General features: G+C 31.5%; 7 protein-coding genes across 12 annotated transcripts; 3 read left to right on the forward strand and 4 right to left on the reverse strand.

Annotated features, from left to right (window-relative positions):
• The first annotated feature begins 9,035 nt into the window (after positions 1-9,035).
• LOC110634554 (phosphopantothenate--cysteine ligase 2) lies at positions 9,036-13,106 on the forward strand. Of its 2 annotated transcripts, XM_021783604.2 has the most exons (10): positions 9,036-9,167; positions 9,256-9,397; positions 9,498-9,621; positions 9,717-9,761; positions 9,912-9,997; positions 10,464-10,516; positions 10,656-10,715; positions 11,077-11,178; positions 11,870-11,989; positions 12,604-13,106. In XM_021783604.2, the coding sequence occupies exons 2-10, from the start codon at positions 9,265-9,267 to the stop codon at positions 12,841-12,843; spliced, it is 963 nt and encodes a 320-aa protein (XP_021639296.1). In that variant the 5' UTR covers positions 9,036-9,167; positions 9,256-9,264; the 3' UTR covers positions 12,844-13,106. The 2 variants fall into 2 exon arrangements, with proteins under 2 accessions (XP_021639296.1, XP_021639298.1); XM_021783606.2 differs by lacking the exons at positions 9,036-9,167; positions 9,256-9,397; positions 10,464-10,516 and having other exon boundaries at positions 9,496-9,621.
• A 1,801-nt stretch (positions 13,107-14,907) lies between these two features.
• On the reverse strand, positions 14,908-18,283 carry LOC110634548 (ER-phagy receptor 1-like). Its single transcript, XM_058137964.1, has 5 exons — positions 17,856-18,283; positions 17,467-17,541; positions 16,517-16,656; positions 15,795-15,932; positions 14,908-15,363 (listed from the first exon to the last, which is right to left on the reverse strand). Exons 1-5 carry the CDS (start codon positions 18,100-18,102, stop codon positions 15,127-15,129), a joined length of 837 nt encoding a protein of 278 aa, XP_057993947.1. The 5' UTR covers positions 18,103-18,283; the 3' UTR covers positions 14,908-15,126.
• Positions 18,284-18,697: 414 nt separating this feature from the next.
• On the reverse strand, positions 18,698-25,695 carry LOC110651099 (transcription factor TGA7). 3 transcript variants are annotated; one of them, XM_021806294.2, is made up of 9 exons: positions 24,962-25,695; positions 23,253-23,414; positions 23,087-23,158; positions 22,291-22,350; positions 22,048-22,125; positions 21,869-21,932; positions 20,637-20,908; positions 19,732-19,959; positions 18,698-19,174 (listed from the first exon to the last, which is right to left on the reverse strand). In XM_021806294.2, exons 1-9 carry the CDS (start codon positions 24,971-24,973, stop codon positions 18,992-18,994), a joined length of 1,131 nt encoding a protein of 376 aa, XP_021661986.1. In that variant the 5' UTR covers positions 24,974-25,695; the 3' UTR covers positions 18,698-18,991. The 3 variants fall into 3 exon arrangements, with proteins under 3 accessions (XP_021661986.1, XP_021661987.1, XP_057993738.1); XM_021806295.2 differs by having other exon boundaries at positions 18,698-19,144; positions 24,962-25,687; XM_058137755.1 differs by having other exon boundaries at positions 18,698-19,144; positions 23,253-24,459; positions 24,962-25,686.
• Positions 25,696-28,194: 2,499 nt separating this feature from the next.
• On the forward strand, positions 28,195-31,146 carry LOC110651100 (ABSCISIC ACID-INSENSITIVE 5-like protein 5). Its single transcript, XM_021806296.2, has 3 exons — positions 28,195-29,174; positions 29,279-29,350; positions 30,955-31,146. Exons 1-3 carry the CDS (start codon positions 28,401-28,403, stop codon positions 31,033-31,035), a joined length of 927 nt encoding a protein of 308 aa, XP_021661988.2. The 5' UTR covers positions 28,195-28,400; the 3' UTR covers positions 31,036-31,146.
• A 345-nt stretch (positions 31,147-31,491) lies between these two features.
• LOC110651098 (uncharacterized protein At4g37920) lies at positions 31,492-35,381 on the reverse strand. Of its 2 annotated transcripts, none has more exons than XM_021806292.2 (7): positions 35,149-35,381; positions 34,602-34,990; positions 34,059-34,227; positions 33,162-33,406; positions 32,427-32,614; positions 31,967-32,133; positions 31,492-31,884 (listed from the first exon to the last, which is right to left on the reverse strand). In XM_021806292.2, the coding sequence occupies exons 1-6, from the start codon at positions 35,291-35,293 to the stop codon at positions 31,974-31,976; spliced, it is 1,296 nt and encodes a 431-aa protein (XP_021661984.2). In that variant the 5' UTR covers positions 35,294-35,381; the 3' UTR covers positions 31,492-31,884; positions 31,967-31,973. The 2 variants fall into 2 exon arrangements, with proteins under 2 accessions (XP_021661984.2, XP_021661983.2); XM_021806291.2 differs by having other exon boundaries at positions 31,492-31,867; positions 35,149-35,379.
• A 58-nt stretch (positions 35,382-35,439) lies between these two features.
• Positions 35,440-37,550, forward strand: LOC110651096 (pentatricopeptide repeat-containing protein At4g18520, chloroplastic). Of its 2 annotated transcripts, none has more exons than XM_021806289.2 (2): positions 35,440-37,166; positions 37,288-37,550. In XM_021806289.2, exons 1-2 carry the CDS (start codon positions 35,585-35,587, stop codon positions 37,311-37,313), a joined length of 1,608 nt encoding a protein of 535 aa, XP_021661981.1. In that variant the 5' UTR covers positions 35,440-35,584; the 3' UTR covers positions 37,314-37,550. The 2 variants fall into 2 exon arrangements, with proteins under 2 accessions (XP_021661981.1, XP_021661980.1); XM_021806288.2 differs by having other exon boundaries at positions 35,440-35,689; positions 35,798-37,550.
• An 88-nt stretch (positions 37,551-37,638) lies between these two features.
• Positions 37,639-42,048, reverse strand: LOC110651097 (probable glycerol-3-phosphate acyltransferase 2). The gene is made up of 2 exons (XM_021806290.2): positions 41,313-42,048; positions 37,639-38,634 (listed from the first exon to the last, which is right to left on the reverse strand). The coding sequence occupies exons 1-2, from the start codon at positions 41,940-41,942 to the stop codon at positions 37,774-37,776; spliced, it is 1,491 nt and encodes a 496-aa protein (XP_021661982.2). The 5' UTR covers positions 41,943-42,048; the 3' UTR covers positions 37,639-37,773.
• Between the last annotated feature and the right edge of the window lie 29,296 nt (positions 42,049-71,344).

The raw sequence follows: 71,344 nt of genomic DNA on the forward strand, positions 1-71,344 counted from the left end.
CTATATTCACAATCCATATATCAGCTCAATCATATCACACAGCCCTCTCCCGCCCATCAAATCAATCATCCATCACAATACGCAAACTTTCAATTTAGTCCTTATTATTGTTCATTTTGCAAAACCGCCCAAACAAACTCTAAAAATTATAAAACTTTGCCGTCCTTAGCAATATTACTAAGCTATTGCAAAAGAATCGTAATTTTCTAAGCTACCACGAATATTTTATGGATTTTTAATCCTATTCAAGCACTAGAAAATTACGAAAAAGCAAGGTTCGGTTTACCTTTGCCGATTCCGACTTGAACGCGCCGGGATGCCCGACAATGGTGGGGTAGCCAAAACCTAGATCCAATTCGAGACTTTTCCGGTAGCTGGAAATTCACGATCCGACAACGAATTTCGCGAATTGAGGATACCTACACGAAGCCCAATAATAATATATAAAAAAATCAGGGGTGTTACATTCTTCCCCCCTTACAGAAAATTCGTCCTCGAATTTTACACAAGGCAGAATAAAGCACAAGCTAAACTTGAAAAGAAAGAAAATATCCTCTTATATTCAACTACACCCGATTGTCATATTATAACGTTTCACCTAAGTTTCTTGGTCTTTATCTCCAAATTTCATCATCTCCTAGCACAATTATGCTCTACCTATAAGTTATCATCTGCATAAACCCTTTACCGTACAATTTTCCTTCTTGACATAATATTTTATAATTTATTAACTTTACTTATACTCGACCTATGATTCATATCTATCATCGTTTTTATTGTGCCCTTAACTTTTGTTGATTCCTGAAAGATTTCTCTCACTAATAAATTCTTCCAACACTAATTCCACCCTTATCTAGGGTCATTAATTTGATCCCTTAGACTGACTTTTATTCAACTTACTGCTTACTAACTTCTCTTTCTCTACCTATTTAGGTAGTCCGCAATACCATCGCACACCTTCTAACATTTACTCATTATTATTGTATTCCATACCTCCATCACTTTTCTCACTAATGTGATCCCATTTTGGGTTTTCCATCCTTGTCATTCTCCTTGCCAAGAATAACACTTAGCATATCCTATATCTTAACTTTGTTTCTTTTATTATGCGCTCTTTAGGTTGTCCTTTCATTTATTTCCTTTGTCTTACCCAAAATAGAACTTGACTATTCTATCCCTGGTTCCATTCTTCTTCCTAACATAATAGTTGTACTTGCTAACTATATCTTTTAGAGTCTCTATCGCGTTATCATATGTGCTACTCAGATTTGGTCCTTTGACCACTCTAGCTAGTACTTCCACTAGCATTTAGATTATATTGCATCCGCAATCAATTGCCCAAACTTTCATTCGCACTTTCTTTATCCATTGGCCTTCTGATTTATCTTCGCTAATTTATTACTCTTAACACTATTATAATTAGATTATACTATTGTTTTGAATAATTTGAAATTAGAAAGGAACTCAAGAAATTACATCATACTTTTATTGTATGATCTCTATTCTTATCCTTTAACTTACATAATACCCTTAATACCTCGAGAACCGATTGTAATTTTATTTATTATTATTTTTATTATTATTATTATTATTTTCCATGTTTACTCAATTCCAAAACTTAAGATTTGGGCACCCAAACCCGTCATCCAATTCAAAGGATTTACATCCATCGTGATCGATTATATATGATTCCTATAATGGAACTTGTATCCTCTCCAGGATACAGAGCCAACTACTCTCTACCACACTCTACATCCCATCCGGGACACTATTCCATAAGTCATCATTATCATAATAACCTTCGATCCATTACGAAAGATAGGACTATATCCTAACTTGCAACAAAGGTACTACATCTACCACCTTGCGAACCATGTCAAGTTAATGACTCTTTTATCATATCATAGCTCTATAAATCATCAATTCATAGTTTCGACCTTCTCTAGGTAGTAGAGTTGTACTTTATTCCATACTGATACATACAAGGTCTACTATTCTCTCTCTATAAGTGTCACCTTTACTTTGCAACTAGTCCAAACCTGCAGTCCGATGGCAACTCTTGATGAAACTCTAGCTCATGCTGGGGTAACTGAGTCACTGACTCTAGTTATCACCCAACTGTGAACTTTCAATATTCTAACTCTAAACTCTTAGCCAGGAGTTCCCAACTCCTCTGCAAATATAGAACTGCATACAAAGCGAAGCCATCTCAAACACCCTCATTATGGAGCACCACGGGGATGCACGCAGCTCTACACAATAATCTCATGTCTGCACAGAGCAGACATCGAGAATATTGTATAGTTACTACGATACGTCCTGACAGACTAGGTCTCCTAATTTCTTATCTCTCCTGAATCTTCTATTATCACAAACTTATTCTGACTGGGTCATCTACTGATGACTGCCAGTAGTGGTATCCTCATCCTTATCTAGGGCAACTGTACTTTTAAGACTCACTTTTATGTACTCGTGTCTTACAGGAAATGGGCACACCATTTCAACCCATACTGACAAAAATATAACATTTCTTGGAGTACGTATCCTCATGATAGATCTCACATGTCTACTAACTCTATTTCACATTTCTGTGTACTCCACGAAAATCAAGACACTAACTGAGGTAATCTTATATTTCCCGAGGTATAACGTAGAATCTAGAAACAAAGAATTACAGGAAAAGACGAAACAGAATCCTATACTCCGCATGTGACTCCTAGTAGACTCTTCCCAACACTTAGATAATTTTTCCCTATGAATCTGGAGCCTAAGCTCTGATACCACATTTGTCACAGGGGCAGTGGTTAGACACTCCTTATCCTCATCATTATAACTGACTCTATCGAGCTCTCTTCCTGTCCTTTGCATCTTATCCACTTCCCTTTTCCTATTTTTGGTATTGTTGGTATCATTTCAACCTGCTGTACTTATTCCTTAATTTTAGTCCTATCTCATCCTTACACCTTTTCCTTCAAAGATGTCTATCCCATCATCAACTTTAACTTTCTTTTTATTTCTTAGTCTTATCTTGAATACTAGTTTCATTACTTCAAGAATTCTAACCCTATGATTTACTCCTACCAGCACATTCTTCACCTTATGTAACACTTATAATTACCCATAAAAAAATTTTTTTTTTCTTGTATCCCCTTTTTTCCAACTTAACTATCAGAACATTATCATTCCCTATCAGCCTTAGTAGGAAATTGCTTATCCTGGATGAATATGAGCCCCATAAACTATAAGTTCCATCTGAACTAACACGGCTGTAGGAAATATGTGTCATGCCTTAATTCCAAACAAGATACTTCACGTGTTCATTCTCCTTAATATAATCATATATACTGCCCATAGCTTTCTAAACTTCAACCTCAAATTACCCATCAGCAACAATTTCATCTATTGAATCTCAACCATAAATAGTACTTCCTCCAGCTCATAGTTTAAAACAGTTGCAAGCCTTAGTAGCTAACTCAATTTAACTCCTGTCATTACTCTGTTCGTCCTTTCATACTTAATACTAGGTATGCACTTACTGTCATTCTCATATCAGGAAATTATGTATGAATTTGTGCCTACTAAACTCTCAATAACTAGGTCTCCTTGACTCAGTTTTTATTCCTTCGCTGGGACCCTCGATTTGGTTTATTAAGCGAAAGTCCGGCTTGAGTTCTTCGCTGGCACCAGGTTGGATTTAAGAGAGCTGTATAGGGGATCAGCTCCCAATATATTATGATTGATGCTACAGGGTGCGTGAGTGCTCCAAATTACCTTTTTGATGCTATGATGTGAATATGATGTTGATGTTGCATTTCACTCTACAGGGTGCATTAGTTACAGATAGTTATAGAGATTATGGTTAAAATTGATATTTTACTCTCTGAGTCGAACGCTCACTCCTGTTCAAAAATTTTTACAGGCCGCAGGAGGATATTTTATTCTAGGTTAACCTGCTTTTATACTTCGCAGGTTGTTTATCGATATTTGTGTAATTTTATGTACTCCTAGAATTTCCGCATGTGTTAGCAGTAATTATTTGAATTTGGTCTGTAATATTATTATCATGTTGGACCTGTAAACTTAATATTCTATGTCTGTTTGATGGATTGGATGAGGGAGCTGAGCTCCCATTTATTATTATGTTGATGAGTATGTGGAGGGTGAGCTGAGCTCCCCAATTGACTATATATTGTGTTTACAGGTCGGGTGAGTCGAAAACTCCCCGTTGGTAAGTCCATTTTATGGCCGGACTCTGTCCGTTTGTTTTCTTGATATTGGGCCCAAATGGGTCTTAGAGTTGGGTTAATGAACAGTTAGGCTTACTACGGGCCTCGGGGGCTTTAAGCTGGCCCAGGTCCTAGTGCCGGTCCGGCCCATAGGTTGGGTCGTGACATTAATGGCCCTTGATGTTGCCCAACTCCAAATAAAATTGAATTAGAGGTTATATATGGTTGAGCTCCTAACCCACTTTTCACTTTCAACCTCTTAGATTATTACTCTTAATATCCATCTCCAACAACATATGAGTATTTTACCAATTTTTAATAGTTTAAATTTCAAATTCAACCATATTATCAAATTGTTACTTTTTTATATATATGTATATTTTTTAAAAAAGAAAAAATAATAGGAATAATCTAATCACGGTGATTTCTCAGAGTCTCTTTTTATTTTGTTAAAGAGAGAAGTATTTTTTTTTCTCAAATATAAAGGTCTTTTTCTTTTTTTTTTTTCAATCAAGTCAATCATCACTTGCCCCTTATAGGCGAGGGAAGGCTATCCTCGCTCGGCCCAGAGGTGGATCCTCCCTCTCCACCTTTGGGTGTGGTTTGTAGATTTGTTGCAAGTTGTATGGTGAGGGATCTGTCATCAACCTAGGCTTAATGTTTCTTCGCTGTCCAAAGCTTGAATAGCTTCAAGTGGGCTTAGCTTTTCTTAGAGTTAGCCTTGTGCGGGAGAGTGCCTTGAAATGCCGTGAAGATGGGTAACTTGGGGGTTGTATAGTCGGCATGTTTTTGTGACCATCTGATCACCAAAAGCGAAGTCACCGTTTAAGCTCTATCCATCGACTCTTCTCGCAAATCGCAAAGCTTGGACCTGTTGTTTACTGTGTTTGAGACACGATTATATTTTTGGAAGAATAGCTATGGAGTTTTTACTTGTTTTTTACTCTTGATCGAAAGGTTGCCTTCTTTTGGTGGAAGAAGCCAAGCAACGCAGCTGCTTCTCACCCATTTTCCATGCATTATGTAATGGTTCGACAGTTCTCTGCTCCTATTCTTGGCAGTTGGCAAGGTCGTCACAAGCTAACTCTTGCCTAATGGAACTAACAATTGTGAATTTATATACGTACGTGTGAGAAACCTCCAAGATGCTTAATATTTGGGCCTAAGCAAGCGTGCCAGATAGGAAAAAGGTTGGCCTAGGGGCCCTGGCCAAGGGGGGCCTAGGGGCCCTGGCCACCGCACGGGGCTAGAACTCTCGTCCCGGGACAAAGTGGCATCAGAGTAGGCCCCAGATGATCCAAATCATGCCAAGAGCCCCAACGGGACTAGGGTAGGTAGGGTGCTGATAGCGACAAAGTATTGCTGGAATTGGGTGGGAGAGAGTGTCAGACCTCAATGGGACAGAGGTAGACAAGGGTTTCTTAATCCCACATCGGATAAGAAAGGAGTCGATCCAAGGGATAAGTATGGTCTATCATGCAGCTTATTAGTATCTGACGAGTAATATGACGAATCTTGGCAAGGCATTTTGGAGGATGCTTACATGCGAAAGTGGGCGAATGCATTGGCAAACTGATGGCCAACATGCTGCTTAAGTGTTTGCATTGGGCGAGTGTGACGAATGGTGTGTGGGCTCCTATGTGAGAGGGAGTGTGACAAGTTGTGCGGCGAAGTGACGTGAATGCACGCAAACGCAGATTAGGTGGGGGAGAATGTAACGGTTTGGCAGTTCCCTACTCCTATTCTTGGCAATTGGCAAGGTCGTCACAAGCTAACTCTTGCCCAATGGAGCTAACAATTGTGAATTTGTACAGGTATATGCGAGAAACCTCGAAGATGCTTAATATTTGAGCCTAAACAAGCTTGCCAGATAGGGGGAAGGCTGGCCTAGGGGCCATAGCCAAGGGGGACCTAGGCACCGCACAGGGCTAGAACTCCCGTCCTGTGACAATTAGCCTAGGGATTATGCTAGAATAGGCTATTGGGGTCCTTTTTTTGTGGTCTTTTTTTTGTCTATAGCTTTATGGTATGAACTTATTTACTTAGACCTTTTATAAAAGGTTGGTCTTGTATTCAACACCCGTGAATTAATATATTGCCTTTGGAAAAAAAAAAAGAAAAATCTAAATGGCTGGTCCATGTTAGATTTGGAATCAAACCAAAATTAATTAATAATTAACATGCTCAAATTGTATTAGAGAAAGCCCTGATCTCTGTCCTTTTAAAATTTTAATTGGATTAAATAGAAACTGGTGGCTCATTTTGGCGATTTGGTTAGGAGAAAAGTTTTTAAAATTAGTTAAACTATTGGATTGTCTTAACTCATATTAATTATCAAATTGAAATCAAAATGAAAATTGCTTTTAAACTGAAATTATGAGGAATTGGAATCATGAGTGTCAATCCCTTGATTTGATTTCTCAGCTGGATCATAAATCAGACCAACTAATTTTGATCCAAAATCAACTCATGACTAGGTCCAAATGAGAGCAAATGGCAAAATTCAAATCCATTTAGCATAAGTTTTAAGTTTTCATAATTATAATGAAATGAAAAGAATGAACTCATTTCATTTGCATATATATAGAGCATCAAGCACATGTTTCATTTTAATTTTTAATAAAAAAATTATGTATTAATATTATATAAAAATTATAAATCAGATTAAAAAAAATTAAAAGTATTTAATTTGACTTATAAGTTAAAAAAATATTTAAAATAAATAAGAAATTATAAGTAAGTATCTCTTACCGGTTATTTATTAATTTATTTTAAAACTACTCTTAAACTAAATAAAAGACTATATGATCCTAATAATTTAAAAAAATATCAAGCACTGTTCAACTATAACACTCAATCCTACATCTTTTTTATCATTTTAATAAATTAAATTCTTTTTATAAATATTTTAATCAGACACTTAAATTATTTAAAAGTTAATTTTACATAATTTTACCAAATAATTAACTATTTATTTTTAAATTAACTTATAAATTAAAAATAAATTTTAAGTTAAAAATAAAAAAAATAATTAAACCAAACATGCTCTTAATACATATCAGTTAATATATATAAGTTGAGTTCACAATATTAGTAGTGTTCATTTTATTACCCCTACTTGGAAAGAGAATTAGTAATGTAACATTTTTTAAAGTAAGATTTTTCATAATTTTCAAATTTTCATAATTTTTTATTATATAGAAGGAAGGGAAAGCTTTGTAAAGTATTTTGAGATTTTAATGAAAAAATTCTTAATCCACCAATTTAGTAGTAGGTTGAAAAATAAAGATTTTTGAACCTTTTTAAAATCTTTACTTAAATTTTTTTTTTAAAAAAACTTTACTTTAAAAAAAATCTTTTAATCTCTTAAATACAAATAAAAAAAAATTTTAAATCTTGAAAAACTTTGCATTATTTTTAAAAAAACCTCCTCCAAACAAAGATTTGGGCAGAAAATTGTTATTGTCGTGTTATAAAATGGAAATGGAAATGGAATCGCCAAATTTGGTGGCGGGATGAAAGTATTTTTCATTAGCTTGAAATTATCATTTATTAATGCTGCTAATTTGGGTTTTTGTCAATTCACATATCATTTTCAGTATAATTTTATTAATTATAGTGTATCCAATCCCTTATCAATGTAAAAAATAGAACTATAATTTAAATTAAGAGGTCTTGGATTTTAATTCATTTTTTGTGAGTATTATTTCAGTTATTTTTTTATGATTAATTACTTTGTTTTATTTAAATACAATGATATGTTAAATTTGCTTATTATGCATATATTGTAATACAAATGCTTAATCTATAAAGTCAATTCTGGATATAGAAAAAAAAAATCCATTTTTTATCATATATTTTAATTTTTTTTAAATTATACTAAAATTGATAAATAAATATTAAATTATAAGCGTTTTATAAGTTTGAGAATTAAAATCATAACTTTTTTTTTTCTTAAAAGTAGATACGCATACGTGGTTCATGAATATAACACACCTTTTGGTACAATCATGATAATTTTATCAAAACATGTTAACTTGCACACTCTACGATATGATCGATGTGAAAGCTCGAAGGGTCAGCCCCACCAGGATATTTATACGAGTTGGGTCACACCAACACACACTGACTCACCCCTCTTGACTTTAAAATTTTTTTTTCAAAGATAGATACATACACGTGATTTAAAGGCAGGACACTCTCCTTAATAAAATTATGTTGAGTGGCATGTGATGGTCTTAGAGATGTGCATGTGACTTGGATTTCATGATCTATTTTAAAGGTATAAATTGAGATATTTCTCGTAATTAATTTAAAATACTTTTTATATAATAAATTTTATTTAAGATTTGGGTTTGAAGTAGTCTTCTTTCTCCCCAACTGTGAAATTTAAATCGATGCAGAGCATCAGCAAGTTCGAGTCTCATGAGATAAACTTTTTTTCTAAAAGGAGTGGATAACTATAATCGAAGAGGACTTTTGTTCACTAAAATGTAGAAAATTGGGCGATACATAATACATTATTGGCCTTCCCAAACTTTAATGGACGGATTGAATTGGAATTAATTAAAGGATATGAATTGATTGGTTGTGGGTTGAGATTTGACTTTTGGTGGATCGGCTGCTGTTGGGTATTGGCTTTTGCTTCTTCACCCAACAAATTGGCGAGAATTAACGCCGTTACATCACTATCACCTTAGCTTCTTTCGCTACGCCTACGCCTTCCCCGCGCAACGCATCGCACCGGACCGCACCGCACAGCACAGCTCAGACTAATTTCATTTTGACAGAGACCCGAATCTTAATGCACTGTTTAAATAATAATAATAATAATAATAATAATAATTTAATCAAAATAAAAAGCTTCTAATCTTCCCATTCCTATAAATTCAACTGCAGCAGGCCCTCGTAATCCCACCTCGGTTCCTACTTTTGTTTTGGGTAATAATTCTCTCTGAATTTTCAGTTTCGCTGCCCTTTTGTTCTTCTTAATTCGGAGTTTGATTTGATTGGATGTGTAAATGTTTAGGGATTTCTAATGGAATCAACAAATGGATTAGTGACTGATGCAGAAATCAAATCGTTTTTTGATTCTGCTCCTCCTCTACGAGACAGAGTTGGTATCGCAAACAAATTGAAGGAATTCATTCAACTCAATTCTGCTTCACAAGGCAAGAATTATACAAGAGAACTATTTTGTTTTGTTTTGTTTAGATATTTCTGTTTGTTTTTTTGCATTAAGTGGTTTGTTGTTTTGATGTGTTTATGCAGGAAATGGAAGTGCTAGGAGGGTTGTGTGTGTGACTTCTGGTGGTACTACTGTTCCCCTGGAACAGCGTTGTGTTCGTTATATTGATAACTTCAGCTCAGGTCACAGAGGAGCCACATCCACCGAGTATTCACTTTAAACCTTATCAGATGGAGAATTCTTCATTTAGTCTGTATTTTCAATTGGACATGGATTGAATTTGTTCAATCACTGTATCGTAGGTATTTTATCAAGGCTGAATATGCAGTTATATTTTTATACAGGAGGTGGGTTTCGAAGAAACTGTGTGTTTATCATTCATTTCTAGTAATGTTGAATGCGCTTGCGCCTGGTCTCTGCTACTGTATCTTGTAGAAAGTTCAAGGTGCACTGCAGAAAAATCAAGAATGAGGTTAATTTATTGCCTTCTTATGCAGGGGAAGTTGCCAGCCATACTGTCGATCTCTTCCTGAGGATCCACTGCTTGAGTGTTTTGAGTTCACTAACGGCTCCAATGTTCAAGGTCTGTAGTTTCTCTAAGCTGCTTGTAAATTTGACTCTTTATCTTCATGTATCAATTGCATTTGGTGAACTTGGACTTGGTGAAACATGTTTATCACAACTGCTTGCTGCATGGCATGACTCATGAGCTAGACATATGGGGTTTAATTTCTTGTAACAGCCCCATGTTTTTGTTTCTGCTAAACCATGTTTTTGTTTTTTTGTTTCGATAAATTGGTTCTCCTTGTTGGTTTAGGAACTTTTTCATAAAAATGTTGCGACCCGCGCGCCACCACACACCACCCCCCCCCTCCCCTCCCCTCTCTTCCCTCCTCCTCCTCCCCTCTTTCTCTCTATGTTATTATTGGAAATCACATTTTCTCCCCGAATTTCAATTGCAACATTAACTTGTCAATTTGCTTATTAATTGACTTGCAAAAACAATTGGTTTTTTCATTTTTGTAACCAAGTTTCATGTGACATTTCAGTGCGGCAATCATGTTCTGAAGCAGTGAGGAGAGCCATTAATGATCATCATGCTGTATGACTTTTTGATAGCTTGCTTGTATCTAATTTTCTAGACTTTTGCTCAATTAGCTTTTCTATCTCTTTGTGCATGATGTGATGCAAAAATTTAGCTTAATAACAGTGAGACACTTCCCACTTTTGTTTTATTGCAGGCTGTAGCAGCAGGTCACCTGTTAAAACTTCCTTTTACAACCATTTTTGAATATCTTCAGGTTAGCTTCAGTTAGCTTTTAAATTTGTCTTTTATGCATTCATTTTATTCGAAGCTTTTGTTCCATAATTGCCACATTGCTGTGGCATTTTGAATTCTGAATCTGATTGGCTAGTTCAACCTGAGAATAGCCAACTACTAATTGGACTTGTTGATTCTCATACATTTTTCAGGGAGTCATCACTTGAACAATGGTCTAGTTGAGCTTCTTCTTCCTTTGTTTTTGATGTTTCAATCATTTATTGACATATTTCTTATCCATTTCATTTTTCTATTCTCAATTCAGCACGCAGAGTTTTTTTCTTACATGCTGCTATAGACACTGTTTTATATATTGAATTAACATGTAGTCTCTTTTGCAGATCTTACAAATGATTGCAATATCAATGAGGAATCTTGGGCCACATGCAATGTTTTATCTTGCAGCTGCAGTGTCTGACTTTTACGTCCCTTGGAAAGATATGGTAATAGTTGAACTTTTTGATTTTTAAAAAAGAATTTCTTTTAATGCTCTCTTAATTAGTTCCAACCATATTTGGTCCTAGAAAACTGGAGACCACTGTGAGCCTGAAACATTTCTCACTGCTTTTCTTTCTATATTGATTGCAAGAAGGTTTATGCTCTGCTTAAATTGGTTCAGCCTTTCTTATTAGATACCGCAAGGATGCTCATTAAAGGGTATCCTTATTTGCAAGATTAATCATTTGAAAGTTAAGAGCAAAATAATAAAAAAAAAGTTATTTAAAAAAAAAAATTAAGTTGAACATCGAAATTGAAGGATAGCCATGTAATTTAAGCAGCTCAGAAACATTTTCCTTGTTTATTTCCTGGATTTGTTGTTCGATTATCCCAATAAATTGATGTTTATCAGATGCTAGTGGTGAACAAGTTGTTTGTTCCAGAATAGGCACAGTCACCATATACTCCCATTCTCATGCTAGCATTACATACCTAGAAACATATATTGAAATTGACTAATGATTAGTCTTTTGAAGTTCCTGTTCTATGCAGGAAATTTTTCTGTCTGTTGAGATAGACTAAAAATTATGAAGTGTCAAGTGATTCTTTTCAGGACCTTCATGATTAAGTCATTGGAAGATGAAAAAGCTATTCTCTGACTCTTTATTGTATTAAATAGCTTAATAATAATTGCAGGCAGAGCACAAAATTCAATCAGCATCTGGCCCTCTGGATATGCGACTTGTGCAAGCTCCAAAAATGCTTTCGGTGTTGAGGAAAGAGTGGGCTCCCATGGCCTTCTGCATATCATTCAAGGTTAGATGGTGTGCCATCTTATTCTTAATGTCTGTTTGGAGATTCAGAGAGCTTTGACTTGACCATAGACCATAAATCATAATAAGTTCTGTTAAATGACAACTGTTGTAGTTGGACCTACCCTCTGTCTCCAAAATATAAATGATATAAGGTCCCTTAAAAGAGTTTCAGCTGTCTCATTTGCTGGAAATTAATTTGGTTTCATTTGGTAGATATTTCTTAAACACAAAAGATTGTCTGGTTCCCTCATTCTTGCTCATTCCCAGATCAATTAATAGAGAGGACAATGTAAAACACTTAAAGAATATGATCTTTCTGTGCTCCCAGTATCTTAAAAGAAGGCCAAGGATGTATTTATAGTCCACTAGTTGGGAAATGAAATTGTACCTTTTTTGTAGTGAGAGAACTTTGAATCAGCGTTTGAAATTTGACTAGAGGGGTTATGGCTATATGATTCTATTGAAGGATATCTCTGTAGACCCAGCGTAGAAGGAAGAGGTTCTTAACTTGATAAATTGACTTTTATTTATTGAAGTGTTATTTTTACCTTAGATATCAACCTGGGATGTACTTTCTGGTTGGTTCTGAGATTGTTCCCTACTTGACTCAAACAGCTGGAGACAGATTCAAAGATTCTTTTGGAGAAGGCTGATATGGCACTTAAAAAGTACAAGATGCATATGGTTGTTGCAAATGAGCTTGTGACCCGCAATGAGGAGGTTATAGTTGTCACAGCTGACAAAAAGATTCCAGTCTGCCGTGACAAGACTCAGCCTGGTTCTGATGTGGAAAACCCCCTGATTGAACTACTTGTGGAAAAGCATTCAGCTCACATTAAGGATGCTGATACGTGATAAGGTTAACAGCTTTATATAGCGGACAAATACAACATAATTTTCTGACAACATATTGATGAAATTGAATGAATATTGTTGGCATTAAAATTGTTCTTTTCTTTGAACAAAGGGCAGTTCTTAATTTCCCCCGCAATAATCCATTCTGTACTTTGCAGAGGGAGTAAAGGAAAATAATTGTAATCCCTCTAGTTCTTTCCAGTTTGGAGAAAAAGTTGAATAATTGATATTCATAATGAATGCATACGTCTTTCAATTAAAAACCTTGAATCAGTTTTAACTTTCTATGGTAATAATTGATATTCAAAATGGTAATAACGTGAATATAGATTATAGAGCAATAGAAAAGAATGTGAATTATACTATAAGGATTAAATTTTTAGAAGTAAAGGAAGTACTTAAGAAAATGAAAGTTGGTAAAACCTGTGGACCCGATGGAACACCAATTGAAGTGTGGAAGTGTTTGGGAGATATGGAAGTGGCATGGTTAACTAAATTGTTTAATAAAATTCTAAACTCAAAGAAAATGCCTAATGAATGGAGGAGTATTTTAGTACCTATTTTTAAAAATAAAGGAGACATACAGAGTTGCTCAAACTATAGGGGAATTAAACTCATAAGCTAAACTATGAAGTTGTGAGAGAGAGTTGTGGAACATCGACTTCGTCATGATACTTCTATCTCTTCCAGTCAATTTGGCTTAATGCCCTGTCGTTCAACTATAGAAGCGATCTTTCTCATTAGAAGCTTGATGGAGAAATATAGAGATGGGAAGAAATATCTACACATGGTTTTTATCGATTTGGAAAAGGCTTATGATAGTGTTCTAAGATATGTCTTATGGAGAGTGTTAGAACAAAAGAGAGTATCTATTAGGTACATACAAGTGTTGAAAGATATATATGAAGGAGCAACTACTTTTGTGTGCACAGTGGGAGGGGATATAAGAGATTTTCCTATCTCAGTTGGATTACACCAAGGTTCAGCTGTAAGCCGTTACCATTTTACATTAGTTTTAGATGAATTGACGAAACATATACAAGAGAGTATTCCTTGGTGCATAATGTTTGCGGATGATATAGTTCTGATAGATGAGACGCAAGAAGGAGTAAATAGAAAGTTAGAATTTTGGAAAAGTACTCTAGAGTGAAAGAGATTTAAGTTAAGTAGAACAAAGACAGAATACATGTATTGCAAGTTCAGTGAAGGCCAAACTGGTAATAGAGAATGAGTTAGTTTGGATAGAGTGGTACTGTCCCCAAAGTAATTACTTTAAATATCTTGGCTCAGTCCTTCAAGTAGATGGGGGATGTGAGGAGGATGTTAGTCATAGGATTAAAGCCGAATGGTTGAAGTGGAGACGTGCCACGGGAGTTTTATGTGATCGCAAGATTCTCAATAAGTTGTAAGGAAAATTTTACCGTACAGCCACACGACCGGCCATGTTATATGGAAGTGAGTGTTAGGCACTGAAGGAGTCGTGTGTGTCTAAGCTAAGAGTTGCGAAAATGAGAATGTTAAGGTGGATGAGTGGCCATACTAGACTAGATAAAGTTCATAATGAGAGTATTAGAGAAAAGGTAGGAGTGGTGCCAATTAAGTATAAGTTAAGAAAATGGAGATTGAGGTGATTTTGGTCATGTAAAGCGTAGACATACGGAAGCTCCAGTTAGATAAGTAGAAGACATTAGGCTAGAGGATAGAAAGAAAAGAAGGGGTAGGCCTAAACTGACTTGGAGGAAAATAGTACAATATGACCTAAAAGTATTACACATTTCTGAGGATTTAATAAAAAATTGTTTAGAGTGGAGAAAGAGAATTCATATAGCCGACCTCAAATTTTTGGGATAAAAACTTAGTTGAGTTGAGTATTCTTTGCTTCTCAATGTATGCACCAAGCAAAAGGGAGCAAAGAGGAACATTCTTTTTCATTATCTGCACAATCCAGAAGGAAAGTAGTATTAATGCAGAACCTCCATGACTTTTAAGGTCCACCATCTTGGATTTAACTAATGCACTTGGATGTGTATGGGAACCCTTGTTCTATGGTTCTACAACTCAGGTGGTGAAGCATCAAAACTTGAGTGCTTGCTAATGAGGCTGTATAGTGGATGGTATAAATGGCAAATTTCATTTTTTTTGAAAATTAATCATATGTACAATTAATTTTTCTACAAATAGAATATGTATTGGTTTGCTCCTGATGGATATTCCAAAATGTATAATGTAATCGAGAGCAGTCAGCTAATATCTGCATCATTCTCTACAGAGCTTCATCATTCTCTACAAAGCTTCTTCTTTATTATCATCATCATTATCATCATCATCATCAGTATCTAGCTCAAGGCCTTCTTCAGCCAAAAGCTGATTGATAGCCTTTTTCTTCTCTTCCTCTGCTTTCTTCCGCATCAAGTCCCTCTTCTTTAAAACAAGTGTATGCCGCCTGAGGGTGTTGGTAAAATACTCTGCAGACGCTTTTTTCTCTCTTGCTAGGATTCTTCTCTCTTCTTCAGGGCCAATCTAAAATTCCAATACACAAGACTTTTGAGCTATTAAAGTAAAGCTAGGTAGCTATACAACAAAAAACTTAATTGCTTCACTTATTTCAGCCAAATTTGAAATAATGAAAAAGGCATAACTAAGGTTGTTAATACAAGATCTGCCTACCAATAAGTGGTGCCGACAGTGAACAGCAACAGAAGATACAATTCAAATTGATGAATCTTGCTGCTAGCAAAGGGTCCTCTAGTCTAGCTACCAATTTGGAAGAACTATTATTTTAGGTTAAATTCTATTGATACTTTGATAAGATTTCATCCACCAGGACAATATTTACATTCTTAAACCGGTTAACTACTTATCATAATAATAAAAGAATGCAGATTGTATATCCTGTTAATTGAAAAGCTAGGTTAAAGCAACTTGAGAAATACTGAAGAAGCTTAAGGTACCTTTGAACGAGAAAGACGGCGTGCACGGAGATTCATCTCACGCTGCTGTTGTTCAGCCCATGCTGCAATGGCCATATCACCCCGTTGATCAAAAGCTTTTCGCTTTTTCATGAGCCACTCCATCCATGCTTGTGATGCCTATAAGAGAGAACATGAAAACACCACTACCTAAGTGGGATGGATTGGGAATTACTCAACAAAGAAAAGAGGGGATGAGAAAGAAAACAGAAAAGAAAACAAGCATTTTAAATAAACTAGCTAGAATCATTCTCTCTTAAACACAAGCTTGTAATTAATAATTTAATATTCTGTGTGTGTGTGTGTCTGTTATCTCATGAGCATGTGTGTAGGGGGGTGGGTGTGGGAGTAGGGGTAGTGGGGGAATGGAAGCTCCATTATGTGAAGAATAAGCAGGAACTGTGCATTCCTTTTAACCTAAAAAAATTTAATGATAAGGTTATAGGTGTTCTACATGGGGTTACAATCAGGTTAACATATAAAATTCAGAAAAAAAATTCATTTTCACTTTTCAACTCATTCATGTTCGGGTGAACAATTTCTCCATTTTCTCTCTTTTTTCAAGTACTTTCTTCTATGTGTTTTCATTTTATAGTCAGGCATTTCAGAGAGTTGGGAGCGGGGAGGAGGAAGTAATAAAACTGGCAAGAACTTCCAATTGTCCCGTGTAAAATTTGAAGTAAAGCATAGGTTCTGTTACTTACCTTCATTGGATTGACCCTGTGATCCATATCATATTGTCTCCGTTTATCCTCATCCATAAGCAACTCATATGCAGCTTGAATCTTGATGAATCTAGCTTCAGCTGTTTCTCCTTCCTCAAGAGTCCCCTTACCATCATAGACTTCACATTGGAAATAAATAAATAAATAGATAAGTTCGAAGTTCTTAAGTAGATGCACCTAAAGAAACAACCTAGTGCAATATAAAAGGAATTGTTGCAGAAATCCTATGGCTCATTACAAAATCAATGTAGTCCAAACAAACTTGATAGAACTATTTTATGCTCAAGAAATAACAAGAAGCAACCTGGGATATTATAATATCCACAAGAAGATTCTGCTTGCTTAGATTCTAACCCACATCAATACTTTCAAACTTCAAATGAAAGAAGATATATATCAAATGAATCTGCAAAAACACAGATTATACAATATGTGCTGAAAATTTTCTAATGGTTAATTTACACAGTGTAGTCCATTCAATCATTTTTGAAATACTAGAGATTAAAGAAAATAAAGGTGAAATAAGACAGTAAAAAATCATATGATCCTGAACCTATTCCTCATATTTCATAAGCTAGTGTGACTGTCGAGGTGATTCACCAACAACAATTACCATTATTTTCTTTTTTCAAAAGACTGAAGAGAGGAGGAGACATAAAAGAGGATTTAACAAATCCATAAAGCTGAAATCCTTACAATCACAAAACCATCTGTCAGTACTCAGTATAATCTATCATCAGGCTATAATTCTAAATGGGATGTGGGATCATGTTTAGGAGTCGCTTAAACTTCAGAGATAACGACTCTCTGAGTTGCTCACTAAGTTACGAAATTTGTTCTATCTTTAGGCAATCTTTGTGATAATACTTTGCAGACAAATTTCATATTTACAACCTGAAAATATGTGGACAAATAAGAACAAAACTAACCATCTGGATGGTAAAATTTGGCCAAGCGTCTGTAAGCAACCTTAATCTGCTCTTCATCCGCATCCCTTTCCAACTCTGCTTTCGAAAATAAAATTACACAGAAAATTATTAGTCACCTCTAAACTATTCTTCCAATGAATTCACTCTCTAATCAACAAAAACAAATCTTCCTCGGACAAAAAACCACTACAGAAGCCAAAATACAACCGCCAATCTAAATAATTTAACTACTATATGATTGTACTATGGCTAATACTATGACAACTCTTAAAAGAAATTTATGGCGCTGTAATTGATTACATGAAGAGTTGAAAATTTCATCTCTTTTCCCTCCATTTTCTCAGCAACCAAACAGCATACATAAACAGCGTCACAAAAGATTATATTACCGAGAGTTTCATATGGAGATTTCTGATCGGCCCAACTGGAAGCCCTAACCGCAGTTCTCCTCTGGTTAACGCGAAACCACGGTTCATTTCCACGGAGCCAAGGAGAAAAAAGAGAAGGCGACGATAACGGAGGCTTAAAGTCAGGGTTCCGAAATGAAACCCTAACTCTGGATTGAGCTTCGTGCCTACAGCACATGAAGGAAGCGAACACAGTATGCGGCCTACAGATAGTTCTCAAATTGCTCATTTTTCCTGTTAAATGCCTAAGCTCCAAGAGCTCAACAGGCGGGGAGAGAGACCTGCAAGATTAGGGTTTTCTGTTCTCTTTTCTGCAGAGATTGATTGATCGATTGAGTGAGCGTTGAAGAAGAGGGGGTGATTATTGTTAGAGAAGGTATTCGATAACGAACAACTGGAATGGAATCAGGCTGAATCTTTTCTGTTATTTTTTTATTAATTAATTTTCCATTTTACCGGGAATTTTGTGGACGGTTGGGCTTCCTGACAGTTGGAAGTTGAAACGGTAAATTGACCTAGTTTCATTTTACCCGCCATGTGCTTCACAATAACGAGAAATCCTCTTTAATTAAAAAAACTAGCTAAAATTAAATTAAAATTCCTCCCATTTAAGGTGATGAAATCGTTATTAAATTTATTTTTATATAAAATCAAATTTATATTAAATATATTTATCGATATTATATATGTAAACAAACTCAAACTTAAAATTTTCTCCGCATAAATTAAAAATAAAAAAAAAACACACAATCCCTTAATTAGTACTTATTTTATTTTAATATTAATGAAACTTGAGAATGATAAGAATTACCTCAACAAACAAGTTTAAACAAAGTTCCACTAATCCATTGAATTCAAACCTACTCTGAATTTCGAAGTTCAAATTAACTCCTCCAACAGTACAACATGCATTGAACATCAACTTCATTACCTAATATTTCGCTTCTGAGTTCTGGCATACATTCATATTTACACCTTTTTAGAAGCTGCTGTGGAAAACCAGATGCGGATTTAAAGAGTTGATCATATATATGTATACATTCTTTAGCATCAAGGCATGAATGCTAATGGTAAATCAACCTAGATGTCGTGGTTTTTCTGGTTCTTATGTCTGTAAACTAGGTGGGTTCACGAGGACGAGCAGCCCATAGTGAACTTAGAGCACGGAGACGGTGAAAATATTCTCCCAGGGCAAGTAAACCTCGAGCTGCCTGCCGTGTTGTTAGGATCCGAGACATTTGTTGCAAAGTTTGTTGTCGAAGGTGATCTGCCTGTTTCAAGACAGCATAAGCCAATGAAAGCTGAGAAATTGAGAGAAAAGTTGTTAGCTATGCATAATTAACAGTTTCGTTAAGTATACTAGTCAAGAATCTTCAACCCATCCAGGCTCTCTCTTGTTTCTTCTTTCCCATTGACAGGCAAAGAATGATCAGAGAAAATAAACTTATGGAACCCAAAGGTTTAGGTATTATACATTCAGTGAATACGTATCAGACAACAAGAAGCGCCAAAGGATGCACAATCTAAATAACTGCCAATTTTCCATATTAACTATCAAGCATGGATACAAATTCTTATGCTAACCCTCCAAAGGACAAAAGTTACGAAGCTAACTATTTTCCAGTTTACAGGTCGTCAGGCAGAGCAATTAGATGATCACTGGAAACAAACATAACAGGATATCTTTAACAATAATCATAATCCCATTTGGATGAGTGGATTCTGTTTCTTCCACACCACTTAGAAAGAAAATAAAGAAAAGATGCCATGTAAGAAAGGAACCAAGGAAGCATGAAAGAATACAGAGAAATAAAGTTCACATCTGACTTGAGGGAAATAGCCAATAAGTGATCAGTACCTGGTTCACAAAGCCCTCCAGTGCTTCCAACTTTTCTATTGCAGCAGCCATCTGAGCCTGGTAACTTCCACTACTTGTTATATCTGCTGCTATGCTCCGGGCCAGGATCTGCTGGAGTTCATCAATTCCTTGCGAGAGAGCATCTTCGGCTTGCTGAGATGATTGTCGAAGGTTACAAACATCCACAAGTTGCTGATCAGTCAAAGGCTCAAGTTGTGACATGAGAACCTGCAGAGATAAAAAAAAACACAAGTTCCAGAACTAAAATCATGATAATAACTATCATGTAAGAGATTGTAAATGCTTAAATTTCAGGACGAAACAGCTCAGATATGGCATTCCCAGGCAAACATAGAAACAACTCAGCGTACAATCTGAGAATCAAGCCAATCTAATGTACCTTCAAAGGTCATGGAAAATACTATACAAGATGAATGCATCTGTTGACAAATATTTTTTTTTAAGTGAATCACTAAAGTGAAGTTACTTTTTCATGTTATGGTATTCTAATGGTAATTCTTATGGCAGTTTCAACTTTCAAAAAGTTCAGAAACACTTTTCTAATATTCCAGTTTTTATAAATTATCATGCAACAGATGAAGTGATGGGGTTGTCAGTTTCTGTATGTTGAGGAATATGGGTGTGTTATCAGTGCACAAGAACTTTTTTTCCACAATGTGCCCACATCAATATGTGTCCAGATATAAGCATACATTCTTGTGTCACAACTAAAGATGAATCCCTCACAGTGAAACACTTTTAAAGTAACTTACTGTTCTCTTCATGAGCTATCAGTATTAAATTACGAGAAATAATTAAATAGTTAAATATTGTGATATGAAATGACAACAATATGTCCCATGCAGACATCCCCAAACAATAAATTACACAAGAGAAAACCATACATTGAGAAGCTCTGATGGCCGGAATCCTCCAATCCATTGAAAAAAGCGTTCTAATGATGTTCTCCACTTGCCAGAAATCAGATAGAAGACATCAGCCTTTGCAGCAGCTGCTTTCATGCGGAAAAGGTTGTTATAGTGGTTCAAGCCATTTTCCACAAGTATCCGAAGCTCTATGTCAGTGATACGAGCTTGCAATGCACTCCTAAGTTCAGAAATCTGTTTATGTTGCTCTTCAATCCAATGCCCATATTCTATTTCAAATGTAGTGATTCCTACAAATCAGAATCAGAACTGTTTTAAAGTGCAAAAAGAATGCAAGACGTTTATGCATGAAGAGGAACATAATATTGTAAAGAGCTAATTTAGTTTGCAGAAGTACGTAGGCCATGACAGCGAAAACCTTTTCTGTTTTCTTGAATAGTGACAAACCTTCGGATGAAAGAGAATTTTTAGGTTTTATACATGAACCTCCTACAATTATCAATCACTATGGTATGACGGTTCCTGAGAAGAGTGCAGTGCCCTCATAAGATGTTCACAAAAGAAACTAAATAGGGGAGTTTTTTGTTCAGAAAAGTATCAAGGTGTGATCATCAAAAGATTGGGTGGGAAATTTTCCACATAAAGGTAAATCAAGTATGCCATCATGACCTGTGGAAATTCCTCCTTTCTCCTTCCCAAAAATAAATTTTAAATACAAGGTGTGTATTCTGTATCATCCTCAGATATGAACTTAAAAGATGAAAAAGAATTTTTACGCATCAGTAGTCATTTCATGCTTATATGTATGAATGTTATTCCCCTCTCCTTTTAAGCCTCCGAAGGTTATATTTCAGCAGTCAATGATGGAATCATGGAAGGCATTAGAAATTTTCATCAAGTGTTATGGTAAGGGCAAGAAAAATCAAAAGGAATAATAATAACAACATTAATTTGAGACATGATACGTAGCATTTAACATGGAAGAGATACGAATGAGAAAAGAGATTTAACAAATGATTAAGGTATTCATTAAAGGAGATAATCAACGGAGCAGTTAAATACCATTCATAACAACGAAGGAATATCAATAAACAGAATGCTAAACAGAATGTAAATATTCCAGAAAAATAAAATCTAGCTAATTTACCGCTCTAGTTTCTAGATTCAGCTAATCCATCAAGCAAATAGTTAAAAGGTTGGGCAATGAACAAAAGATAAAGCAGTGGCTTCTGATATGTAAGATCACAAACCTGAATTTAGAGTTCCAGGCAATCCCAAATGACAAGAATCTGGTGGACTGCTTATGTATACACCCTGCAGTATGACATTAATTACCTTTAGATAGCTACCATGCTTCAGAGACAGAAGGGAAATACATTGTGATAAAAGGCGAAGAATGGTAAAAAAGTAGAGAGCATTTTCATATCACCTGTTTCCTAGCTCTCTCAAGTTCCTGTTCCAACTGCACCAACTTCAAACGGCTAGATTCTAGTTGTTGAACATAAGCCTAAGAAACAACATACAAATATATACTCTGTCAAAGTGTAATAAAAGGCTTCCATCAGCAGTCTTCTTCCCCTTCTTCATTTTCTGCTTAATTTTATTTTTCCAAAATAGTTTTTATTCCCAGTAATCTATCAGCACATCTTGTAGGAGAATGCATAAGTTTTACCTTTTTCCGCAAGCGACTTTTGCGAGCAGCGTTACGGTTTTGTGCTAAACGTCTCTGTACCTGAGGAAAAAAATGTGGATTCAAAAACCAACAGTGAAAATTACATTACTAGATTTTTTCCCTTTTATTTTACTTTTTTTAATCTTTTTGAACAAATGAATGGTCTGTAAAAATTTCCATAATTAATTATTTGAAAAAGGCAGCAACTTGATATAATATAGGATTTAGGCCACTCTAGTTCTTAATTTATTGAAAACTTAAAGTCCTTATACAATCATGTTCGGTACTCTATTAGATATAACTTGAAACTGGTAGTAGCAATTTACACCCATTTGTTTGATTTATATCCTGAAAAAATAAAAATGAAAGGAATAAAGAAGCATGAAAAAATCTTGAGGATGACAATTGACAACCTTAATATGCAACAAGCATGCCCAGAATAGCACCTAGATATGGCTTAAATTCAGTAACATGTTTGAAGAACATCATCTGAATTTTCTCATCAGATTATTAAGCTTGAAAAAAAACCATGTTTTCATGATGCAAGATCAACCAGTACCTTATGAAAGTGATAGAGATTAGAGATTGCTGCGAATGAAAGGTTTTAAAAGCAAAAAGTTCCGTCGCAACTAAAATTTCACTAGTCAATCAGTTTCCTTGTGACAATATTGGGTTCACAAAACAGATATTTGTTTCATATGAAATTAAAATATCAATCCATAAAAATAATAATAAAAGAAGCGACAATAACGGTACTGTGTTATCTTTAATTAAGAGAACGGTGCATTTCCATAACCTTATCAGCCGGTATGTTTGCTCCTTGATCAATTCTGGAAGGTTCCATTGATTCTTGAGATGCATATTCAGTCTAAAAGAAGTGAATCAGAAAAAAGTCAGTTATGCATGTCAATTAGATAAAAATAACGCTTACATCCATTAACAAATAAAGCAAACAGCATTACCTTGTTGTTCACCCCACTATCCACCTGCACGATTGTGGATGAACTAATATTTAGTCTACCATCACCTCTGAAGGTGTCCCCACACGAGCTGAACTGGTGGAATGGCTCATAAATGCCCATTCCTCTCAAGGCAGAAAGTTGAGTAGATGAGGAGCTCATACTCTCAGGACAAACAAAACAGAGAGAAGAGTGAAAAAAACTGACATATGATTCAGCCGCATCATCATGAAATGCATATTGAAATTACATAAAACTTAGCTAACAAAACAAGAAAAATTATGCATATTGAAGTATCATGGAACAGAGAGGAAAAAGAAAAGAAGCTAAAATAATGTTCTAGTCAAAGATTAAAGGTGACTTGCTTTTGTAGAAATTAAAGAATACAAACCAATCATACAATTAAGATTAATTTTTGTGCACCCTGAAGACAAAAATAAATAAAAATTAATACTTATAGTAAGTATGCCTACAATGCCAAGAGATTATACAATGGAAAAGGGTGATTCTATCACTTGCATAATTTTTTTACCTAAATCCACCTCCATGAATTTTAAAACAAATGCAGGATAAACACCTCAAATCAACAAATCCCCCTGATATATGAATTTTAGGTTTTTCCTTATCTTTGCGTAAGCCAAAAATTGAAGAATTACCAAAGATTGAGGTAAATTAACAATGGCATCTTCAGCAACATCAATATGAGCGAGAAAGAGAGAAGAAATATGGGGAAGCAAAGCTGCCCTTAAAGGGATGTTGATCATGCCATATCATATTTAATTTGCTACAGAAAGCAGGAATAGAGGAGATAGCAGACGGAATTTTTCAAGGGCAGCAGTTGTTTTCCCTTCATTAAATCCTTATTTTAGTTTCCTTCCAGAGTCAATAAAGGTGCCTGAATGATAGAGGCCACTTGACTAACTAGTTGATACAGACTGTAATTGTCACTTCATTTTATATCTAGAAATCTCGCTACCATCAAGACACCTATTGATTGGCAGCAAAGACTAAAACATGTGGTGATCATCTCCAGAGTCCAAAAACCTCTACTGGTTTTTCCAACAGTAAGGGCCGTGACAGTCTAAATCTATCTTTTAATGGCATCAACACATGAGATCAAAATAAAGACTAAACGAGTAACAACTTCAATACTTACAGAGTCCTCTGCTCACGGAAGAAACGTTTGCAAAGCTGCAGTTAACTCCAATTACTGATAGCAAAAACTAATACTGGATTATGTCTAGGATCAAATCCTCGTGCAAAAAAAAAAACACACTTGGCATGGGTTTTTAAACTTTCAAGCTCATGTGTTAGTTTCACAGTATTACCACATATGGCTAGCAATTGGCTAACCTAAGCTAAAGAATTGTAGACAGGTAAACAACAAATTCCATGGTGATTTAGAAGCAATGTTAATCCATATGTCCTTATAAGCTCATACACCAAGCCAACAAGTTGTTGGTTAAACATGAACGAGAAATAACTCATTCACACTCATTAGAACATCATCCCTTTCCAAGTTCACTACTAATTGACACTGAAACGGAAGATGAAACCAAGAGAATAGAACCCTTCGCTTCAACTTCCTTTTGCCTAAAACACAAAACCGGAAATCCATTTGCACCACAACACTTAAAACTTCCACTTCAATAAGTCCAAAACAAAATTATAAAGTGAATTCAATCAAATAAGAAAGAAGAGTCATTACTTACCTCTTCTAACATACTTCAAAGGATGGCTTGCCAAAGTGGAGAAAAAAAAAATCACATGTTTTCACCTTCCTAATTGGCCAAGGATAGGCAAAAACAACTGTTTCACCAGAAGGGGAAAAATAACACTAAACCAAGTTTGCTTCTTGATTACCCACTAACAAAACCCAAAATCTCTCAGGCAGTTCTAGTTCAAGGAACCCCAATTTAACACAAGCTCAGTGTCTAATACCAGGTGGTTTCGCGAATAACATCAGCACCATCCATCCCTCAAAAGCAGACAAGACCCAAAAGCAACGCACCAAAGTCACAAAAGAAAACAGAATCAAGATAATCTAACAATGATTGAAAAAGAATGCTTTGCTTTTTTAATTTCTTGTTTTTCTTTTGGAAAGCGACAGCCAACCCGTTAACGTCTATGCACCCACACTTAATCAGCATTATGTCATCTCTTAACGGCGAGGGGTTTGAGTGACGTCAAATACCGTAGCAGAGGGTTGCCGCGTGGGTATTGATGGTCGCTGGTGAATACAGTGATCTTATCTGTGGCTCTAATTATAATTATCTGGCCTGTATGCTACTCTAATCCCTTCTACAACCTACATAGAAGGATAAACTAACATCCTTAATCAAATTAAATTATAAACTAATTAGGTTAGAAAAAAGTGTTGAATACAATAATATAAGAAGGATTCCCCATGTCTTAAGAGTATCCATGCACACAATTTACAACTGTAATCTATGCAAAATATGGGTGGCCTCAGAAAAGGAAGGATTATGAACCACTAGAAGGCTTCTGTTCCCATTATGTGGTGAGGCCTGAAAGTATAAAGTGCCATCCTAAAGTGGGAAAACCACTTAAGAATCCCCAGTGGAGTCACAGAGGACGGAACACGTGCAAGATGCGTGAGGGATCATTCTTCTCAAAAAAAAAAAAAAGGAAGAAGACGTGATGTGTCTACAGAGTAAAAAAAAAAAGGTTGTAAAGATGTCACTCTCAGAAAGGGCAAGCTCAGCAAAGCAAGCGGCAGCTTCCTTCAATCCTGGGCTCCCCAAGTTAGCGGCACAGTGAAGTGTCACTCTCACTTGTCTTTTCTGGTTAGATCTTTGTTTCTGAAGCCCCGAAAATTTGCATCCACTCCCCATATATGGTGACAAATGAGCTTCTATTGCTCTGTGCTAGGCCTTAGTGGCCTGTGGTTTGAACCAATATGAATATGACACTCAACTTCCTCCACTAATAATGGTGGTACAAAAGAATGTTTCCATGCATAGAAGTCCCAGCACAAAAATTTTCCTTATGTAACCTTTTTAAATTGGGTTAAAAATAAAATAAAATTACTATTAGAAAATTGATGTATAAAAAAATGGAGAGTAAATTACTAAATTTCTTAGCGTGGCTATTACAGTAGTATCGCCAATTTATTATTATTTTTTTTAAGCAAGCACCAATTTAATAGTTAATACAGTAATTTTTTTTTCCCCTTCTCGCTCGTTCAGTGAAATCCCTATGACCTCCCTTGATGAACAATAAGGATTGACCTCACAAATAACAGTTGATCATATGGCCACCTTTATCGTTGGACCCTCTAGCATTTAATATTTCAAAGCCTCATATGCGCTTCAAAAAACCTTTCTGATATAGTTATTCTACAAAGAATCTTAATACACGACTAATTTTCATGATAACCTATACCCACTTACTTAAAAAGATAGAATCTCCCTATAAATATAAATAAATGTATCTTACCAATAATTTATTTATTTACACTGACTAAGATAGGTGACACATTCTGATTGGGAGAGCTCTTCTATATAATCACCATCCAAATCAAGTGCACAACATTCCTTCACCTACGCTTATTCTAGCATTTACTTCCCTTATTTAATTCTCTCAATACTGTTTGACATTAAATTTTATAATTTAAAATTATTTTTTTAAATAAAAATATCATTCTAAATATTATTGAAAAAAATAATTTTAAAAAAATAATTTTATAATTATAATATTTTTATAATTAAAATTAATTAAATTTAATTTTTAATTATTTTTTAATATTTTTTAATTAATATATATAAAAAAATAATTTTTTTAATAATAATTTTAATAATAATATCAAATAGATCCTTAATCATCCAAGTCCCAAGTTGAGATAATCTCCCTTCTTAGCTCTTTAAACCTTTTTTGGCTTTACCGGCGACCATCTTAAAGAAATCCCAGTGACTGTAGCTCGTCACATCCATTCCTAGTCAAGGTTATATCACTATAATATAGTAACCATACACATGTCATTAATCCAACCTTCCTCTAATTTCAGAGATATCACAGTGATTTATTTATTGAAACAAATTAAAATTTATTACGTATGTCTTTTTTTATTAATAGGCTATAAATTGAAATTGTCAGTCTAAGCCTAAGTAAGTTTGTCTCATACATTATTCATCCGCCTCCACCCTTCAATTCAACTTTGTCATAAAAACCAAGAACATTTGGGCTCTTAATGGCAAGGCTAGAAGAACCACAGGCCCACAGCCTCACCTTCGTAACAATCAAAGTGGCTAGAGTCTTTTCTTCTTGTTGCTGTAACCTGTAAACATGTCTTTACATTAATGTAGGAACTCTGTACTAAATTTGATGATTTCAGTGGGAACTTTTATAGCACATCAAAATAAATTGTGAGCTATCCTTGATTTTATTTTTTACATTCTTTATCATTTTTGACAAAATTTTATTTTCTCAATTTTTTTTTAATTTGCCGATTTACTTGCATATATATGGTGATTTTTCCAGGCAGCTTGGATGGGTTCAGAGGCTCCAGGCAACTTCTTGATAATATTTTCCACTGAGCCCACAAATTTGGCTCTGTGTCAGGACCGAGGAAATGGGAAGGTCTGAGGACTTGTGACCTCCAGTTGGTTCTGAACACTGAAGACAACCGTTTTAACGGTGAATGTACTACTGTGCTTGATTCACACGAGAAGAAAAAAACTAGGAGAGAACGAGAATCCAAAAGAGAGGACCGTTTCCTATTGGAGGGGTAGTTTCCATCTTTTTATCCCACCAAATAAGCATGAAAATCAGCTGTGACTGTTGAGATGAGTCTCACTCTCACTCTCTCTCAATCTAATTATAGCATCCACCCATTTCTGCAAGATCGTTTCCAACAGGTTCTAAGATCTTCCTGGCGGCCTTACATTTCGCTTCTCCACTTTCACTTTTCTCTTATGTCCTCCAGTCCTCCAAATCAAGCTCCTCTTTCTCACCATCCCATTCTTGAAAATGGGACTCTTTCTCTTATAACATTGAATTCCTTCTGTTTAGAAGATTCATTTCATTATATTGTTAAATGATATTTAAATTGACTTGATCTGATTCATTGGTACGTATTTTTCATCATTTCTTGGATAATTTTTCCGTAGCTAGTGTTTGGTTAACTGGTGTATGTATAATAGAAACATGGTGTCGCCAAATAGATCTCAGGAGGACCAGTTTCCTACTCTGGCCAGACAAGGGTCCTTGTACAATCTCACATTTGATCAGCTGGGAAACATAGGAAAGCCTTTGAATGCTGCTAAGTTAGATGAGTTGTTGAAAAATGTAATTTCTGTTGAGGAAGGCCAGTTGCTGCAAAATGTTAAACCGTCTTTTTCTCCTAATAGTTCCTCCTCCTCAGCTTCAGCTTCTGCTTCTGCTTCTTTCTTTCTTGGCAATTTGGACTTGAATGGAACGTTGAATAATAAAAAGGTCGATGAGGTTTGGAAGGACATTGTCCATCAAGAACACGTCAATGCCATGGACAACCAATCAAGATTTCAGCAACAACTTGAAGAAACAACACTTGAGGATTTCCTGGTTCGCACTGGGATGATCAATATAGGGAATCAAAATGCTATGCTTAATCTTCAGACAATTATGGCAATTGATCCAATGGTTGTGGCCTCACAGCAGGCAGATTGGCTGAAGCTTCAAATGACAGCTGTGCAGCGACGGCAACAGCAGCAGATGACAGTGATTGATTCAAATTTTCATGTATCTGAACCATCAGTTTTTGAGAACCTAGTGCCAGCAGTGTCAGCTACATCTTCAAAGTCTCAGGCAGCTGCTGTAAAGAAGCGACGATATTCGGATGAGATAATGGAGAAGACAATTGAGAGGAGACAGAAGAGGATGATGAAGAATCGCGAGTCTGCTGCAAGTTCAAGAGCAAGAAAGCAGGTTTTGTCTTTTTGCCTAAAAAAAAAAAATAATACAAACTAAGTTGAATTTTGTTTGTCAAGTTAATTGATCATTGATCTTAATTTGTTTTCAAATGTTTATAGGCTTATACCAACCACTTGGAGCATGAAGTGTTTCAGTTGAGGAAAACAAATGCCTGGCTCAAGAAACTGAAGGTACCATGATCACACACTTTTACATAACAATTGAGCAGAATATATATGTTCCCACGTGAAGTTCTACTTCATGATATTACCTCATGATATTACCTCGTAACATTGTCAATTATATTGACACATGATTTTCTGTATTTTTAATTAATTAATTAATTACTTTAAATTATAATTAAGTTATTAAAATTTGTGACTTATAAATTATTTAATAGTTACTCTCTTAATATTATAACAAGTAGTAATTATTATAAGGTAAGTTATAATATATTAACATATATTATTCACATTGTATTATATATTTATACTTATAACATATATATATATATATTTTATTTATTTTTATTATGAAATCTTTATTAAAAAGTTTAGGAGATAAAAATAATAAAAATAAAATTTACAATAAATAATAAAAATTTAACGCATTATATTATTTTATATATTAAAATTTAAAAAATATATAAATAAAAATTATTAATAACTCATGGGTAATTCCCTAATTACTAGAATAAATTAAAAATTTTAATGGGTTTAAAACACTAAAAATTATTGATAACTAAGTTATTGTGAGGTCAAAATATTAATTTTATTAACATTTAAATAAAAAAAATGAGATGAATGTTAGATTTATTAATATTGGCACATTAAATTTTAAAAGGTTTTTAAAAAGAATAAAAAAATTGTATATAGGCTAAAATTTTTTTGTCTAAATATAGCCACTTAATTCATTTATTTGAGCCACATTTTTACAATATATTTATTTAAATTTTCCTCGCCTATATAACTGTATTAACTGCTATATCATTTGAATATAAAAATATTTACCTTGAGTATGGTGCCTATAATTATCACTAATTATCACAAATTATAATTATTATTAAAATAATATTAAAAATTTAATTTATGTTAACTAATGTAATATTAGAAATTGAAATTTTTAGAGATTTAGCAGTGAATATTTTATTGCTAAATATTATTAGTGACGATATTGCATAGCCTCTTTTGTAAAGGTATTGGCGACGAACCTTGTGTCGCTAAAAGATGATATTAATGGATAAACCTCATCGATAAAGTGTCATGACGGAATTTAAGTGGTAAGGTATTAGCGACGAATTGTTATGGATTAGGGATAAATATTTTGTCGCTAATTATATCTTATTAGTGACAAATCATTTGCTTGTCGTTATAAATATTTTTTTAATAATAAAAATAATGAAAGACATGTTTTGAAATCTCAACCTTCCCACTTTTATAGATTATATAGAATATTTAATTTTATAATTATAAATAAATATTTTAAATTATAAAAAAACTTAATTAATTAGAATTTAAATACAAATAGGACTAAAAATTTTAAATTTTATACATTTTAAAATTAATTAGATAATAAAAAATATATAATTATAAAAAAAATAAGGATATTTTAGAAAATTTCAATGTTCCCTCTTTCGTGCATTTATACATTACTAGTTAGACAGAAACCATGAAAATAACTTGACCTGCAAAATCTTCATTTTAATTGTAGACTATTGAGCTACAAATTGACAATGTATATGTTAAATTAGATTATTTATTTTTAATTTTTTATTATAACGTCATTGTTTTTGCAGGAAGTGGAGATTCTTCTATCAATTGATACAAAGCTTATGCCTCGATACCAACTTGGACGAACCAGCTCAGCTCCGTTCTAGCATATGTTAATATTTGATAGTGAAAAATTCTCGATTAAATTAAAATTTGCTTTATTCATTTCATAAATAGACATAGAGAGCCACATACCAATTTGATTTCAAGGAGGTTTCGTCTCATTCTCTGGTTTTATCTCCCAAATCATTGATGTTGCTTGCTCGGTGAATGAAAATTATTATTATTATTTTTTTTTTTTTTAAGGAGATTGAAAAAGTGAGAACTCTGAAGACTCTATCAAGTGAATTGTATGCCAAGTCCATACTCTACCAAGTCAGTCATATGCTGTTGCAGTTTACCGGTTCCATTGGCATAAATATCAATTGGGAACTTTTACATGGCTAGTTTACCAATTATTCTTCACCTAGGGAATTGAACAATTCTGCAAAATTCCTGTGCAGGAATTTAAGTTGCTGGGAAGTGGAAATTATATCCAGTTTTTGTAGTATAGGGAAGTTGGATGATAAATCAGGTGTATTACATTGGTATTGAATTTCTAACATCCATGAAGTGCCAACAAATTAACAAGAATCCTGGTTAACTAATTAACAAAAATGCGTACGGGCTGTTAAAGGCTGATATCCATCTTCAAAAATCGTTACAAGATTTGCTTTGCCACTCATCATCTTCAGACACAAACTTTGTAAGAAGCTTCCACTCATCATCTTCAGACACAAACTTTGTAAGAAGCTTCAGCATCTGCTTCCTCCAACTTCGTTATGATCTCCTCATGAAGGGCGTGTTTGTTCCACAGAGTAACTCAAATCTTCCCACTGCTTTGCCCACTGATATGATAGCATCCTTTGTGTCCTCTAGATGTCCCTCTGCTTCATTTACCTTGTAGATAGTCAAGCCTAATGGTTAAATGTCAAGATTGTGACTTTCTGTACAAAACAATATAACAAAACAAATAAAACTTATGATAAGCATGACTACCTCATTATCACATGAACTTGTCTTCAATTAGCATCTTCAGTTCCTCCAGTTTTTTGATAATTTTTGGATTCATCAGATCCCTAGCCTCTCTTATAAGAGTACCTTCCTGACTGGAATGGTAAGCATCCACCACAGCCTTAATCCAAGTGTGTAGCTTTTCTGGGGTCCTATGATAGTAACAACACCAACATTTCAGCTGGTAAACTAGTAAATTACTAAATTCAACAAAATTAGGGAAACAATTTGAGAGAGACTCATGTAAAGGATCTAATCATTATACAGGGAAATCCTACCCATGCATAGAATTCGCCATTTTCATTGAGGAGGAAACACTAAAGGAAGTACTTGAAACCTTGACTTTGAATGTTTGGGAGAACCAATTTCACAATGTGATGTTTAAATGCATGGAATTTTAATACATTCAGTGAATCAAATAAAATACAAAATTTCATTTACATACGTGTACAGGGAGTCAATATCCTTTCCTTCAAGTTCTTCTCCCGGGGTAAATGCATCTCTCAATGCACATAATCGCTCCTCAGGATCCTCAATTTTAAGAAGATACTTCAGTATTCTAATGTCCTTAGGCATGAGCCTCTGAAGATTACCTACTGCTGTCATGTAGAGATGATAAAGAATGTCTTTTACCTGCAATACAGCAAACTAGATGATCACAACTAAAGCATTATTCTAACAACACACATATGAATCATAACATTTTTTCCCCTTATTTTTCTGGTAGGTGGGTGTGGGCGGAGTACCAAAACTGCATAGCAATTGGAATAAATCCATTTATTTAAAAACTTTTTATACTTTAACGTAATTAGGAATCTTAATCAACATACAAGTAAAAGTTCAAATAATCTTTTAGCTGGTTACTGTCATCATAAACACATACCTTAGAGAGGAAAAACTTAATTGGGCTACAACTGTTACCATTAACTAAATTTATGGTGACTATTAATAATTTTCAAAGAAGGGGCCACAATTGAAAAAGTGCATACAGTTTTGGATTCTTTTTGTCATTACCCTCTGATTTATCAGCATAATTTCCCCCATGTTCCAGTGGATGGCCCTCTTACATCAGGCTAATAAGATAAGTAATCAGATGCAACTATTTCTAGTCCAAACATCCAAGAATACGCATAAATCATTAAATAACAAGAGAGGAATTTTTTAGCCAGCCAGCACGTGCCTCATCTTTTGTCATGTTGGACTCTTTAGCAGCTGACCATGCTTTTGTGATCATCAAAACCAGTGAAGAATCAAGTTGATTTTTTGCAGCCAAATCATCTATCTTCCTGCAAGCAGCATCCAGAGAAGGAGAATTGACAATGTCTTGCAATTTCAACTCTGCAGCATTAAGTGCTTCAATGCTTTCTGTTGCATTATCATAGGCTTGTACAGCAGCAACACAATCATTTCCTAGCTTTGCCAAGGCTTGTCACACATACAAATGGTTATCAGTGTCATACACAACATCAGAAGACTTGAATTTCAGTGAACTTTTAGAAGCCAGGTTTTCTATTCATGCTGAGGTTCAGCCAGGATACAATGACCAATGGAGGACTTGTCAAATTCTTGATGTAGCATGTAAGTATATTCACATAATAGTGAATAAAACCAGACCTACATAACTTATGAACTTAGGCTTCAACCTCATAATTGCAGTTAACAACTTGTCAAACGCTAGAGTCATTTTTAATTAAAAAGAGAGAGAGAGAGAGAGAGAGAGAGAGAGAGAGAGATAACCTTTTCAATTCATTACTAGGAATGGCATATTGGCATTGTTCTAAATGTATAATTCCAAACTTACAGTCTCTCAACTATGCTATTAGATTAAGCTTACTTAGCACAGTAACTATCATCTTCGAGACAAGAAGGATATTTTCTATTAATTGTATCTGAATTTCTATTATACAGATATACACAAATGGTTTAGTATGATAAGTAACAAACTTCAGATCAAGCCCTTGGTTATGCTCAAAAATCTATACAAGCACCAATGAGGTGTGCTACACTTAGCATATAGCAGTTACACAAATGAGAAATCAATTAATACATTGTCAAAAAGGTCGGAATTCAACTTTACCATTTTGCTCAGTCGGGTTGTCATGATATGATTGTGCAACAGTGAACAGATGTATAAAAAATTCTTTTGTGAAATCTTTGCGACGCCTAGTAACAACTTCACTAATCTTTGATGGTTCCTTCTTGATCACTTCAATAAGTTCATTATGCCTTTGCACATCTTCGTCGATCTATTGAAGAAAGGCTTACAATTAAATGTATTTCAACATCAAATTAAAATCAAACCGAGAAGCAGAAGCCTGATTTGATCAACTAAAAGACCACAAACCAGTAATCCTGAAAATTAACTCATTCGCGTCCACTTCCAACGAATATGGGAGTAAGTATCACTAAAATCACTAGAGCAGGATATATATCAAAACTTGGTGAATATGGACGATAAGTGCTGGAGATGGGAAGGGGATATGTTTAACCACAACTGAGAATATATCAAATTTAAAACCCAAAGATAGCATATTTTGCTAGAAGTATAAATAACATGCAGGAAAATAGACTAACAGAAACAATTTGCTTGGAGAAAAGATCAATCCTGAAATATGCTCACCTCTTTCAGCTTCCTTGCAAGCCTGAGTAGCTTATGCTTCATCCCAGGATCACGCTCACTGTCTGCTCGTTCCAGACATCGCTTATAGAAATGAGGCCTAATATTGTCCCATTCTTTGCTAAAAGCAAGCAACCTTCTCCAATCAGTAGGTGTGGGCTTATCAACCATGAAAACCCCGATTAACTTGTCACATACTCGGACCATTTTAGCCTCATCCACACCATCTTTTTCATTGCTTGCAGGATCATCATTTACCACCGTGGGTTCAGAAGAATCAGAAAACGTCAATTCCTCCCCTTTCCTATCACTAGAAACATCAGTTGCACCGCCTATAACAGCGGCCAGAGAAGTTTTCCGCTGCCTGGGCCCAACAGCTGGAAGCAGGCAACCTAGAATTTTCATAAACGCAACCGAATTTTTTTAAAATTGCAATCCATCAACAAATAATTTTTTAAGCAGAATTTATACTCAACCACAAACTCTGCAGAACTTAATTATAAGTTATGCAAATTCTAAAATGAGAAAAGAAGCGAAAAGAGAGACTCGCCTTTGAAATTAGAAGAGAAATTAAGATTTGGAGACGAACATCTAAAGGAGAAGAGAGAAGGAGATTGAGCTCGAAAGGCAGTTGAGGAAGAAGCTGTTACTGGCAAAAAGCAAGAAATCTGGACAGTCGAAGAAGCTAATTCCATTGAAATTTATCGCTTCCGTTGTTAGGCTTCGGAATTTAAACCCACACAGAAAGGGTTTAGAATTTCCATAGGGAACGCCAGAACCCGCCCCGATATTTTCTGGACTGTCCAAAACGGTGCCGTCGCACTCAATTGAGGAAGGCAACTGGCAAGGGCAATATAGTCTTTTGAAAATTGACTGCAAATTTGAGCGCTAATGAAAAGGTAGTTGCCAACGCCCGCCCAAATGGCTCCCAAAATTTTCGGGCCTGCAATCAGAGCTTCTTGGAAAATTTTGCACTAACCAGGCAAATGCTCTCGTTAACGTGCTTCTCACTGAATAATACTCTGTTGATACAGCCTTCACTTCTCGCTATTCAACCACTACAATCCCCAAAAACAAGAAGCAATAGCCATGTAAGTCCTACAAATTTCCATTGCTTGTCTTGCAATAATGATACTAATTCAACCTCTGCCTCCCAATTTCGCTTCTCAACCGCCAATACTTCCGCATTTGAGTTCCAGGGAAGCTCGGATGTCGACTTGTCGGGTACTCAATTGGCAACACATTTCGTTGATTCTGGTGTGCTTGCACTTTGGCTTCGGTCATGTTACAGAGCAAAGGAAGTTAAGAGAATACACGCGGTTGCTTTGAAATGCTTGAGGAACTCGGTCACGTATGTTAATAACAATATGATTAGTGCGTACTTGAAATTAGGGCAATTAATTGAGGCGCGAAAGGTGTTTGATGGAATGCCGGAGCGAAATGTTGTTAGTTGGACGGCTATGATTAACGGTTACATTAGTTTTGGTTTAGATGATGAGGCCTTGAGGTTGTTTAGTGACTTTATAGAGAATGGGGTTGTAGCAAACAGCAGGACGCTTGTGTGTGTATTAAATTTATGTAGTAAAAGATTAGATTTTGAGTTAGGGAGGCAACTCCATGCTCGTGTTGTAAAGGGTAATTGGAGGAACTTAATTCTGGATAGTGCCGTTGTTTCTTTCTATGCCCAATGCGGTGAGTTAACAGGCGCATGCAATGCATTTGATCAGATGGCGGAAAGGGATGTGGTTTGTTGGACAACTATGATTACTGCTTTCTCCCAACAAGGGCACGAAGAGGAGGCTTTTGGGATGCTCTCACAAATGTTGGCTGAGGGATTTTTGCCTAATGAGTTTACAGCATGTGCTGTCCTAAAGGCTTGCGGAGAGAAGAAGGCATTGAGGTTTGGGAAACAGCTACATGGTGCCATAGTTAAGAAGATGTATAAAGATGATGTTTTTATAGGGTCCTCCTTGGTGGACATGTATGCAAAATGTGGGGAGATTTTAGATTCTAGAAAAGTGTTTAATAGAATGAGGAAGAGAAATACAGTTACGTGGACTTCCATTATAGCAGGTTATGCGAGGAAGGGGCTTGGTGAGGAGGCCATAAGTCTCTTTCAAGTGATGAAACAACGGAGGGTAATTTCTAATAACTTAACCGTTGTGAGCATTCTCAAGGCTTGTGGCTCAATCAGGGCCTTGCTAACAGGGCAAGAAGTTCATGCACAAATTATCAAGAACAGGATTCAATCAAATGAGTACATAGGAAGCACTCTCGTGTGGTTCTACTGTAAATGTGGGGAGTTTCATATTGCTTCAAAAGTCCTTGAACAGATACCTCTCAGAAGTGTTGTCTCATGGACTGCAATGATTTCTGGTTATGCAGGTCTTGGGCATGAGCCTGAGGCTCTTGAGTTCTTGAAAGAAATGATGGAGGAAGGCGTGGAACCAAACGCATTTACTTGTTCATCAGCTTTGAAAGCTTGTGCTAATCTCGATGCTATTCTGCAAGGAAAATTGATACACTCCTTTGCCAACAAGACACCAGCTTCATCTAATGTCTTTGTAGGTAGTGCATTAATTTATATGTATTCCAAGTGTGGATATTTATCAGATGCAATTCAAGTTTTTGACAGTATGCCAGAGCGGAACTTGATTTCTTGGAAAACAATGATTTTGGGTTATGCAAGGAATGGACGCTGCCGAGAGGCATTGAAGCTCATGTATCGGATGCAGGCAGAAGGTATTGAGATGGATGATTATATCTTCACTTCAGTCATGGGAGCATGTGGAGATGTTGAGTGGAATATGGAACCTTCATCCAAGCATTGTTTACTGTCTTAGTTAATCTGTAATCCATTATAACTGTGTAAGTTCGCGTACAGCTGTCTATATCAGTAATTCATCCGCTGGCAACTACATATATAAGATATCCAAATCTGATTTATGGTGATTTACAAGTTGCAGATTTCCTTCTCCCCATGCTATAGCTGTGCAAGTTGTGAATTAAGGTAGAAATGAAAGAAGTGAAAGTTCCCCTCTTGAAACTGCAATATAGAGTCATCTATTTCTTGAAACTAGTTAATATTTGGACACCTAAAATACACATACTTCTTATTCAATTACTTCTGAAAGAACACAAGTTTACTTGCTGCTAGCACGAGTCTCATGTAGTCCTAAATGATTCCATTATTGCCTGCCAAGATCATGTATTTGTCTTTCCTTGTAAGACTGGTGCACTCAAATCCTAGAGTTTTGGCAATCTCATTCTGCACATAATTGGCCACTTCAAAAGTTGATTTTCCGCCAATCATACACGTCCGGGAACCTGGTAACTTCTCAAGAACCTTGACGAAGTATATTGGACGTGGGTTCATGTAGTGAAATACTGGGTCTAAGCATTTAAGGCCACTAGCTGTTGATCCATAGAACATGCTGATCTGAACATCTATAGCAACCGGAACTATCTCATCCGCAATCTCTGCAAACAATGGACTAAACCTCAGTAGGTAAGGTTCCCTGCAAGTTGTTCCTTCAGGGCAAACCACAAGGTCACCCTGGCTTAGGATCTTATCCATCAGTTTTCTATCTCTATCCCGATCTCTAGTCAATCGGACAGTTTTGATGGGGGAAATCACCTCATTGAATCTGCTCACGCTATAGGTGACTGCAGTGACAGGCTTCATGATAGTTAATGAGGTATAGACTGGGTCTAGTAGCGTTTTGTGGTTACAAACATAGAGCGATCCTCTGCTCATGGCCGAGTTAAAGGGTTGACTGGGTTTAGATATTACGCTTATAGTCCCTGTAAAAGCCAGGATGGAACTGGACATCTCGAAAGGCAATAAGAGACCAACAGTGATTCTAAAGATGGAGAGCAGAAACCCGAATGGAAGCCACATGAACATGGCAATCGTGGCAAATGCACTTGGTCTGAAACTCAATCTACCGTCGTGGAAGATCAATGGCTTTGGGTATCTTTCTCGTGGCAGAAATCGCCAATTTCTCCTCTCTGCTTCGGTCACCGAGTAAACCTCCTGTTGCAACATATATTAATAAATTAAATGCCACCACACAATTGGTCGAACTTCTAAGCTTCCTATTAGATTAGCAGACCCAAAAAATTTACATTGGTGCCAACTAAATACCAGTTGGGTGTGCATCGTTGTAAATCAACAGTTGGGTTTAATTAAATCTAACATCATAAAATTACAGGTGATCCTTTGTTTATTTGCAAATTGAAAATTGCAGCCATCCTGCACCTTTATAAACCCACATAAAATGGGTCAATGTGGTCTGATTTTTGAGGCTCAGGCATTATTTTACTGAAATTCAAATATCGAATTGAATTGCATTTCAATTATTTTGGTTATAAATTTTTACAATCTAATCCTAATTTGAAATCAGATATTAACGATTTTTGGTGAATTTGGTTTAAAATTTTATAAAAACACACTTATGTAATCTTTGGTTTCAATAATATTTTATTTATTTAGACTTTTATTATTTGCTGCTTTCTTTTTCTAACCTTAAGATATATGTTGTATTTATTTGTTTATTATTCAACTGGAATTTTGTTCTTTCTCTTTTCCAGTAACGAATGTATAATAAAAATGAGTACAGAAATCAATAATATACATCAGCTATCAGACAATTATAAAACTTGATAAGTGTAATTTACAAAAAAAAAAAAAAAAAAAAAAGAGATTTTGAATATTTTAGAGTGGCAATATGCTAATTAATTAAGGATGGTAACAGGTAAAATATTTTAAAAAAATTATCTTATCAAAATTTTAATTAAATTAAAATTTTTAATATCTAAATTTGACCTAAACTTAATTAAAATTTATTTTAAATTATTAAAACTCATTACCCATTTATTATTATATGAATAATATCCATCATGTTTTGATTTATTTATTTTAATTAATATTCTCAATAAAAAAATATTTTTATTAATAATTTATTTTTTAAAATTTTATAGTTCTATAAGATATTTAAATTTTATTTATTTAAAAACATATTATGTGATATTTAAAAAATATTTTATATAATGGGTTTAATAATTACTACCCAATAAATAAAATTCAAATGAAATCAAATTCAATATGAATTTTATCTAAAATATTAATTTTATTTTAACATTTGTTTGTAATATAATCCATAATAATTTTAAAATAATTCATTTAAAAAACATATTATCTTATCTTTATTCTTAAAATAAAAGTTTTCAGAGGATGTCCAAAATTTCTTCTCTCACAAAGTCACGCCTTTTTTCATAAAAAAAAAAAAAATTAGAAACTTGGCATTTTAGATGTCAGCTTCCAATTTCGGTGAGTTATCTTTTTTTATCATTTTTTTTTAATTCTTCAATGTTATATTTTTTTTTTTAATCTCTAATTTAATAAATTATTTTTTATTTATCTTTTTTATATAATTAAATACAAATTAATATGTTATATGTATTTTATGAATAAAAAATATTATAATATTAAATGTTAGTTATTAGTGAGACTACTTGTCAAAAACCTAGTGACAGCCTAGGTCGATCGCTCACTCTGACAAACTAAGTGATGCCACAGAGACTGAACAAATCCCAAGTCATGGAATCAGAGTCCAACAAGGATTTGACCAGTTCTATCTCAACACCTGTCCTAGTCCTAGTAAGAGTCTATATAAAGGGCACTGTCAGGTATCGAATGCATATCTTATCTTCCTTATTCTATGCTTTATTTTACCGGAGAGATGGCCCGAATTGATTGTATTACAAATTCATATCCGGAGAGATTTCAAACAGCATTAATTACATACATTTATTATATTAAAAAATATTGCACCAAACTCATTAAAAAAATTAATTGAATCTTGAATTTAGAAAAATGTAAGTAATTCCTAGGTGTGTCACTGATAGTGATGAGAGTAGGGCCGTTGTAGGTGAATGTCTAATTAAATACGTCCATGTCGCAAGTAGGAAAAGTACTTCTCTGGATTGGTGATGAAGGTGGGGTATCTAACAAGCTGTAGGATCTGTCCTCTGCAAGGGTGTTGCTCTTAGCATAACTAGTTTATAAATTTTAAATTTATAAGTTAAAAAAATAAATTAAGAGACATAATTTTTTTTTTAATTTGTAAGTTATATATTTATAAATTAATTTAATTAAATATTTTATTATATTATTCTCATTTAATTTTTAAAATTTTATTATAAATTTTATTTAATATTTTTTATTATTTTAATAATAAATATATTTATAAATTATTTTTTATTAAATATATAAATTATTGATTGATAGTTTATAAATATTTTAACTAAATATATACCTACTTAAAATTTTAAATATTTATAAACTCAAGTTAATTTGTAAACTTATTCTATCAGGTAAGGCATACACTCTCTAATACCTCAATAGAAAATTTCAGCCCGTAGACTCAACTATCCTAAGAGCCAAGGAAGCAAAAGCACTACTTTTAACTCGAAAGAGTCCTCATAGTGCTGCAATTACAGACCTAAGGTAAATTAAAAAAAAAAAAAAAAGAGCTTTTTCTTGTTTTGTTTCTTTAGAATGAGCCAAGAAATTGAAGAATGGAAAAATGACTGATATAAGGACACACGCAGCAACAGTGAATGATAATTTTCGAATCAGACATCACTGTAAGAACTAAGAGGTACATTCATCATTTTCAAGTGTAGAGAGAGAGAGAGAGATTTATCAACCTTACAGTGTCGAAGTAGTTGCCCATAGAGCGACCAGTTGGAGGAGCATCCGATACCGACAGCATAGGAACCCATTTTCTTCTCCATCAGAAGCTCATTTAAACTGGTACAGCCAACCTCCTTTCCCTCCATTAAACCTACAAAATACCCATGAACTACCTTCATCTCTCTAGCCAAAACAGCCTCCACTCCAATATAATCTTTCAAGAATCCTTCAACCATGATCCTAGGCAACTTGCTCACTCCTATCTTCCTCGCACAGCACATAACTTGATCAAACCCTTCACACCCAACATCTTCCAGGAAGAACTTGGGCAGAACAGCAGTTCCAGCTCTAAACTTACTTTTTCTAATCCCAACAAAAGATATAAAAGTCATAATCTTCAGGCCTTGCTCATTTCCAACTGAACAAAGAAAAGGGTACGAAAGAAGCAAGATGAGTGCTCTTATGAGCCCTCCAGCTTCAAAGGCCACAAGCATGAAGTAAGGAAACAAGGAAGATGATTTCAACAATGCAGCCTCCAAATCAAAAACCAATATTGTCTGATTTGAAAAAGACCGTTTAGAGTTGTGAATGAGAGAGTAATGTTTTTGAAGTGTTGAGTGGTTTGCATGAGAATTGCTGATCATCTTTGATTCTGGCGGAAGTCCTAGTCTACTAAGCAGAATTTTGTAAAAAGACTAAAGAGTTTTCAGAAATTGCTTCCCAAATCCAGCCATCTCTATTCACTATGTTTTCTTTTTAATAACTTGAACAAGCCTTAAATAGGTTCAAATGTTTATTATTTATTTTATTTTATTTTATTTTTCAACATTTTTTTAAGTAAAAAAAAAATCTATCTTCTACTTTACATATTCCCCCCCCCCCCTCCCACACCATGCTAATAAAAGAATATACTTTCTATTTTTAATAAAAATCTTAAAATATAATAAAAAAAATAATAAATTACTAATTAATTTGTTTAAAATAAAAGTTAGAAATAAATTTTATTACATTAATAATGTGATTACTTTTATTGGCTTCGTATAAAATCTCTATTGAAAAGTTGTGCATTGCCTTGAACCTAACTAAACATTCAAAATTTCTATCTTACTAATAACTAGATAGTGATAGAGTTAATTAAATTCACCATTTTAAGAATATGTAATTTTAATATACTTATTTATTATGATAATATATATATATATATATATATTGCCCCTTGATTCCTTCCATTCATTTTTTTTTTCCATTTTTTAATTTAGAGATTCCATGGTCTGTGTGTGCAAAATGAATGTGTATCATTATGGCAAAAGATAGGTGTGGTTCCAATCATCCAAAATTCTTGAATGATGAAATTAGTTAAAAAATAAGTTAAATTTAAAAAATATTAAAAAAAAAAAAAAAATTAAAAAAAAATAAACGAAAAAAAATTTTCGTCGCAAAAATTTTAAAAAAAAAATTGAAAAAAATTACTTTTGATTTTTTAATTTTTTACAAATAAAAAAAATAAAAAAAAAAAAAAACCAAAAATAAATTCCGTCGCTAATATTTAGCGATTTAATTAATAAATAAATAAATACTCATATAAATAAATGAAATAAATTTGATTAAAATTTAAAAACTAAAATAAATATAATGTCAAATTAATTTTTGTCTAATTTTACTAAAAAAATTAACTATAAAAAATATAATAAAGTTAAATTTATAAAAAAATTTAAAATTTTTTTAAAAATTTTAAATTTAATATTAAAAAATAAATTATAAAATAAAAAAAAAATTATTTTTATTATTATATTATATATATTTATAAATTATTAATAAAATAAAATAAATAAAAATAATATATTTAAAAAAATATATATTAATTATTATAATAATAATTATTAATTAAAAAATAAATATATAAAATAAATAAAGTTAAAAAAATAATAATAAGTTAAATAAATAAAAAAAATAATATAAAAATACAATAATATAATAATAAAAATACATAAAATATATAACAATATATATATCTAAATATAATAAATAAAAAATTTATAAGATTCCTATTGGATGTTCTTGTTGGATGTGAGTACTGATCAAGAATTTTTGGACCAAGTGTGGTATGGCCTTCCACCACCACACATTCTAATTCCTCTTTTTAATTTGATCAAGTATTTCATCATCATCTCCTGTGATTCATTTGATCTTTTTTGTCATGCAATTTGAGTTTGAGATTGAGATGAGTGAAGATGAAGATGGAGAGAGATGACATGAATGAGAGGTTTTAGATCCACTTGTTTGAGATTTCCCCACTTGACCCTATCACCATCCACCCAAAACTTATCACCCTCTTCCTTTATTAAACTATTATATATATAATCCATTGGTGAATATATTAAATCAAATTAATATTTGCATCTGATTATCAAAAAAAAACAAAGAAATTAATCTAAATTAAAAAAAAAAAAATAATATAATAATAAATTAAATTAAATAAATACAAACATTATTAAATAAATAAAAAAAAAATAAAAAAAATTAATTGAAAAAAAATTAGAAAAAAAAAAAACACAATACATTTTCAATTTGCCATCAATGAATACACCATTAATCTGCTTTTCGTGAATAATTCATCTTATCTTGGTGTCTTTGCAATCTTTTTTGTCTACAAATCAAAAAAATAAAAAAAAAAAAAGAAAAAAATAAAAAAAAAATTTTAAAAAAATAAAATTAAAACAAAAAAAATTTAATAAAAAAAAAAAAAAAAAAAAAAAAAATAAAAAATAAAAAAAAAAAATATAAAAAAAAAAAAATTATCCTCATGAATAATAAAATTTTGTAAATCATTATTCTTTATTTGTAATTTTAATTTCTCTTCTTCTTCATTTTTTTCTTTAGGACTTTTCCAACTCACAAATTCAACTCCTCATTCCACACCTCCAAACATTCCACTCCTTTTTCATCCACTTTCACTATCATTCATTTCTTAATCTTTTCACCATTTTTTCATTCCTAGTTACATCACAATAATCCTCTATCTATCAATATATTCCCAAGCTTATTTCCTTATCTCTTCCTTCTTCTTCATTACATCACACATATATGATGATTTCAATAATATAATAAATAATAAAAAAAAATAATTTATATTAATAAATATCAAAATATATATTTATAATCAAATAATAAGAAAATAATCAAAATAAAACAACAAATATTAAAAAATAAAATTACAAATAAAATTTTTCCAACATTAAAACAACAAAAACACACAAACACAAAAAAACAAAAAAGAAAAACACCATATAATCATCAACATTTCACTAATATTAATCACATATAAATTCAAAATCACATATCAATTAATATCAATAATCAATAATTAAATAATTAATTAATATCAATTCTCATCCTTCATCTTATTCATTATATATTTTATAATATAAACCATTAAAAAATAATAAAAATAACTAAAATAAAATATTAAAATAAAAATAAAAAAAAGATTTTAAAAATTTTTCAAATTTAAAAAAAAAAAAAAAAAAACAAAATAAAAAAAAGCATCATCCAAAATAATCATCATCACATCCCATAAATCACAATAATTCATCCATATAATCAAATATATATTCAAAATATATTCAAAATATATAAATAATCAATAAAAATCTCATTTGAAAATTTGCAAATATCATATTCATCTTATTGGGTATTTCTACCCAAATAAGTATAAATAAAACTAAAAAGTAACACTAAAATTTCAAGTATTTTCATTAAAAAAATTTAATTTTCATTTTTTTCAAACAAATTAAAACAAAAAAACACAAAAAATAAAAAAAAACCAAATATAATAATAATCAATCATCCCCATCCATATCCATTTCAAACAAATTTAATTCAAATAATCAAATTGAATTAATTTAAATTAAAATATATAAATTTATAATTTAAAAAAATTTTCAAATTTTCCTTCCATCATTCTTCTTTTTTATTTTTTTCCCAAAGTTGTTATGTAATGTAAAGTGCATATGTAATTTGAAGAGAGATTGATATATTAGAAATATATATAATAAAATAATATTTATAAAAAAAACTAAAAAAAAAAAAAAAATTTTTTTGTTTTTTTTTTGTTTAATTTTCTTTTTTATTTTTTCTTTTACAATTACTTTATATTTTTTTATTAATATCATTTTTTTTTTGGGGTTTTGTTTGTTTGTTGTTCTAGTAATCGAACTTGATGATGATCGATGATCGATGATGACGATTTGAGATGATGCCTTGCTACCCCCCCTAAGGTGAAACTTGGTGTGTGGTGGTCCTGAGTATCCCTTGGCATGTCTCATGGTTTTCTTTTTTCATTTCATTTTGTTCATTCATCAGAGATCGTTACATTGTTGAGACAGACCATTGTACCTCCCCCCCTCTACTCTGAGATGATGATGAGCATCAGGCATCGCATCATACACAATATCCAGAGCAACCAAAAAAAAAATAAAAAAAAAAAAAAAAAAAACAAAAAGAAAGATTTAAATTTTTAAATTTTTAACAACAAAGATTGATATATGATAAAAAGACTATATATATAGTATTAAAGTAAGTGTAATCCCTAAAAAAAATGAAAGAAAAATTTGAAAGTTATTTATTCTCATAATGGGCCCCCCATCGCAAAAATAAAAGAAAAAAATGAGTGACTTAAGAGATAATGCCTAATAAAAAAATAATTATTTGAATTTTTTTATAAATAATAATTTTATTTTAAAAAAAAATAGAAAAAATCTATCCTAATAATGGGTAACGATTCATCATTCAAAAACCATAAGATCATTCTCAATTTTTTTTTTTTATTTTTTTTTTTTTTATTAAATATAAGGTAAAATAATCTATTAAATATATATATATATATATATTTTATGTTAGTTGTTATATTTATGGACATTCATCATTTAACTTCCTTTTTACCTTTGCTTTTTTTTTTTTTTTTTTTTTTTTTTTTTTCAATTTTTCATTTTTTTCAACTTCTTTAACCTTATAATTTCAAATTTTTAAATTCTCGCTCAAACTCCCACTCAACACACAACACACTAAAACATCCCAATTATCCAAAAAAAAAATAAAAAAAAAAAAAAAAAAAAAAAAAATTTTTTTTTTTTTTTTTTTTTTTTTTTTTTTTTTTTTTTTTTTTTTTTTTAAAAATAAAAAAAAAATAAAAATATATATATTATATATATATATTATATTTTAAAATTAATTAAAAAAAAATTTTTTTTTTAAAATTATGTTTCTTTTTTTTTCTATTTAAATAAAAAAAAAAAAAAAAAAATTAAATTTCATTTAATTTTTTTTTATTTAATTTCATTTCCATTCAAACAAAGGAAGAAAAAAAGATCAAAGTTCCACTTCCTCCCACCACCCCTACTCTTTCATAATAAAAAACCACCCACATGTGTTTTTTTTATGTTTCAAACCTAAGTTTACAACAACCAACCCAACCTTCTTCTAAAAACAACAGACACGAGACACTCACCATGACCATGTCCTATCTCTCTCTAAAAAAAACACCATTCGCCAAAAATTTTTTCCTATTCAAGTTAACCGACAAAGTCGAACCCATTCTGACCAAGCCCTTGCTCAAATGAGGAAATTAAATAAAATCGAACCACATTTATAATATACACTTGCAGACAAGAATATGCTTTGGAATCCGGTGAAAAGGAGGATACCTCCATGGCGTTCTACTTCTTTAGACATTAGCCCAGCGCCCAACTCAAAGGATGCGGATAAGAGCTATTATCTAACCATATATCTATCCATCGTATGAAAGGCGATAAGCCAACAACTATAGTGAAAATACGAAACTATTCTCAAATAAAGCACCAATCATTTCAAATGCACCAAAAATGGATTACTATCCATATCCCAAAAATAAACGTAAACAGCGTGTGAGACATTAAACAAATGCAAGAAAATTTTCGACTTCCTTTCCCATTTTTAATGATGCTATGTGTGCAAAAACCTTCAAACAAACAAGAAATTGAGAACGCAAGAAATTCGAATACAAATCTAAATCTAAAATCAAATAAAAAATAAAACCAAATTACTTACCCGTTGAGCGCTGAAATCGTAGGTGAAATTGAGAACAAATTATTGTCAAAAGCTGAAACCAAATTCTTGAGCAACTCCTTGCTCACCGTCGAAAGAGAGAAAAGAGGAAGAGCCGTTTTGAGAAAGAGAGGAGATAAAATGTTATCGTCACAACATTAGGGTTTTAAGTCTTATAATCTAAACTTTCTGACGGATTTCTGACGGAATTATTGTCCGTCACAAATTTTGTTAATAACCCGTCGCTAATTAGTTTAATATTCGTCACTATTAGCTTAAATTGATACCCGTCATTAATCCGTTGAAAGTGCATGCGCTAAGCGAAATTTTTCGACGGATTTATTTCGCCGCAAATTTTTTGTGGTGTTAGTACCAACTTCGTTTAATATTCTTAGAAAAAAAGCTGTAATAAATAACTTTCATGTTAGATAATAGAGAAAGAAAAAACAATCAATTCTCACATTGTTGAACTATATTAAAAAGAAGAAGTGAAAAGATATATATATATATATATATATATATATTTGAATAAATATATATTATTCTATTATGGCACTTAGCAAGCGTGTGTGTGAAATAAAATAATTATCTTATTTTAATTTTCGTAAATAAATTATAAACAAATGTGTTAATTTATTAACAAGTAGATGTATCTTTTAATAAACAAATATAATCATATCTGTTAGAATATATACTGATTCAAATAAACAGTCATATCTGTTGAAAATAGACAGATATGTTTGTCTAGAATAAGTGTCATGACTTTTCATTATCTATAAATATGGATAAGTTTTCCATTCAGATATATACTACTTATATTTCTTCTTCTTCTTCTTCTCTTTTAGTCTCTCTAAATTATGTTTATATCAAAAATTCTTAAAAGAAATCTTTAAGAGTTGCTGTATACAGATTTCAGATTTTATTGTATTCTAGAGGTATATTGTCATAACTTTACAGCAATCTAATGGAGATAATTAATATCTTAAAGATGGTGATTTATCACACCTCAAAACCTATTCTACACCCACAGCCTCAATAATTTTAAGGTATTAATTACAATAGAGTCGAATGCTATTTCTTTAATGAATCAAGAGTTTGTAAAATTAGATCGTTTTGAATGAACAAATTATATTTGCTGAAAATGTGAAAGCAAGTAGAAAAAAAAAGTGAAGAAGATGAATTGTTGTGCATAGGTCATATTCTTAATTCGTGTTGATTGTGTTTATCACTAACAAAGTGGAGGATATTGCTAGAAATAGTTAGTGATAGAAAAAGTTGTCGCATAATGGAAAGAGTTATATCTATTCATTAAAAGGCATCAAAATGAATTGATTATTACCAATAATTAAATCTCTTCTAAGAGGTATAAGTAAACAAATATAATTGTTCTAAGAGATACAAAGTGAACGATTGTATTTATTCAAAGAGATATAATCGAATAAATATAATTGTTCTAAGAAATACAAAGTGAACAATTGTTTATGTTGTAAAAGTTGTAAGTGAACAAATATAATTATTCTGAAAAATACAAAGTAAATTATTTTATCTATTCTAAAAGGTATAAGTGAACATATATAATTATTACAATAGATAAAGTGAATTGTTTTATATGTTCGAAGAGATATAAATACTTTATAAAAATCAGTTTGGAATACAAATCTATTTATTTTTCTCTTTTATCTATTCTCTTCTCTTCATTTTTACCCGCAATCAATATTATTGTTCTTTATTTCTTAAGAGAATTCTAAAATTTATTATCTAGAATTCTGTTTTAGCTGTTATCTTGGAGGGATCTGCCTAAACTATTCCAAACATAGACATTGGTCTATGGTGATGATAGTTGTGGAACCTCTGCAAGAATTAAGTTAGCATCCACGACCCTATCGACAATTGATGCCTCAATTAGTTGTCCCTAGAAAGAAATAATGAATATGTCCAGTTATTATTCAAGTGGCAACTCATGTCTATCTATACCTTGTAGCATAAATCTTTAGTACCGTGGTAGTGGTGTGGGAAGATGATGCTTACCAATAGACTTGATTCTATTAAGATTGTATAAATTGCATGTCTAGGAAATGCTGCCTAAGGAAGCAATACTTAAGTAAGACCGATGTGACTCTACCATCTTTTCTGGGCATTACCTAGTGCACCTTAGGGGAGAGCAGATTTCGGTTTAAATCGAAAAATCGAACTGAACCGAGTCAATTTGATTGAATCAGTTCGATTTTAAAATTCAATTAGTTCAGTTTATAAATTTTGATAATTTCGATTAATCAGTTTTGTTCAATTTTCTCTTAATATATAATTGGTTTGGTTTGGTTTTTAAAATTTTTAATTTTTGGTTCGGTTTTGTTCGAAACTGAACTGACCATTTGCACACCCCTAGTGCACCTTATGCGATTCTAGTAGATAATCTTTCACTAATGGCACATGACCCCCCACGCCACATTAGATATGCTAGCAACCATAGTATTTAACCTTGGAAAGAAATTTCAAGGGCTCTGTGGATATTTAAAAAGAACTAAACTATGGATTGTTCTGTGATTAATTTTAAATTGTGTTAAAACCATATAAATAGCTATATCCATACAAAGAGTTATGTCCATTAGCTAAAAGATATAACTGAATGAAGAAATGTAATTCTTCTTAATAGTTATATGTATAAAGAGATGAATTTGTTAGCCAAAATATTGGTACGCTTTGAGAGTAAATATAAGAGCCTTATAAGTCATTTGTAAGGAGTGACAAAAGGACAAATGAGTGTGTATTTGTGCATGTACAAGCTTGGCCCGTTTCTTAATTTTTGAAAGCTATCATTTTAAACAAGTTGTAGAGTAATTTGTTTTTACAAATAAGGTACATATCTAGATTGTGAATTATCTATGGTAAACTAGTGAAACAAATAGAGTAGAGATTCTAGGGGTATACAGATGCCAGTTGGATAACTAGTTCTAAGAATAATAAGTCAATATTTGGCTAGGTGTTCACCTTGGATAAAGGTGTTAATTCTTTGATATCTAAAAAACAAACTTGTATAACTTATTTTATAATGGAATTCTATTCTATAGCTTTGGCAGCTACATATAAAGAAGCAGAATGGCTGAGAAACTTGTTATTGGATATTAAGTTATGGCCACAATCGATGTCATCTATTTCTTTACATTATGATAAACATGAATATATGAGACAATTAGTCTCTGATGGTGTTATTACCATATTTATGTTAAATCTTGTAAAAATCTAGTAGATCCTTTAATAAAAGGGCTCTTGAGAGTTAGATCATAAATACATATGCTGGATTAGGATTTAAAATATTCTATTAAATTTACTAGTAGTATATAGGAATCCTACTTTATAGTATTATTTATTAGATCACAAATACATGTGCTGGATTAGGATTTAGAATATTCTATTAAATTTACTAGTGGTATATAGGAATCCTACTTTATAGTATTATTACTAAATAAAGTTTAAAGGGTAACAACAAGTTATTGGTAAGTATTATAATTAAGTATTTAATGTATTAAGTTAATTGAATGGGGATGAGTATTTACACTCTTAATGAAGTTTAATATTATTACAAATGAAACTTTACCTATATAAACATAGGAAGTGATACCGCTTTAACAAAAATTGAAAATAACTTTTGTAAATGCTCATGAAAACAGGAGGTAGCACAATTCCATATTTGTGCTAAAATTTTGGTGAACTTTTAATTCGAAGTAATTGATTCATGTGTGTAATATTTCCGATTATATTTTATAGGAATTTAGGTTTAAGTTAAGGCCACCATTATTTCTTTAGAACTTTGAAATACTTACACTAAGGAAAAGTTTAAATTGAAATATACTTTTCATTATGCATGAAACAATGGGATCTAACAATATGAGCTAAGTGGGGGATTGTTATGAATAGCTTATATATTAGATAATAGAGAGAGAAATAAATCTCGTAGTGTTGAACTATATGAAAAAAAAAGGTGAAAAGATATATAGAATCATATATATATATATATATATATATATATATATATATATATATATATATATATTTGAATAAATATATATTATTTTATTATGGCACTTGACACGTATGTGTGTAAAATAAAATAATTATCTTATTTTAATTTTTGTAAATAAATTACAAATAGATGTGTTTATTAACAAGTAGATGTATCTTTTAATAAACGAATATAATCACATATGTTAGAAGATATACCGATATAAATAAATAGTTATATCTGTTAGAAATAGACAGATATGTTTATCTAAAATAGGTGTCATAATTTTTCATTATCTATAAATATGGATGAGTCTTCAATTCAGATATATACTACTTTTATTTTTCTTTTTCTTCTCTTCTAGTCTCTCTAAATTCGGTTCGTATAAAAAATTCTTAAGAGAAATTTTCAGAAGTTGCTGTCTGTAAATTTCAGACTTTGTTGTATCCTAAAAATATATCGTCATAACTTTACACCAATTTAATAGAGACACTTCATACTTTCAAAATAATAATTCATCACACCTCAAAACCTATTTTATACCAACCGCCTCAACAAAAACAACTTATGTTTCATCTTTAAAATAGCCCAACTGCTTGAAGTGACTTTATTAATATAGCAGCTATACATAATTTTCATGTCGAATTATAATTTAATGGTTAAAATACCAGGGGTTTTATATTTAATTGATAAAATATATAATTTATAAAATAAATGAATATCGATAACGTACGATTTATAAATTTTTATTAATTATAAAAAACGTATGGGTGATAAATTTTGGCCCGCATTATTGAATCCTGCGCCGAGAGAGAGAAAATGATTGCCTTTCTATATAGGGCGCATTCACATATAAACGCCGACTTTTAAATTATTTAATTTTAATTGAAAATAATAAAGTTTAAGATCTCAATTTTGAAAACACTCTAATACTCTTGAAATAAAATTTATTCATTGACTTATAAGTTTTAGTAGCTCTAACTAAATAAAATTAAATTTTATTTAATGTTATTAATAAATTTTAGTATAAATTGTGAATTTTTTTTAATTTTAAATTTTATTATATAAAATTTTAATTTTATTAATTTTCCACATAATTTTAACAATAATTTTATCTAATTTAGTGAGTTTGAATCCAACAGTACTTACAAAACTATTAAGTACTGAAAAAAAATAATTTTTATTATTTTTAAAAAAAAATTATTGAGTGTATTTGATACATATATATCATTTGAAAGAGATATAACTATTTTTGTGTTTATCATAAATATTTTATAATCTTCTATTTTTTAATACTATAATTATAATGACCTCATTTATAAATTATTATATTAAAGGAATTACGGGTTTTTATGAATCCAACTTAAAAGTATTTTTTAATAATAATAATAATAATAATAATAATAATATTATTATTATTATGATTTTTATAATTTTTTATTAAAAAAATAATATATTTTATTTATTAATTACAAGAACAATCAATATAATTATTTTCTAAAAAAATAAAGTAAAAATATTTTATATCTAACATATAAGGTAATTATATAGAATTTATTTATCTAATTGATATAATTTTAAAAGATTTATGCTTCCCCTTACTAATTAAGTTGGGTAAAATTTTTAATGATATTTATAGTTGAAACTTAAATCGATGAAGTTAATTAAACAAAGTGATAAATTTAAAATTAAAAAAAGGCCAAATTTCAGTATTTTTTAAAGATTATTACTTATTAGAATTAAATTTAAAAATTGTTGGGTCTGTTCTTGATGAAGACGTGCAACTGAAAAATAATTTCAAAATCTATTACCATATCTAAACTGAGCCGAGTACGAACACTTACCTTTATGTTGAGAGGTATCGTTGTTTGTTGGAAAATTTAATAATATATATTATTTATTTATATTTATAATTTTTTATTTTTATATAATAAAGACTTTTATAATAATGGAGGCTACATAACGGATAAATATGAATAATTTTAGAATGTATAGATAAGGAGATTTGAATTTCAAACCTTCTTGCTCCTTACACTTTAAAAACATCGAGAAACTAACCAAATTATCTTAATTGGCAAACCTTAATTTATAATATATTTTTGTTATAAAAAAAAAGATAATAAGGAATATGGGTTAAAAGTTTAGTTCTCAAGACTAATTGGATTGATGCGAGTGGTAAAAGACTTTATATTCCTTAAATAAGAGCAAGTATTCAATATTTGTGGATGGAGAAAATTTTTGTTGAAATCGTTTTATCCTTATAATTAGCCTCCCACATGAACAAGATTAAGTTTAACCCAATAAATTAGAAAATATATGTGATTTACTTAAAAAAAAATTAGTCCAAGGGTCCCTTGAACCACATGAAGAAAAATTTAATAATATTTTTATGAAAATAATTTCACATACGATGGTTCTAAGGGGTTCCCTTAAACCACATGAAGGAAATTTTAATTATCTTTTTATAAAGATTATTTTAATAGTGGTTCTAAAGGGTCCCCTAGAACCACATGAATTAAGAAGTTTATCTACATAAAAAATAATTTTCATTGTGGTGGTTTTAAAAGAGGTTCCTTTTAGCCATTTTCGATCTTAAGGAAAAATAAAATATATTTGTGTGTGAGAAACCTAGTTAGGACCATTTTTAGTAAAGCCTAATCTCATTTATTGTCTTTGTGCTTGTGTTGAGAAAAATAAAAGTGTAAATTTAACGTAATTTTTATACAGATTGAATTCTTTAAAATTGGGAAACGTTGAGTTTTGAAGGAGAAATTTTACCAAGTTTTTTTTTTATATATAAATTTATAAGTAATAAAATGTGCTTAATATATTTTGATTAATTCAATTAAATTAATAAGGTCAAGGTTATTATTAGTTAAGGACAGGAATTTGATTTATTTAGTGGGTCCCATTGATGAGTTAAACTCTTTAATCACTTTTTTTTAAATTATTATTTAATCCCTATATTTTAATAAAATTAAATATTTTATCCCTATATTTTGAAAAAAAATATATGATTTAATTTCGTTAAATTATTTAGTCCCTATATAAAATTTTCTGTTAGTCAAAGATTTAATTATAGAAACAAATATTTAGTGTTTCTATTTTAGTAAATTAATTTGTTAATTCTTATATTTTGAAAAATATATTTGTTAATTCTTATAATTTGGTCCGTTATCTCTTTAGTCCCTTTTGTTATTTTTTTATATCCAACCTGTTATGTTCCCTCTCCCTCATATTTCTCTACACATAATTATTTCACTCTACACTCACATCCTTTTTTCCTTCGGTCTCTCTTTGTCTTTTATTTTTTTATTAAAAATTAATACAAACTATATGCGTAAAATTTTAATTAAGTTCTTTATATCTCCAAGTAATCAAGATGTTAATATATAAGAATTTTGGGTAAATTTATGAGTAATAAAATATAAACATTTTTTTTAAATAATAAAATATAAACATGTTCTTCTATAGAAATATATGCATGGGAATACTTTTGCTTGAATTCATTTACATCAGTCTAATTGAATTAATATGGGTTAAAATTATTTATTAATTATATCGATGATAGGACTTTAATTTATTTAATAGGAGGTTCTATTGGTGAGTCGAACACTCAAAATATTAGTTGATACATTCATTTTGAATATGAAATCCAAATAAAATGAATGTTAATTCTGGCTCATTAATAAATGATAAAGACAATTGTGTTAATTAATAAATGATAATGGGTAATGTCACGACCCAACCTATGGGTCGAAACGACACTAGGACCTGAGCCAGCCTAAAGCTCCCGAGGCCCATAGTAAGCCTAACTATTCCTCAATCCAACTCTAAGGCCCATTTGGGCTCAATTTTAAGAATTCAACCAGATAGAGTCCGACCATAAAATGGACCATTCAACAGAGAGTTTTTGACTCGTCCGACCTGTAAACACAATATATAATAAATTTGGGAGCTCAACTCACCCTCCATATAATCAAAATGTCATAACTCAAATAGGAGCTCATCTCCCTCATCCAATCCCATCATGGATACAGTTAATAATTTTACAGGTCCAACATAACTTTTATAATACAGGCCCAAAATAAAAATAAGTGCTTCTAACACATGGGGAGTTTAAAAATTTAACTCAATTATACATAATACATTAATTACTATCAATGGACCTGCGAAGAAGAAGAACAGGTTAGCCACAATAAATAATCCTCCTGTAGCCTGGAAAAATAGATGAACATGAGTGAGCGTTCGTCTTAGAGAGTAAAATATCAATTTTAACCATAATCTCTACAGCTATCTAAAGCTATTGCACCCTATGGAGTGAAATGCAATATCGTCAATATTTTCATATCATAATAGCAAAAAGGCAATTTAGAGCACTCACACACCCAACACTATCAAACAATACATATATGGGAGCCGATCCCTTATACAGCCCTTTTAATCCAACATCTGTTAGCGAGTGTCTCTCAAGCCGAACTTTCGCTTAATAAACCAAATGTGGGGTCCCAGCGAGTGTCTCTTAAGTCGTGTCTACCCCGAAGGACCCAGTCCCAGCGAGTGTCTCTCAAGCCGTGTCTACCCATCCTATCCATATCCAATACCTTATCACACGCACGCCACGCACACACACTGCTCCAAATTACCACAAACAACATCCATGGCACTTCAACAATTATGAATGCAATATAAAACGTGCCTAGTGTTTAACTACATAGATACATATTTATAAATGATGCATGGGCATACTTGAACATATAATAATATCGAAATTACAATTAAAATTAAAATTAATATTTTACTCATAAACTTGAACCGAGGTCACTGCAGCGGCTGAACGGAGGAGGAAGGCTGTCTCGGCTCACCTGACAATTTTATTATAATTATTTAATACATTTGACTCAATGCAAACTAAGAAAAGACCAAAGATGTCATAAGTCGTGCCGAAAATCCGACAGAGTCTCCCCTATACCTATGACCTACCCAACCTGTAAAAAGGTTCAAATAACATTTCTAAACTCAACCCATATCTCATCATCATTATATGGCCTCTCCTGAGCCCTCCAATCCAAGCAATAATCACAACATCAGACAACTCAATTATAAGACTTCAAAACTAATATTTTTCAAAAACTATCCAAACTAACTTTAAAAATTTAATAAACTTGCCCCACGATCCTTAACAATATTATAAGGCTATTACAATAGGAATCGTAATTTTTTTATCATTCACGAATATTTTGTAAAGTTTATTCTAACCCAGTATAAGGCAAAAATTGAGTAATGTAAAGTTTGAGTTTACCAATGCTAAATCTGACAACTAGAATGCGTCCAGAACATCTGAAAATGGAGGGGTAACCTATAATCTTCACCCGGTTCTGAAATGATTCTAGCAGCTTCTCTGCTCAGCTCGAAATTGCAGATCCGGCGCAACGATTGAATTTCCACGAAATGAAAGTACATACGCGAAGTCCACAATACCAGGGTTAGAATAAAATATATATATATATATATATATATATATATATATATATATATATATATATATATTATTTGAAAATTAGGGATGTTACAATTTTAAACATAAAAATACTAAAATAATAAAATAACTTCTTTTAAACTTTTTTTTTAACAGTATTTAAATTTTTTTTTTTTTGAAAAACAATTTTAGCCCTTTAGTCTCAATGTCAAACAAGCATGTTGGCAACTATATAAACAAAAGAGTTGATCCCAAATCCTAAATAGTTTAGTGAAATAAATTTGATGTTTGCATATGTGGTTCTTTTTTTATAAAAAAATAAAAATAAAAAACTTTAATTAAATAGAGACAAAATAAAAATTTGAAGTATAAAATTTCATAATAATATAATTTAGTGTAAGAAAATTTAAGATAATTAATTTACTTACACAAAATCTTAATTTGAATAATCTGATTGTGTTAACAGGGCATTTGAGTTGGCTATTTAATGGGAAGTATGCTCCGTTTAGTGACAATTTACTACGATTTGACTTCAAAGTCTTCTTACATGGTCGATTTGAAATCATTAAATTTTTATCTTTTGTTAGAAAAAAAATTGAGATCAAACACAAATTTTCTCCAAAATGATATAGATTTAAAAATTATTGAAATAAGCACAAAATAAATATAAAGAAAGAATATACTCAACTCAACTCAACTAAACTTTTATCTCAAAAATTTATTGTAATCGGCTATATCGATTTTTCTCTTCACTCTAAATGATTTTGGGTTAAATAATCGGAAATGTGTAATACTTTTAGGTTATGTTGTACTACTCTCCTTCGAGTCAATTTAGGTCTACTCCTTATTTTCTTTCTATTCTCTAATCTAATGTGCCCTACTTATCTAGCTGGAGCCTCCGTATTTCTATGATTCACATGACCAAATTACTCCAATCTCTCTTCTCTCAACTTATTTCAATTGACACCACTCCTATATTTTCACTAATACTATAATTACGGATTTTATCTAATCTAGTATGACCACTCATCTACCTTAATATTTTTATCTCTGCAACTCTTATCTTAAACACATACGACTCATTCATTGCCCAATACTCACTACCATATAACATAGCCGATTGCATAAGGAAAGAATATAATAAAAAAATAAATATTAATGGAAATACTCACCAATGAGAAAGAGAAGAGGTCTGGTGGCCAGCTATTCATTTATTTTATTTTGTTTGCTGTTTTGCATATGTGGTTAGTTGATAGAATTTAATTACTTAATTTCCATATTCCCAACCATATATTGTACGCACACCCTCCACAACATGTGGTCAACATTTCTCAATATCTCATGTTAATGAATTAGTTTGTTTCCCTGTCGCCTAACAATTGAATTCTCCTTGCATAGACAATTTTTATCCTGGATTTTGAAAGAGGTAAAAACTAGGAAATTTTAGGACATTTAATTATAACAATTGGCTAATTTAACTTAAGTAAGATCATTTTCATTAATTTTTTTAAATAAAAACACCAAGACCATTATTATTTTTATTACTTGCATAATGCCCATACTATGTATGAATAATTTATAATTTTTATTTTTTAATTTAATTTTAATTATATTTTAAATAAGATAAATTATTATTATTAAATTAATTATAAATAATTTTTTATTTAATTTAAATAATTTTTAATTATTATAATAATAAATTTTAATTAATTCACGATATAATTAATTAAAAAACATATTCAATTCTTTTTATACATATATTCGTTTAAAATATAATAAAAATACTTTATTAAAAAAATAATTTAAAATTTATGAAATTTTTATATTTTATCTCATAATTTATATAAATCAATATCTATTTTTATAAATTATAAAAAATATATTAAATTAATGAGAAAAATTATATTATTTTAAAAATATATAAATATAATATTTTTTATTAATATAATAAAAAATAAATTACTAATAATGAATTGAATTATTTAATTTTAATAATAATGAAAATGTATAACATTATTATTAATTAAGAATGACATTCTATTATATTATTTTTTAAAAAAATACTATATCTAAATGAAATTTTTTTAATTAATTTAATGTATTTTTTATAAAATAATTATTTGATAAAAATAATTATCACTTTACATAAATTTATAAAATAAAATAAACACATTTCATAAAAATTAAAATTTTAAAATATCATCATTTTCTATTAATATAATAAATATTAAAAACACATACTATTTTTTAAAGAATAAATTCTTAATTTTAATACTATAATTTTAATTATTTTTAATTATTTTTTTATTTGTAGCTAAATTTTCAATGCAATTATATTTACAATTTATTTTTAAAATTCTATTTTTATATAAAAATATAGTTGAAAGATAATTTATGAATAAAAATATAGATATTTAATTAAAATTTCAAAATAATTATGTTGAAAATTAATAATAATAAAATATAAATAATCAAAATATTAGTTACCATTGCATTCGATATATAATTATAATGAAATAAAATATTCAAAAGTTTAAGGAATATTAAATAAGAAATTTATAAAAATTTAATAATTAAATAAATATTAATTAACTTTTTATGTAAATTATATTTTTTTAAAATTTTTTAATAAAAATTTAATAATAAAAATAATAGAAAATATAATAATATAATAAAAATATTTATCAAAGATATAAAATAATTTAAAATTAATTAAATTATATGATAGGTGATTATGAGATCACAAATTAATGGTCAACTTAAATTAATGGCCATCAATTACATTAAACTACTACTACTACTACTATTATTATTATTATTATTATTATTATTATTATTATTATTATTATTAAGCGTAACATGTGGTAAATAATATTTTTACATAAATAAATTTGTAAAAATTAATATAAATAAATTTTTTACATTTAATTATAAAAAGTCTTAATTTTTAAAAATTAAATTTTAAAGAAAATAATAATTTAAATTATAAATGTTAATATAATATTATAAATAATAATTATAATTAAAAGATAAAAAAATTAAATAATAATTAGTCTTTATAAAATAATATAAATAATTTTTAAATATTATATTTAATTATAAAATATCTTAATTTTTAAAAATTAAATTATAAAAAAAATAATAATTTAAATTATAAATGTTAAGATAATATTGTAAATAATAATGATAATTAGAAGGGAAATAAAAATTAAATAATAATTAGTATAAAATAAAATATTTATTATTGATTATAAGATAATAAATAAATGTTTAATTTTTTTTAAATTAATGATCATTAATGGTATAATAATAATAATAATAATAATATAATAATAATAATTATTATTATTAAGGGTAACACATAGTAAATAATATTTTTACATAAATAAATTAAAAAATAATATAAGTAATTTTTAAATATTATATTTAATTATAAAATATCTTAATTTTTTAAAAAATAATAATTTAAATAATAAATAATAATTAATATTTAAAAAATAATATAAATATTTTTTAAATATTATATTTAATTATAAAAAGTCTTAATTTTTTAAAAAATTAAATTAAAAAAAATAATTTAAATTATAAATATTAAAATAATATTATAAATAGTAATAATAATTAAAAGGTAAATAAAAAAATTAAATGATAATTAATATAAAAAAATATTTATAAAAGATGACGCTTTGTAAATTATACCGATCTAGTTAATGGTGAATGAAATTGCATAATTGATCATTTAATGCAAATTCCTTACAGTTTAATTGTCCTCTACTTCTTTATTGACAGCAATTAGTAACAGGTAAAAAAATAAAATTTTAATAACTTAACATTTTGATTAAAAAATAAAATAACTTTACTTTTTTTTATTAAACTTTAAATTTTACTTAAATTAATATATAATAATATTTAAGTTTAAATTTAAGGGGGAGAAAAAAAAATCTTCCACGTAAGTTCAATTTCACGCAGTAGGGTAGGGACTCAGGAGAGCTGTACACCACTCTGTTGCTGACTTTGGCGCAGTGTTCAATTCATTGGACTAATAATAGAATGCCAAGTATATCAACACATTAATATAAGTGAAGAAAAATATCCAAACATCAATTATTCGGGCTAACTTTTATCGGCCGTCCTTTAATTTTTGATGTAGTTACTTTTCTGTCCTTCATTTTTAGCATGTTATCACCAAAATTATTAATTTTTGAATTTATTATATTTCAGCCTCTCAATTTTTAAAATTATTATAATTTTATTCTTAATCTTTAATTTATTATCATAAAATCTTTTAATTTTAAAATTTATTACATATTAATTCCTCATATTAGAAACCCCTTATTTTTTCAACAAACCTTAAACATGACAACGCCACAATGTAAAATAAAAAGAATTAAAAAAAATGCCACATATGAAATTCATATCATCCTCTTTCTCATTTTACTCGCTCTTTCTCTCTTTTGACTTTTTGTTTAATCCTCCGCATGCTCTTTCTTATCACTCTCCCTTTCTGTCCTTTATCTCAATGAAAATAAAAAGTAAATTACTATCTACTCTTGAAAACAATTTTTTAGGGTCCATTTTCTAATTGCTTGTTTATTTGTTTGCTAGTCCTCTCACATGCTTTCCTATTACTTTTCAAATTTGTTATGAACAATATCTAATTCGAAAAGTTGACGGAATGAAATGTAACAAATTTCAAGGTTGAGAGATTTTATGGTAATAAACTAGAGATGAAGGACGAAAGTGTAGCAACTTCAAAAGTTGAGAGACTAAAGTGCAACAAATTCTGAAGTTGAGAGATTTTATGGTAATAAACTAAAGATGGAGGATGTAAGAAACTTCAAAAGTTGAGGGATGACTATTAAAAATTAGCCCAATTATTCACCATTATGCCTAACTTAAGCTATTTTAAAGATATTCTGAAGGGGAATCAATAATTACTTTCATGCTTTTTCAATTAAATGGTTAAAAGAAAATTTAATTGCAAATCAATGATTATATTACTGTGCTATTAGCACTTTAGGGATTAAGTAGCTAATAGCATTAACTGTGCTGATGTGGCAATGCTGTGCCATGATGACATCAATACCGCATCTAATGTGGCGTGCTAATTTCAGCACAATGTTTGACGTATCATGCTGATATCAATGTAACACCCTCATTTGTATAGCCTGGTATATTTCACTATTCCGGTGACCGGAGTTGGTCCGGACAATTAAGAAGATTAGAACCACACTTAAGACAACTAGATAAACCATAAACACAAATAATTAGTAATGTTCAATTAGTTGAGTATAAATAAGAAAAACAGAACAAAAGAAGTTAAACGAGCCGAGAGTCACAGCGATGGGTTACCGTCTTGGGAACGACTGTGAAGCCATTTTAAACTCAAATTTCAAACCGTAAAATGTGACGCTGCGGTCCTTAGGACCATTACGAACACAGTGGAAAAGAGAAAATCACGAAAAAGAACTGTTAAGCCAGTCAAATAATTAGGTCAGGAAGCTGGAAGAAATATGAAATTATTTGCAAACCGGGTTGAACCGGCGAAGGGCAATTTGGTCAATTGACCCCGAGAGCTGACTCCTGACCTAACTGTCAAATAAAATCGGAGAAAAGAAAATTTCAGAATCGAGAATTAAATTAAAGAACTAATAGAAAAAAAAAGAAGAGAATGGAAAAGTTAAAAGGTGATGACATCATGCATGACCTCATGCATGATGCCATAAAGAATATAATTAATAAGTTTACTTAAATTGATTTTTGGTCTTCTTAAGACATAAAAGAAAAGAAAAAAAAAGTAAAAAGCCTCATCTTCCTCACCATTTACTTTTCTCTCTCCCTCACCATTGTAAACCTCCATTAAAGCTTTCTTCAAGCTTTGAAATCACCATTAAACCCCAAATCCTCCCATACTTGCTGCACAAAAACTTGATTTAATCACTTGAGAGGAAGATTGGTCATCAAAGAATTGAAGAAAATTGAGAGGAAGTGAAAGTTCAAAGACACCTAACAAGGTAAGTAATGCAAACTTCAAGTTTTTAGTTTAATTAGAGTATGTACAGCATCAAGAGCATAGAAATAAACTTAAAATAAAAAAAAATATGTGTGAGGGACTAAACTGAAATTCGTCCAGCAGGGAGGGGAGAGTGATTTGCAGGAGTTTGATTGAGTTAAACATGTTAAGATGCTTGAATAAGTTGAAAGATTGTGTTTATATGCTTTGAATTAGTTAATTGCAATGGATTAGAGTGGTTAGGGTTTGAGACCTAGGGTTTTGAGGCAAAAGTTTGGAGAAATTTCTAAATAGTGTCTTTGACCTAATGTGAAGTGAAAAATGGTCATTTGTGACCAAATGAGGTGTGTTAGAAGTGTTGGAATTAAAAGCCAATTCGGATTGGATAAGGTTATGTGCTGGCAGCATGACCAAAATTCCCTTCGACGGATCAAAAATGAAATTTTACAAATCCAATGGATATGGGACTAATTGGGGATGAAAATAGGCACTAAATGACACAATTTTCATTTAGGAAGCATGCCCAAAAAGTGACTAAAACCTAGTGAACAAATTGATCAAAGTTGAAAAATTGCAGGCTGCCACTGCACAAACTGACTAAATAAATAGTGTTTGTTCATTTGGTCATAACTCGAGCTAGGAAGGTCTAAATGACCTGAAATTTTACCAGTGGTTAGATGAGATATAGATCTAAAACTTTCATGAAGAACACAAACCCCAATTATGCCATTAACCAAATCAAATTACTGAGTAAAGTTGGGTCACTGAATCTGCAGACTGCAGATTTGCCATTTGAATAGTAAAGTTTCAATGGCTATAACTCTCTTTAGAAAACTTCGATTTAGGCGATTCTTGAACCGATGGAAACCTAAGACATAGTAGAACATTTCATATGAAGAAAATTAGACCAAATTTGTCACACCTTACCCCTCTATAAGGCATAACATGATCCCGTAGAATACTTAATGAACTACCGAACTTCACCTACCGATAACTCATTAAGTACCCTACAAGGGATTTTAAAACAATTTTCTTACATTTTGAAAGTGGTGAGCATTTTGGTAGGAATTAAAAACCATTTATTCAAAGTTTAAATACTAGTAAAAATTTTTGTCCATTTTAATTTTGCCGCAAAATTTATAAAAATTTTGATAGAGTTCCGTTTGTAATTAGAGAAAACAGTTCTTCAAACACCTGCGAAAAACACTTCCAAAAATTTTTCACAACTCCCAACCTCCAATAAACCTCAAATCAACTCAATTCAATTCACTTCAAAATAAATCCACAATTAAATCAAAATTTATCATCACAAAATATTTAATAATATCATTCACATGGCATAAGGTATGAAATTCACAAGTACAATTATGAATTTACAGAAGAAAATCCAAAAAAAAAAAAATAATATTATTACAATTTATTTACAACTGCTCAACTTACATTGATACATACAACATTTCTATATTTACATCAAAATTATCTACAAGGGTATAAAATAATACCCGTACAAAATGATCGATGTGGTCCACAATTCGATAGCAGCTCACTCTGCTGCTTTCTCCTTGCTCTTATCTGCGATAGCAAAATAAGCTATCGCTGAGTATAAAAATACTCAGTGGTGCACAATAAAAATTTAAAATGCAATACCTAAATCATTCATTAATGAAACACAATTTGAATACTTCTCAATCACATTTCACAAATATCAAAGCTCATAATAACACCATTTAGTCAAATAATTTATTAAATACAGTGTTGCCAAAATCTTATACACTTAAGCCATGACACAAAATTTCCGATCAATGCCGTGTTGTACACCACGACAAAGCAATCTACAACCCCATTAATCAAAATCAATGAGGGAGGTGGCTAGCTAGCTAATGAGTACTCATCCGATCTCAACCTCAACTGGCAAGCCAGAGAGGGAGGAAAATAAATGATCTCAACCCCATAAATGGAGGAGGAATAGTGTGATACTGTCATGCTAAGTGTGAACACAAAATCAATTCAAAATAATTTATTGAAAATCTGGTAAACTTTCAAAGTCATATTCACAATCATAAATGGCAACACAATTCGTAATTAACTAAAAAAAAATCAATTTTTCAAGAACCATATATTCAAATAAAAATTACTGTGCACAGACCTGACGTGAGTCGCCTTTAAGCCTTGACTCAGTCTCTTAGAGCTTCCAAATTTTTTTTTTAGCTGAAACACACAATTTCATAGTGTTTCAGTACCATAACTTAGCATAAATCCAAAAATAAATTTCACTTCATTTTTACCTAGTTTTAATGTGCTAATTTCGACGTTCTCGAAGTTTTTGTGTTTCGGGTTACTATTCACTACACTATTCAAGTCAAATTATTGACTTTTTAAGGCTTAATAGGTATGGGAACTCCAACTTCACCCACATACCACATTCTGGTCATTAAATTTGTTGGTTTTGGTCATTTTTAGAAAGCTTAAATCCTTTTGGCAAAATTGTCAAATTTTCAGTTTTGGTGTCCCTAATTGCACTGTTTCATTGGTCAATCTACTGTTGGAATTTGGCAAAACTTTCTTCATAGAAAATATTCCTTATTGTCTTAAGTTTGTTCTCATTTTTGAATCACCCCAATTGGAGTTTTGTACCTCAAGTTATGGCCATTTGAACTAGGGCTTCCGGATTGGAAACAACCTTGATTTTCTGGGTAATTTTGGTGCTGGCAGATTTGGGTCACCAACTTGGGGTGGCCAAATGGCTTCGTTGATGGCAGAATTTGGACTTGTGTTCTCCATGAAAGTTTTAGGTATATATCTCATCTAACCACTGGTAAAATTTCAGGACATTTGGACCTGTCTAGCTCGAGTTATGACCAAATGAACAAACACTGTTCATTTGGTCAGTTTGTACAGTGGCAGACTGCTCTTATCCAACTTTGGTCGATTGGTTCACTAAGTTTTGGTCACTTTTTGGGCATGGTTCCTAAATGAAAATTGTGTCATTTTATGTCTATTTTTATCCCCAATCGGTGCCATATCAATTGGACTTGTAAAATTTTAGTTTTGGTCCTTCAAAGTTGACTTGGTCATGCTGCCAGCAGCATGACCATACAACCTCCGAATTTGACTTCCATTCCAACAATTCAAACACAACTCATTTGGTCACAGTTGACCATTTTTCACTTCACAATAGGTCAAACACACAAATTACTCACTTCTTCAAATTTTTGCTTCCAAACCCTACGTCCCAAAACCCTAACTCACCTAATTTATTGCATTTTACTAATTCCAACCATACAAACATAATTCCTCAACTTATTCAAGCTTTCTAACATATTTCATTCAATCAAACTCATGCAATACTCACCCCTACATAGGCTGGATGAAAATTCAGTTTGGTCCTTCCCCATATTTTTATTTCATTTTAAACATATTACAAGCTAATTCAAACCAAAAATACAACAATCAAATCTCAACTTTTAAATGGATACACTTACCTCAACTTTAATACCAAATCTTCAATTTTTTCTCCTCCTTTCTTCTTTCAATCTTCTTCTTAAGTTGAGATTACAAGCTCTAGTAAGGTTTTTATGGGATTTATGAAGGGTAAGTGAACAAATTAAAGCTTGAGTGCAAGCTTTAATGGAGAGTTTTCATGGAGGAAGTATGGAGAAGGTGGGAGGCAAAGAGAGGAAGAAGAAAGAGATTTTTGTTTTTTTTTCTTTTCTTTTCTTTATTTATTTTAGTTATGGAAGACCACAAAATCTAATTTAATAAATAATTTAATTAATTCTTTTATGACATCATGCATGATGTCATCACCTTTTTACTTTTTCATTTTCCTCATGCATGATGTCATCACCTTTTTACTTTTTCATTTTCCTCTTCTTTTTTTTTATTTTTCTATTAGTTCTTTAATTTAATTCTCGATTCCGAAATTTTCTATTCTCCGATTTTATTTAACAGTTAGGTCAGGAGTCAGCTTTCGGGGTCAATTGACTAAATTGCCCCTCGCCGGTTCATCCCGGTTTGTAAATAATTTCATATTTCTTCCGGCTCCCTGACCTAATTATTTGACTGGCTTAACAGTTCTTTTTCGTGATTTTCTCTTTTCCACTGTGTTCATAAGGGTCCTAAGGACCGCGGCGTCACATTTTACGGTTCGAAATTTGAGTTTAAAATGACTTCGCAGTCGTTCCCGAGGAGGTCACCCATCGTTGTGACTCTCGGCTCGTTTAACTTCTTATGTTCTGTTTTTCTTATTTATACTTAACTAATTGAACATTACTAATTATTTGTGTTTATAGCTTCTCTAATTGACTTAAGTGTGGTTCTAATCCCCTTAATTGTCTGGACCGACACCGGTCACCGGAACAGTGAAATATACCAGGCTATACAAATAGGGGTGTTATAAAATTATGGACTTAACTTGATCAAATTGCTGAACGAAGTTGGATCAACAAATCTGCAGAACCAAAATTCTGTAGCATGAACAGTAAATGTAATTTGCTTATAACTTGAGCTAAAAAACTCCAATTGGGATGATTCAAAAAGGAGAATAAACTTAAGACAACAGGGAACATTTTCTATGAAGGAAGTTTTGCCAAATTTCAACAGTAAAATGACCAATGAAACAATGCAACTTAGGACTCCAAAACCGAAAATTTGGCAATTTTGCCTAAAAGACCTAAGTTTTGAGAAAATGACTAAAACCAACAAGTTTAGTGATCAAAATGTGGTATGTGGGTGAAGTTGGAGTTCCCATACCTATTAAGCCATAGAAAGTCAACAATTTGACTTGAATAGTGTAGTGAATAGTAACCCGAAACACAAAATTTCGAGAACGTTGAGTTTAGCACGTTAGAGCTAGGTAAAAATGAGGCTAAATTTATTTTGGATTTATGTTAAGTTCTAGTACTGAAAAATTGTAAAATTGTGTGTTTCAGTTGAAAAGAATACCGAGAAGGAACCCGAGGAACCGAGTTAAGGCCAAGAGGCGACTCGCTTGAGGTTTGTGCATAACGTATACTTTTTATAATCATCTTTTGCATACTGTTTTGAATAATGTGAAATATTGGATTATGGAATTTTTATGATATTTGATTTAAATTGTGAAAGTTACTGTGTATATTTGAAATGACAATGTTTAGCAAATTGTTAAGATAAGTTTTGAAACCACAGTGTCATGACCATATATTTGAACATCTCACTAGCATGACTAGTGGGGGTAATTAGTTTCGAATTTTGATTCCTTCTCTGGAGAAGTGTTGAGGTGTGCCAGTAGAAGAGGATGTGAATGGATATCCATATATTTGAGCTAGCTAGCCTTGTGATGTGATTTCTCTTTAGCCTCTGGCTATTGAGATTCTATTTGTTTCGAATGGCATGATCTAACTGTGGGTTTTATGAAATGTGATTTGATACTTCAAAATGAAATTGTTTGGGATTAAAACCTCATAAATTATGTTTTGTGTTTAACTCGCATGCTCAGTTCAAATTTTAAATAAATATGATTTAAGTTTTGCATAAAGATTATTTTAGTATTTTGTGCACCACTGAGTCCTAATACTCAGCGATAGCTTTTATTGTTGTCACAGATTTAGAGACTAGAGGAGCAGCAGACTGAGCTGCTAAAGATTGAGGATCATTCAGCTTGAAATCTTCGGGTATAATTTATACCCTAACTGTAAATATTTCTTTTATGTATATATTGCACATAAATGTATGGACATGTAAAAATGGGTCTTGAGCAGTTTGTATAAAATTTGTATAAAGTTGTAATATATATTGTAGTTTGAAATTCTCTTAATGTAAATTTTGTAATGATGTATCTAAATTGTTTTGTTTCTAATGAAATATGAATGGAACTATTTTATTTAATTTGAATGAAATGGATTGCTAGTATTTTGATGATCATTGGATAGTGGATTTGAAATTTGAAAGTTGATAAATGTGTTGAGAAATTGATTGAGATTGAGTATGAAATTGAAGCAGTTGTTGAGAAAAATTTTTAGCAGTGCTTTTTACAGGTATTTGAAGAATTGTTTTCTCAAAATACAGAGGGAACTCTGTCAAAATTTTTATAAAATTTGCGTAAAAATAAAACAGGCCAAAAATATTAACTAGTTTTAATTTTAACTAAATGTTTTAAGTACTTATTAGAAAATGCTCACCACTTATCAAAAGTAGGAAAATTGTTTTAAAATCCCTTGTAGGGTACTTAATGAGTTATCGGTAGGTGAAGTTCGGTAGTTCATTAGGTATTCTATGGGATCATGTTATGCCTTATAGAGGGGTAATGTGTGACAATCAATGCCACATTAGCACCAGATAAACAATTCTCTAAATTGCAAAAAGGTCAAAGTATAAATTACAAATAAAATAAAGTTCCAACCCTAAATGCTAAAAGCATGAGAATTTTGAAAGTATATGGAAAAAATTAGGAAAAAGAGGGATTGAAAAAGAGAGAAGAAATAAATGGGGGAGGGAGAGAGAGTGAGAGAGATAAAGAGAGATACAATGAGAGAGAAAGAGGGAGAAAGAGAGATAGGGAAAGAGGCATGGGAGAGTCACTCTATATCTTTCTCTCTCCTCTAATCAAGTCACTCTATCTTTCTCTCTCTCTTTATTTTTTAATCTCTCAATTAACTTAAGTGAAAAGAGAGGAGGAGAGTTGGATAAAAATTAAAAAAAAATAGAGGGAGAGAGAGGCAAGTAAGAAGAAAGAGAGAGAGGGAGAGGGAGAGAGAGAGAGACTCTCCTATGCTCTTCTCCCTATGTCTTCTTTCTCCCTCTGTATCTCATTGTGTCTCTCTCACTTCATATATCTCTCCCACACACTTTCTGTAACACCCTGAATTTTTAAATAATTATTTTATATATAGCTATATAATTTTTTTAACTGGTTTAGCGAGCTTAGGAGAGGCAATATGATGTTGTTGTGATGTGAGCCTAAAGCCATTGGATTTAGAAGTATCATTTGAGTTATCTTGCAGGTTGGGTAGATCCTGGGTATAGAGAAAACTCTGCCGAATTTTCAAAATAAATTAGGGTGTCTTTTGACTCTTAAAAGTCTTATTTTGAGTTAGTGCTGATAAATTTATAATGTAATTATTTAGGTGATTAGGGTCAGTCATCCTCCTCCACTTAGCCGCCACAGTGATTCTCGATGTACTGTGAGTAGATATTGATTTTATTTATAATTTTAATGTTATTATATACTCAAGATATGCTCATACATTCACTTATAATTATATGTATATAACTATTATAGGCACGATTTGTGTTGCATTATTATTTAATGAAATGGATGTGAGTGTCACCTTAGGGTAATTTGGAGCTGTGTGCATGTGTCGGTGTTCATAAGGTGTGGTACTGGATATGAGTAGGACGGAAAGATCGGCTTGAGCTAGTCTCTCTTGGGGCCCAATCTTTTTTGTGATAAGTTGGAGTGAGTACGGCTTTGAGTTGATCTCGTTGACTCTCGCATTTGGATTATTAAGAGAAAGCCTGGCTCGAGTTGATCTCACTGGCAGAGGTTAGAATTAAGAGAGCCGTGTAATAGATCAACTCCCATATATATATTTGATTAATGTAACACACGGGTGTGTGAGTACTTTAAATTATTCTTTGTGTGAATATTGTTTGAACTTGGTTGAATATGTTGATATATACTGCATTTCATCCTTAGGGATGCATTAACCCTAAATAGTTATAGAAATTATATTTAAAATCAATATCTTATTCTATAAGTCGAACGCTCACTCCTGTTCACCCTATTTTTTCTAGGTTATGAGAGGTTCTCTTTCTTTGTGATCAACCTGCTTCCTTCCTCGCAGATCTAATAGCAGCAAATATTAGTATTTCATAGTATTGATTAAAAATCTAGACTCTGCATGTGCTAGGAATATTATATTTAGTGTGGGACTATAAAAGATTATTTGTTTTGAAATTGTAAACCTATATTTATGCATGTGTGATTGAATGGGATGAATATATATCATGAATGAGGGAGTTGAGCTCCGATTTGATATAATTGTTATGTTGAGGATTGTGAGGGTGAGCAGAGCTCCCCAAATTTATATATATTTTGTGATCACAAGTTGGGTGAGCTAAAACTCTTCGTTGGGTAGTTCTGTTTATAGCCGAACTCTATCTGATTGATTTATTGAAAATGGGCCTAGATATGGGCTTCATGGTTGGGCTAAAATCAGTTGGGCTTACTACAAGCATTGGGGACTTTATGCTGACTCAAGTCCTAGTACAGATCTAGCCTATAATTAGGGCTGTGACGAAGTTGATATCAGAGTTTAGGCCCCAGATTTTTAGGTAGTATGTGTCTATGGCTTTAGGAAGAGTCCTGTTAGTAGGTCACATGTGGAGTATAGGATCCGTGTTTGTCCTTGCACTGTCATCCTTGCATGTAGTTTCTGCTTTATATACTGTATGTGAGAATGCACTGTAAAGACACCAAGTATACTGTTTTGGA

This window comes from Hevea brasiliensis, chromosome 16 (genome assembly GCF_030052815.1).
Source record: "Hevea brasiliensis isolate MT/VB/25A 57/8 chromosome 16, ASM3005281v1, whole genome shotgun sequence".
In the NCBI taxonomy this organism is placed as follows: domain Eukaryota; kingdom Viridiplantae; phylum Streptophyta; class Magnoliopsida; order Malpighiales; family Euphorbiaceae; genus Hevea; species Hevea brasiliensis.

Bases quoted from the DNA above. Each gene is read 5' to 3' on its own strand.
- LOC110651099 (XM_021806294.2), bottom strand. The intron at 23,159-23,252 runs GTAATGCTGTTT...CACTTCTTTTAG, and splicing joins ATAGTGGGGTGAACAACAAG to ACTGAATATGCATCTCAAGA. The intron at 22,351-23,086 runs GTTATGGAAATG...TTTTTTCCTCAG, and splicing joins CAAACATACCGGCTGATAAG to GTACAGAGACGTTTAGCACA.
- LOC110651098 (XM_021806292.2), bottom strand. From the start codon at position 35,293: ATGGAATTAGCTTCTTCGACTGTCCAGATTTCTTGCTTTTTGCCAGTA. The intron at 34,228-34,601 runs GTGAGCATATTT...TTTCTTCAATAG, and splicing joins TTGCAAGGAAGCTGAAAGAG to ATCGACGAAGATGTGCAAAG. The intron at 32,134-32,426 runs GTATGTAAATGA...TTACTATCATAG, and splicing joins GATATTGACTCCCTGTACAC to GACCCCAGAAAAGCTACACA.
- LOC110634548 (XM_058137964.1), bottom strand. From the start codon at position 18,102: ATGAGCAATTTGAGAACTATCTGTAGGCCGCATACTGTGTTCGCTTCC. The intron at 17,542-17,855 runs GTAATATAATCT...TTTCGAAAGCAG, and splicing joins ATCTCCATATGAAACTCTCG to AGTTGGAAAGGGATGCGGAT. The intron at 16,657-17,466 runs GTTAGTTTTGTT...TCCAATGTGAAG, and splicing joins CAAATTTTACCATCCAGATG to TCTATGATGGTAAGGGGACT.
- LOC110651097 (XM_021806290.2), bottom strand. From the start codon at position 41,942: ATGATCAGCAATTCTCATGCAAACCACTCAACACTTCAAAAACATTAC. The intron at 38,635-41,312 runs GTTGATAAATCT...ATGTTGCAACAG, and splicing joins AACTACTTCGACACTGTAAG to GAGGTTTACTCGGTGACCGA.
- LOC110651096 (XM_021806288.2), top strand. From the start codon at position 35,585: ATGCTCTCGTTAACGTGCTTCTCACTGAATAATACTCTGTTGATACAG. The intron at 35,690-35,797 runs GTAAGTCCTACA...TTTGAGTTCCAG, and splicing joins AAACAAGAAGCAATAGCCAT to GGAAGCTCGGATGTCGACTT.
- LOC110651100 (XM_021806296.2), top strand. From the start codon at position 28,401: ATGTATAATAGAAACATGGTGTCGCCAAATAGATCTCAGGAGGACCAG. The intron at 29,175-29,278 runs GTTTTGTCTTTT...AAATGTTTATAG, and splicing joins GTTCAAGAGCAAGAAAGCAG to GCTTATACCAACCACTTGGA. The intron at 29,351-30,954 runs GTACCATGATCA...TTGTTTTTGCAG, and splicing joins CCTGGCTCAAGAAACTGAAG to GAAGTGGAGATTCTTCTATC.
- LOC110634554 (XM_021783604.2), top strand. From the start codon at position 9,265: ATGGAATCAACAAATGGATTAGTGACTGATGCAGAAATCAAATCGTTT. The intron at 9,998-10,463 runs GTCTGTAGTTTC...GTGACATTTCAG, and splicing joins TAACGGCTCCAATGTTCAAG to TGCGGCAATCATGTTCTGAA. The intron at 10,517-10,655 runs GTATGACTTTTT...GTTTTATTGCAG, and splicing joins CCATTAATGATCATCATGCT to GCTGTAGCAGCAGGTCACCT.